Source organism: Hemibagrus wyckioides, linkage group LG22, assembly GCF_019097595.1.
Source record: "Hemibagrus wyckioides isolate EC202008001 linkage group LG22, SWU_Hwy_1.0, whole genome shotgun sequence".
Classification (NCBI taxonomy): Eukaryota; Metazoa; Chordata; class Actinopteri; order Siluriformes; family Bagridae; genus Hemibagrus; species Hemibagrus wyckioides.
This window is the reverse complement of record NC_080731.1, coordinates 12,009,005-12,080,043: the sequence shown is the minus strand read 5'-3', so window position 1 is coordinate 12,080,043 and position 71,039 is coordinate 12,009,005. Positions and strand designations below refer to the sequence as shown.

General features: G+C 37.2%; 5 protein-coding genes across 6 annotated transcripts; 2 read left to right on the top strand and 3 right to left on the bottom strand.

Moving 5' to 3' along the window:
- Nucleotides 1-5,721: 5,721 nt before the first annotated feature.
- Nucleotides 5,722-19,054, top strand: scarb2a (scavenger receptor class B, member 2a). 2 transcript variants are annotated; one of them, XM_058374609.1, is made up of 13 exons: nt 5,722-6,154; nt 9,159-9,319; nt 9,787-9,934; nt 10,095-10,289; nt 10,673-10,764; nt 11,100-11,219; nt 11,459-11,637; nt 12,959-13,077; nt 13,414-13,487; nt 13,589-13,640; nt 13,769-13,921; nt 15,192-15,239; nt 15,610-19,054. In XM_058374609.1, exons 1-13 carry the CDS (start codon nt 6,035-6,037, stop codon nt 15,742-15,744), a joined length of 1,596 nt encoding a protein of 531 aa, XP_058230592.1. In that variant the 5' UTR covers nt 5,722-6,034; the 3' UTR covers nt 15,745-19,054. The 2 variants fall into 2 exon arrangements, with proteins under 2 accessions (XP_058230592.1, XP_058230593.1); XM_058374610.1 differs by having other exon boundaries at nt 5,723-6,154; nt 15,613-19,054.
- A 6,382-nt stretch (nt 19,055-25,436) lies between these two features.
- Nucleotides 25,437-46,338, bottom strand: ppef2a (protein phosphatase with EF-hand domain 2a). The gene is made up of 18 exons (XM_058375393.1): nt 46,009-46,338; nt 45,812-45,841; nt 45,543-45,551; nt 44,889-45,016; nt 44,679-44,733; nt 43,747-43,922; nt 43,515-43,629; nt 43,332-43,378; nt 42,463-42,629; nt 42,290-42,326; nt 40,587-40,736; nt 39,665-40,024; nt 38,322-38,507; nt 37,502-37,644; nt 29,510-29,616; nt 27,681-27,844; nt 26,889-26,976; nt 25,437-26,759 (listed from the first exon to the last, which is right to left on the bottom strand). The coding sequence occupies exons 1-18, from the start codon at nt 46,058-46,060 to the stop codon at nt 26,542-26,544; spliced, it is 2,232 nt and encodes a 743-aa protein (XP_058231376.1). The 5' UTR covers nt 46,061-46,338; the 3' UTR covers nt 25,437-26,541.
- Nucleotides 46,339-48,321: 1,983 nt separating this feature from the next.
- LOC131343588 (N-acylethanolamine-hydrolyzing acid amidase-like) lies at nt 48,322-54,906 on the bottom strand. Its single transcript, XM_058375391.1, has 11 exons — nt 54,068-54,906; nt 53,270-53,434; nt 52,017-52,140; nt 51,746-51,836; nt 51,589-51,665; nt 51,279-51,451; nt 50,396-50,458; nt 50,249-50,315; nt 49,548-49,576; nt 49,040-49,106; nt 48,322-48,585 (listed from the first exon to the last, which is right to left on the bottom strand). The coding sequence occupies exons 1-11, from the start codon at nt 54,241-54,243 to the stop codon at nt 48,574-48,576; spliced, it is 1,044 nt and encodes a 347-aa protein (XP_058231374.1). The 5' UTR covers nt 54,244-54,906; the 3' UTR covers nt 48,322-48,573.
- A 1,488-nt stretch (nt 54,907-56,394) lies between these two features.
- On the top strand, nt 56,395-59,825 carry LOC131343589 (flavin reductase (NADPH)-like). Its single transcript, XM_058375392.1, has 5 exons — nt 56,395-56,527; nt 57,187-57,345; nt 58,095-58,296; nt 58,476-58,640; nt 59,268-59,825. Exons 2-5 carry the CDS (start codon nt 57,211-57,213, stop codon nt 59,423-59,425), a joined length of 660 nt encoding a protein of 219 aa, XP_058231375.1. The 5' UTR covers nt 56,395-56,527; nt 57,187-57,210; the 3' UTR covers nt 59,426-59,825.
- Nucleotides 59,826-63,180: 3,355 nt separating this feature from the next.
- LOC131343587 (golgin subfamily A member 6-like protein 22) lies at nt 63,181-70,553 on the bottom strand. The gene is made up of 16 exons (XM_058375390.1): nt 70,397-70,553; nt 70,112-70,204; nt 69,847-70,017; nt 69,577-69,651; nt 68,992-69,072; nt 68,717-68,869; nt 68,362-68,442; nt 68,052-68,210; nt 67,763-67,855; nt 67,462-67,632; nt 67,193-67,267; nt 66,848-66,931; nt 64,031-64,090; nt 63,832-63,891; nt 63,485-63,577; nt 63,181-63,318 (listed from the first exon to the last, which is right to left on the bottom strand). The coding sequence occupies exons 1-16, from the start codon at nt 70,526-70,528 to the stop codon at nt 63,277-63,279; spliced, it is 1,623 nt and encodes a 540-aa protein (XP_058231373.1). The 5' UTR covers nt 70,529-70,553; the 3' UTR covers nt 63,181-63,276.
- Nucleotides 70,554-71,039: the final 486 nt, after the last annotated feature.

The following is a 71,039-nucleotide window of genomic DNA, read 5'->3' as shown; positions in this document are numbered from 1 at the left end:
ATCTTTGGTGTATGCTATGTTTAAGAGGAGGATGTTAAAGTACACACATAGAAAAATTGATTTGGGTATTTATTACATTAAACGCTGTAAAGAAAACCATTTTTTAAATGAACTTCATGTCACTACTATGCAGACAATTTCAATTACAAACTGACTTGAAGCAGGGTAACACTGTGTGATTGTCAGCTTGATATTGCTGTTGCCAAAATAAAGAATATTGAACTCTTTAGTTGTGACTGAGATCAGAGTCTGTGTCCATGATAGCCTCAGAGTCTTGTTCTTGGATGACAGGAGTGGAGCCCAATGCAATATTCTGCTTTTGTAGCTCATCTGCCTTGATGTTTGATGTTTTGTGATATTTCATAACAACAAAAAATATATATTTAGTGGCCATTTTCTTCAGCGCTCTCTTATCGACAAGGTGGTCCCGCCTACTGAGCTGTCGCTTACTCATCGTTCTTTGTTTTTCATACCATTCTTTGTAAACTCATAGTCAGGAGATAGTTGCAGTCACAGATATCACACTTTTCCCCCATTCTGATGTAAACCATGAACTGAAGCTCTTGACCTGTATCTGCAGGATTTTTCTGCATTGTGCCATTGCTACATGATTGGCTGATTGTGCATTGGTGTTCCTATTAGATTGAACATTGACTGCTTTACTAAGATGCCATAATTAGTTCAGGTTGATATACTGTTACATCCTTGCATCATACTTAGTAGGAATTACAGTATACAAGTAGAGACGGGTGTGGTCAAAGGTGAATAAATTTCCACTCTGTCTAATGCTTTGTTTGTTGTCAGACCAGTTTGACCACAGCCTTCTATTCTGGTTAAGCCCTTTGCACCTTTATTTTCTTTTCATAGCAGTCTCCTGAATTTATAGAGGTCCTTGTTGATGCATTTTATGAATGTGATTGTCAGGACAAAGAGCTGGAGAAAAAAGAAGATATATTATGGATGTGTATAACAAATGATAGCTGGATTAATCAGCAGACTGTCCACATGTGTTTTCCTTCTAATGAAAAGGATCCTTGTACTGATTCAGAAAGACAATTCCCTGCTTTTTCACATGGACTGAGGAAAAATAGCATCACAATCAGCAATATGTCCTCATATATCTAGCTATATTTTACAGAGTGATATGGAACAATAAGCAGAAAAGAAGTGGTCTCCTATTATGGAGCAAGAGTAAAGGATGTGTAATATCTCTGAAGCAGTAGCGTGTATTTACCAGCTGGCAAACTAGCGTGCAAAGGACATGGATCATTCTTTTTGACCTGGAAAGAGGATGTATTATGCATTAGCATGTTTGGCTCTGTGATGTGGTATGTGTGAATAAAAAATGAAAAAAGAAAAGGTTTTGGTGACAAACAGAGGATGGTGATTTCATGGGAACAAAAAGTACGGGCCCAAAAAAAAAAAAAAAAAAACCCTCTGTGTACGATCTCACATCATTTGTTGGAGAACAAACAGGACATGCATTCAATAAACTGCTAAAGAGGTTACTGAGAAGGAGTATTCTAGGAAAATAAAGCAGGCAATGTATTTTCTGAGCTAAAAAAAAATCATTCTCTTGCAATGAATTAAATAATGTGTAATGACAAAATATTATGACAAAAAAAATTACCCCCCAATAGGCATGCCTAGAGCAATCCTCAAAACATGTTTATGTGTTTAGCTGAACTTAAACTGTAAACTCTCAGACATAATGGCACCTAAATATACTTTTCTTTGCCTCTGTGACCACACAATCAAAGGTATATCTACTGTATCTGTAGTATGAAACTTTTACTGTACGTTTTTACAGTGCTTCAATACATTTGGCAGACACCCTTATCCAGAACAACTTACAATTTATATCAGGGGCCCAGCAGTGGCAGCATGATGGTATATGGCAGCATATACTGTAGCTTTATATATGAAGGTATATAAATGGACTTTCTTAGTTATTAGATGATGCATGATAAAGCTCCAAAACATTTTTTATGGTATTTATGGTAACTACCTCAGCAATAAAGAAAAGTACAGTTTGGCACCATCATGGTTGTAGATTTGAAAAGTATATGGTCATGCTTTCTAATTAAATTCTAAATAAATCAAAAACAATATCAGCTTAGTTATATCTGCATGGCCATTACATGATTCCTTCTGCTTCTCTATCTTTCTTTTCCATCAAAGCTTCACGTCACCTCATACGTAACAACAGAATAATCCAAGATAGAAGTTTGCCATCTGTCTACCAGACCTGCTAAGATAAAGCTCTTCATTTTCAAAGCCACCTGTACTCTCTCAGTCACACCGCTTTGTGTTATGAGGCAATTCCTGTGCAACGGAGTGGAGCTTTTAGCATTTGTCCTGATTTTTTTTTGTTTTGTTTTTTAAGAGAAATTCACAATCCATTCAGAACACCAAAAACATTACAAAACAATTAACTTCTACAAATGGTTCAGTTGATCATGGTATAAATATTGGGGTGGATGTAATAGCTAATTTGGATTATTAAATGTTAGGTCAAACAGTGTGCTTTTATGGTAAAGTATTTCACTTTCATACAGTGCTGGATTGACCTTCTTGAGGTCTGCAGAATTATTTTTTGTTTCCATTATCAGAGTGCCAGAATCTATTCAATGAGAGGAATAAAGTATGATCTTGTAAGTTTTGGACTGGTGATATACCCTATCATGAATCTCTTTATAGTTTTTAGTTAAACTGCAAAAAAAATAATAATTATTATAACTGATTATACTTTTTATTCCAGTGTTGAAATAAAAGAGTTTCACTTTGATAAAAGAATCCAGTTTCCACAAAGTCAGGGACCATTTAAACATGTAAAATGAATTGTACTGAATCCCTCAGAGCAGATTTATATCATGAACATTGTGTAAATGTGCTTTCTTCTCCTGAACTTTCCACTAATAGTACACATTTAATTCCAAGTTGATATTATTTATAGGCTAAATAGGTTTTTGACTTAATCAGGTATGGATTAAACCCATTACAAATCAGGGTTATTCCACCAAATACTGATTTCTTAATGTTATTTAGCCAAAGCATTAACACAATTTGTTTACAAATTATTTGCATTTTGTTTTATTTGAGTTATTAAAGCTCTGCAAATACTGCATGATCTTGGGTTATTTTGATGTGTTGTCATTTCCTTTAAATAAACACTCTAATATATATCTATATCTATATCTATATATATATATATATATATATATATACAGACTGTGATCTCCGTGACTATAACTATATTAAATCTGGGACGTCCTGGATATTCTTCACTGATCCCTGGGGGTACACCAAACCCCATTCTGAGAACCACTGCTTTGGATTAACAATCCAAATATCCCTTGTGGGAACCCCGCCCCTTTTTCTTCTACATGTATCTACATGTGTGTTCGTCAAAACCTATGAAGTTTAGCACCAAGCAAACATGAATATGAATGAAAAAAAGAGTTAAAGTTAATATTTCTGTGAAATCCTCACTAATGATATTTCATTGTGGTCTGTTTTCACTTCTCTTGTTTGCACAGATGTTCGTACTTCACCCCCCATAGACTACAGAGCTATACACATCTTGATTATACTTAGCATCCTAATCATAAATCCCCACAACTGGCAGTTCTTGTTATGGCAATTATTAATAAAACAAAATGCACATTTTTGAATGCATATATCATGGTATTATGTATTTAAGTTCACTTACAGTGTTTAGGTTTAGTTTGTAATATGGTCTTGACTGAATTGGGCTGCTATCATATCAGGACAGAATATATTTTAATAACTTAGACAGCCTGGTTATTTGATTGACTGATTGACCATGCAGCTCTAACTGCACCACACCTCCATGGGAGTAAACAAAATTTTGTATTAGTAACAGACCGACAGCTGTTAGTGGGCTTTGTTGATTCAGCTTTAGCAACTGTCAAAACATGAGAGAGACATTTTCCTCTCTGAGATGTAAACCTACAAGCCAGCAAAAGAAAATGAAGGAAGTGCAGGACAACCTGCGGCTACTTTTATCTGATAACTACTCAGTTATTTCTCATGACATTTAATCTCAGTGGTTTGTTCCTGCACGTTCAATGACTAATACATATTAGTATGTTTAACGTCTGTTAAGGATATTCCTGCAATGGACTGGCGTCCCGTTAAGGGTGTGTCCCCCACCTTGTGCCAAGTGTTCCCAGGATAGACGATGACCCCGACCAACAGTTATGGAAAATGCCATGTTACAGTAAACACTGGAGTCAAATGACTATATTCTGTATACACTCACTGTCCACATTTTTAGAAAGACCTGAACATCTGCACATTCATGCAATTATCCAATCAATCAATCAATCCGGTGGCAGCGGCACAAATGCAAAAATCACGCAGATACAGGTTCAGTTCATTTTCACATCAAATATCAGAATAGGTACACAGTGTGATCTCCGTGCTTTTAAATGTTGTATAGTTGTTGCTACCGTTTGGGATGATTCGAGTATTTTTCGTACCATCCTTTATTAACTCTAAAGCCTGTTGTGTGTTAAAATTCCCAGGATATCAGTCGTTTCTGAAATATTCATGCGTGCCACAGTTAAAATCTCAGCGATCACAATGTTTCTTCATTCTGGTGTTTGAACTTTAAGTGAAGCTCTTGACCTGTATCTGCATGAATGCTTGCACTGTGCTGCTTTCACATGAATGTGCAGGTGTACAGGTGTTCCTAATAAAGTGATCAGTGGGTCTGTAAGCAATAAGCCTTCGTAAGAAGCACGCGTTAACTTTATGTACATTATGTACAGATTTACTTCAAAAATTGTGAAAAGCACTGGATTTAATCGAAAGTTTATGCATTTTGTGGAAGAAGGATCTTTTGAAAGGTCTTGTTTACTTTAGGAAATAAGCTGTATAATATATATGTCTCAACATAATAAGTCTCTACATAAGTTATAAAATTAGAGGGGAAATTTTTTTTAAGTTTAATGCTCAATAGACGAAGGAATGTGAACATTTACAGGCCAAACATTTTCATTACTCTGCTTTTCCTTTGCAGGCGGCTCAGTCAGGATGACACAAGAACTGGCGATTTGCAACGTGCGTGGTCCTCCTTTAAACAAGCCCCGCCCCGAAATCAGTCGATCAAATTCTGCATCGCGCTCCTGCGCCTCCGACCAATCGCGCTGCTCTGGGGCGGGGTTATCGCGGTGGTCCGGGAAAACGTCAACCAATCAACGCGCGAGTTCTTTGAACAAAAGGTTTACGAAAAGTGTCGCTCGCCTTGAGGGGCGGACATTATTCATGTTCAGTGAGCGGCAGCTTAAGGAGACATGACAGGAGATAGCGGAGAGGACATAACGGTCCATCAGTCACAAACACACCCAAATACCGCTATTCACAGAAAGCGTTATAAAGGTGTTAGGGTTGTAATATCTTTCGATAAGATCACACAATTAAGATTAAAGTATAATCACTTAATTAGTCATTACTTGTATGCATGCGTGATAAATTATTTAGCACTTTAGGAACAGGGACTGCAAGTGAATATACAGTGCATTTCTAATTTTTTATTCGGTCACAAAATGAGCAGGGTTTTAAACTGATAGCAAGTGAATGTGGTTCCTTTTAAAAGGCCATTAAATATGTGTGACATCAGCCCGCAGAGACACACGGGGCTTTTTGAACATGGACACACCCACCGCCCCTCACTGGGCTTTCGCTTGACTGCCCTCTCAGTGTAGTAGAGGGGGTTGTTCAGGTCCTCCTCCGGCACTCTGCGCTTTAGCTTTAGCTGATAAAATCCGTGCCTGAGCATCAGACTCTTACTCACTCAGAAACACACACACGGAGGGTTCGGTACTTTCCTGGTGCTTCACTGAAACTTACACATCGGACACCTGAGCACGAGCCACACCGCTCCTGTGACTTCGGACCCCTGACTTCCGCGGTCGATCTCTCGAGTTAATGACCGATCCGTTATAGCTAGATCTCTCGTCTGAAGGTTTCTTTCTCTCCGTGATCTTTAACTTACATTTTAGTCACCATGAGGAGATCTTGTGCTATTTACGCCACGGGGATTGTGTGCGCTCATCTGCTCATAGTGGGAATCGCCCTGATGGTGGCTCAAGTCTTCCAGACAATGATTCACGAAAGGATCAAAAAGGTAAAAAAAAAAGTGTTTTATTTGTTGTTGTTGTTGTTTTTGTTTTTGTGTTGTTTCATCCTTACACTCCTGAAATGGTTCGAATTAAACCGGTAAAAAAAAAATCGTGTATCGGTGTTTATCGGCTAGTCCGAATGCAGCACGTAGCGTTAGCTAAAATAAAACAGAGCCGGGTTTTAGCCGGGTGTTGGACACATCATCCTCAACACACACAAACTACTCGATTAGGTTAGAAAGTTATACACTGTAAAACTGTACGCGTAAATGTAACTAAATAAGTCATACATTGAAAATGATAGTAATGTTTAAAGTGTGTGTGTGTTTAGTTCAGCATTGGTAGCACGCTGCATTGCATTGCACCGGGGCGAGTTCCTGTGTTACGAACACCATCAGCTCTTATCAGTGTAATAGGGAGGGTTCCTGTTTCAAATGACGCGAATTGTCACGTTTTATTTCCATTTCCACACTTAAGTTCTCTTAAGTGTGTGTGTTTGTGTGTTGCTAATCCTAACCGAAGTGTCTCTCTCTCTCTCTGTCTGTCTCTCTCTCTCTCTCTCTCTCTGACCACCTGACGTGTGGAAACGATGCGGAGAAAACACACCGTGTTTGCATTTCTTGGCTCTCTCTCTCTCTCTCTCTCTCTCTCTCTCTCTCTCTCTCTCTCTCTCTCTCTGTTTTCTCTTTAAGAAAGCAGCTGTTTTGTTCTCTTTTCTTCTAAAGAAGACGTGAGGCGGTAGCTGGCTTTAATGGTTTAATGGGGGGAGGTGTAGTGCTCTCTCTCAGGGTGAGGGGTCTGAGAGCAGAAACAGCAAGAGGCTGGAATTCTCTTTGAGGAATACTTGGAATTCTGTGTGACTCCCACTGTGTAGCTGGAATTTCTGCTATATTTATATATGTGTCTATATAGAGTTCAAGCTGTCTGGATGTACAATCATAATCAGGTTTCACTCAGGAGTTGCAGGAATGATCATAAAATCCACGACCGAGTGAAACGTCATTATGAAGTTGTAAATATTCTGCACATAATTAGTACAATACCTAAATAAAAAAAAAACTCCTGCTTAACAAGTTTTTTTTTTTTTAGACGTTTACGGTTCCTCAATTATTTATTTAGTTTTTTTTTTTTTTTTTTTTTACAATATACACCCTGTCTAAACCAGCTTGCTTTCAAAGCTTTGTGTAAACTGGTGTCTCTAATAGGAGAACTCTTGAAGGACAAAAGCCACTTTTCAAGCCCTGAGGACCTGCATATTTCTTGAGCTGGGTGTGGAAAAGAGCTAAACTGCTTTGTTTGTATGTAGAGCAGATAAAAAACCACGGCAGTATTTCCTTTTTCGTTCTCGTCTTTTTCTCCCTTAAACATGTAGCATGACACTTTAGGGTATGCGTGAACAGATCGGCTTCCTGGCTCGAGTCTTTTCATTTCTTTTTATTTCGCCCATATGGAACAATGTAGCGTAGGTAAATTATTTCTAGCTACATAATCAACTTAAACTTTTTTGTTGTTGTTGTTGTTGTTATTGCATGTTCTTACATGTTGTAACAGAGTTCTTCACTTTTTCAATGGGGGATGGAAGGACAACCACAACAAAACACACACACACACAAAAAAAGTGCTTCATCACGATGCAAGATGAAGGTTTTGAAAACACATTTGTTTAATGTTCAGTACAGCTTTGAAGGACATTTTTATTTTCAAGGCTGGTGGCATGGCCAGTAGGTCTAGGGGTTATCTTAAACTCCTGGAAAAATGTCAAAACACTGCGTTTGTGAGGTTATCGAATTGTTTTTCTCTTCATGATGCATACAAATGCATCATTTTTCGACAAGGACACCTTAGCTTTTTGACACTAAATAAATATATTTAAGGTGATTCATATTCGTAGCTCTGTTAAAGTAAACCCAACAAGGTGTGGCGTGACAAATTCCCAGGATTTGATGTGTAGTTACCAACCTAAATAAAACTTTTAGTTACCAACCTAAATAAAACTTTTATAGGCATGTTGGAAGATTAGTTCACCGTTTCAGTAAGCCTGAATCAAAGCAGTCTTATTGTAAAGGAGCTGTGTGAGCCAACTGAAGCGTGACCTGCTGTAAATGAAAGAGTGTGTAATGGAAATTCAAGTACATCATACTTTGCCTGCAGCACAGGGAAATGCAACCAGTAAGTCAGTCTGAAAGGGTTCTCTTTTTTAATTCTTTTTATACCGACGACAGAGAGACATTTCACGGTATTACTGGGCTGCCCTTGTGAATCAACAACTTCAGATGTACTTGATATAATACTAGCAGTGTACCATGATCAACTCTTTTAGGCTTAAAATGCCATTTAAATCATAGTAGTACTAGATACTAAATAAAGTTTCATTGGATTACTAATTCAGTTTCTAACGCGGAGTGTGTTTTGTGTGATGTGTCTCATTCACGATCTAGATCTAGTAGATTTCTCATGAAACAAGATTATCATATAATTACAGCCCCATTCTTTTTCCACCTGAAGTTGCTGTTAAAGAGAAAAATAAAAGTTTTCCTTTTTTTTGTGTTTCAGGTGACAGGACAGATAAGGATGTGTCTTTTTCTTTTTTTCCTTTTTATTTTTATGAGAAGGCACTCTTATAACCCAAGACAAAGCTTTCTGCTGACCAAACGTCATGTGTGGCCCGCGTTCGTCTCTGTTCTTTGAATTTCTTCCTCATAGCATGTGGATGTCATTCACTTATCACCCCAAAACCCTACAGACCTAGTGAACTTTAAACAGCATTATTTATTCGGGCAGTACTTCACTAACCTGAAGCGAACTGCGTGACCAGACTGCTTCGTTCAGGTTTTCAGGGAGGTTAAGTCAATATTAGGAAGTAGAATCTGACATGGTTAATGGTTTACAGGTTTTAGATAACTCTGAGGTCTTCATTTGGTAAAAGATGCTTAAAGTTCACATGTTCGGTGACATGGCATCGAATCTTTCACAGAATTATTCATTTACATATTACACTTTTGTTTTTAGGAAATCACCCTGGCTAAGAACAGTCGAGTGCTGGATGGCTGGATAAATCCTCCACCTCCAGTTTACATGCAGTATTTCTTCTTCAACGTTACTAACCCTCAAGAGTTCTTGGCTGGCGTGGCAAAGCCTCATGTCACACAAATGGGACCTTATACATACAGGTAAGATAAACATGCACCCAACTTGATGCACTTTGTATGTCGAGCTAAAAAAGCTTAGGTTTTTTTCTCTTTTCCCCTCCCTCCTTTTTGTCACTTTCTGGAAATGAAGTAATTTGTTCTTTTTTAAGCCCAGCACGCAGCTCATGTCTGTTTATTTACCGTTGCATCTAATTGGACCTAATGCCATTTAGATAGACCATGCCACAATGTAACAGCAAACAGAATCCGGAAATGACACAGAAAAGTGGAAGTCAAAGGGAGGAGATGGGGGGGGGGGGAACATTAATATGACAGATGTCATGTAGCTTGGATGATCAGTTGTTTGCAAGAAGAAGAAAAAAAAGCGATTTGTGTGACATCAGCTTTCAGCTTCTAGCAACAAGTTGTTCTTTGATTATTTGCTGCAGTGTAATATTTACATGTGGAAGCTTAAACCATTAACCCAATCTCTCCAATCATGCAACCAGGGAATACAGACCAAGAGAGAACGTGACGTACTTAGAAAATGGCACCAAGATCTTCGCCACGAATCCCAAGAGCTTCGTCTTTCTTCCGGAAATGTCTGTCGGAGACCCCAAGGTGGACCTCTTGACCACTCCCAACATCCCGGTCATTGTAAGTTTGTATTTTTTTTTTTTTTTAGTGGAAATGGCTGGTACACTTAATTGATCACACCAGATTTTTTAGCCAAAATAACACAAGACACATTAGCACTAACACAATGACCTGTTGACAGCTGTGCTTAACACGACTTCTCCCATATCTCCTCCTGCAGGCCGTCATGAACGAAATGCACTCCTACTCTTTTTACATCCGCCCGCTGATCTCTATGTGGATGAACTCACTGGGTGTTGACCTGTTCATGACACGCACTGTGCACGAGTTTCTGTGGGGTTTCAAGGATCCACTGATGAGCAAACTTCATGCCCTGAAGCCTGAAGTGGATGAATACTTTGGCCTCATGTACAAGGTGAGAAGCTTTAAAAAATGTTTGCTGTGGAATTGAAACGTCCCTAAACACCAGCAATCAAAAAAGATTACAGGAAATGGAGTGTTTAGGTCACGCTTCTTTGGAATTCAAAGTCTAGTGAGTTATAAAATCAAGAAGTTTGTGAGTTGTTAGTGTTTCTCTGCATAGAGAAATTGATGAACTGGCTAATGTAATTGGTTGTGGATTTAGTAGACTCTCTTACAATTAAAGTCAGAATATGATATACATGTTCTTTGTGACAGTGGTGACTGAATGAGATCAGAAGGCTGTAAAACGTGTGGGTCGCCATGTTAAGGGATCTGAAATTTTTGCCGATGTCTGATTTTTTTTTTTTTTTTTTTTTCCTGGATATTTTTAATTAGAAAAATGGAACCCATGAAGGCGAATTTGTCTTCCACACCGGAGAGCAGAACTACCTGGACTATGGCAAGATTGACACCTGGAACGGAATAAGGTACCCAGAGCTTTGCATACCATTCCCCTTGGCCTAGTTGGCTTTTGTGAATATTTGATTACCCAGTGAAATGGCCTTGTCTCACCTTTTGCTTACTGAACTTTTGATGCTTGCATTGCGCATGTCCCAAGCAAAAAAAAAAAGTGGGGAAAAAACATCATGCATTATTCTTCTGAATGCTTAGACTACCGTTTTTTTTTTTTTTTTAGAAAAGAAAGATTTCCTTTTTTTAAAATTTTTCTATAAAAATGAGCACAACATTCTCAGCCCAGTTATTGTACATATTTTCATGCTGTAAAATAAATGCATGGATTCTTTCTCCTCTCCTTTTGCAGTAAGATGACCTGGTGGTCATCTGAGCAGAGCAACATGATTAACGGCACAGACGGCAGCGTGTTCCACACATTCCTGTCCAGAGACGAGCTGCTCTACATCTTCGCCGCGGATCTATGCAGGTAGGCTACACGTTGCAACCTCCGCTAAAATACTCTCCTAGTCAGCTGCATTTTAAAAAGCCTCACTGACACATTATGTCCTGTCTCAATTATCAGCAATGTCAACTAAGTAAAAGCTAAAAATAAAGGTGGAGGAGTGAATAAAGTAATTAATTAAAAAAAAAAAATTGTATTTAAAGGCTAATGCACCTTTTGTATACAAATGTCATTCAAGCGTCCACCGTATGTCTTGTATTCAGGTCGATCCATCTGGGATACGTGACCGATACAGAGGTGAAGGGAATTCCAGCATTCCGCTTCGCTCCTCCTGCTGATGTCCTAGCTGCACCAAATGAGAATCCTGCCAACGCTGGCTTCTGCGTGCCTGCTGGAGACTGCCTGAGTAAAGGAGTGCTTAAAGTCAGCGTGTGTCGTGAAGGTAAGGGCCAAGGACACCCATCAAGCATCCTACCAGTCACACCATATTGTCCTGCCGTATTCGATGAATTTCTATGATTTGCTATTTAAATTTTGTTCTACTTTGATTGCAAATTGTGAAAGTTTAGATGATCAATGTTAGATAGCAGGATAAAAAAAAAACAAAGCACTATAGTGTCTAAACAGAACATTTTTCAAGAATGCCCGAGCCAGAAAGTGTCCAAATATGCATTCGCTGCATCACTTAACGCTCTGCATACAAATATTTTTAGAGGATTGTTCTGCTGTTATTGTCTTGGCTGTCAGTGCTAAGCCTGTGCCCTGTAACGGCTAACAGAGGCATCGTGCGTCACCGCCAGAGACCGACATCATGCCTAGCCTATATAGTCATTATCAGCAAACATGATCATTAGAAATATGTGCAAGTTGTGTACAAGAATAGCTTACACTTAAGCTGTCAATTGCAAACACTGACACAAGTGAGCGTGAGCACTTCAGTTCTGCCAGTACTGAGATACGCACACTTCCTTCCTCTCACTCAACATAGTCTAAACATTATTAAGCTTATTCAAGTAAAAGAGCCATGGCCTGTAAAGATAAGTGAAATAATAGTAATAAAAAAACCTAAAGCACCAAAGTAAATAAATAAAGAAATCCCATACATGGCTTTCAGAAAATGAAGTTCACATCGGGGTTTTTTTTTATTTTTTTTATTACTCTGACCAGCACTAGTAGCCTCTTCATCTCTGATCTGTCTTGTCTGTTTGCTCTCTCCAGCACTGTGACAGGAATCGGAGATCAGTACACAAACGTTTAATAAGTAACTCAAATTCAGGACCAAGGACTCCGCACCCTATTACTAATTACAGCTTGATTGGGACATCGACAGTGCTATTCTTTTTATTGCTTCCTCAATAAGTCATCGTGCTGATAGCAGTGTTTTCTGATGCTTAGCTCATTTTTAACATGTGACCGCTCTAATGATGACTCTGGGTTTTCTCCAGACGTCACACGTCCTGATTAGGCGAAATGCTTCCAGTGAAACTGCTTTTAGAGAAGTACTTTGCAGAATCCTTCTCATTGTTGGATTGAACCAGTTGGAGTGTATTTAGGCGACGGTCAAAGTCACACAGAGCAAATAAAATGTGGAATTTTGTTCCTTGTCTGTGGAAGTTTAACAGGTCACTGTCCTGTCGTAACTGATTGCCAGCAGGTTTATATTTCTTGGGAAGAAAGTTCATTTCATTTCTTGATTCAGTTTTTCTTAGTAATAGTTTCTGATTCCTTATAATTTGACATGTTTTCTCCTTTTTGGTCCATAGGAGCACCCATAGTTGTATCATTCCCACATTTCTACCAAGCTGATGAAAAGTACATCAATGCCATCGAAGGCATGAATCCGAACAAGGAGGAGCATGAAACATACCTCGACCTTAACCCGGTAAGCGTGGTGTGGGGCTCATGAGAACGTTGTTGAGAGTAATTAGTTGGTCTATTTATTCACCATTCAGCTGTTTAGATCTGCCATGTTTTTGTAATTTAATATAGCCTGTGACCTCTTAGGACTATAAGCAGGAATGTCTTTTTGGTATATTGGGAGACTGATGAGACCAATTAGTCTGATGGTTTGTAGGTTGCCAAATATGTATGTTTGTGTAGAGGTAGTCAGGTTATAGGGGTTAAATATCGTGTTACATATGGTTCAAAAATATTATTTTACTCTTAGCTGGATGTAGACTTTAGAAACACCTTATAAATCATAATCATTTTGTTCCAGACGACTGGGGTCCCTATTCGTGCCTGTAAGAGAGCCCAGCTCAACATTATAATGAAGAGAGTTCCTGGCTTCTCGTAAGTACCAATTTCCCCCTTTTCAGAATTACCCATTATCTATTTTACTTTCAGAAACCTTAGTCATGTAAAAAAAAAAAAATTTCTTTATTCTTTTCCAGTCAAACACGTCTTCTGAACGAAACCATCTTCCCCATTATGTATGTCAATGAGGTACGAGACTTTTTGTGGTTTTTTTTTTTTGTTGTTGTTTTTTTTGTCATCACTATGGCACAATCCTGGTCATTTTCAAGGTTACTGTCCATTTTCCTTTTATAAAAAATCAAATCTTTTTTTTCCAGACGGCAACCATCGACGACGGCTCTGCCTCCCAAATGAAAACTCTGCTGCTGATCATAACAATAGTGTCCAACTTCCCGGTCATCATTGTGGGTGTGGGCGCCTTATTACTGCTCATCTTCATCTTCTTGTTGTGCAGGAACCGTCAGAGAAAGGTAAGACTTCTTTGCAAACTACCCAAAAGAGCTTTGTTCAATAGTTACATTCAAGTTATGAAAATTCCGTGCTTTTCAGCACAGATACAAGAAGGCGAATATAAGGAAGCTTTATTCAGTGGCATAAATTTTCATGTTTGGGTCTTTTATCGGACAAGTTTTGGATTAGTTTTTGTTCTATTAGTGTTGCCTTTTCTATAGTCCTGATATTAATCTCTTCAGAAAATATCTGTCTTCTTGAATGAAGCGATGTATAGCATTGTTTATTGTAAACCGTAAAGTTTTATTAGTAGTAATGGCTGTACATGTGCGATCTGTGGTTCTGTTAATTTATGTTAGTGCTTCTGTGGGGTTTTAAACGTTTACGTTAAAAAGCCATTTTGAATACACAAACTGAGAGCAACTGCTGGAATCATTTTTATGCCTGCTATAAATTACTAACAAATAAGAATGTGTAATATTAGGCTAAAATTTGCATTTTGTGAATCATCCCTATTTTGAATAATGCAGTCAGGTGAAGTAAAAACACCTCTGGCAAACACTTGCATCTGTTTTGGTTACCTTTACATACAAACAAGTAACCTGTTTGTACCATGTTGTGCATCCGGCTGGTAGTGTGATGGTGTGTGTGTGTGTGTGTGTGTGTGTGTGTGTGTGTGTGTGAATGGGTCTTTTTGAGGGAGAAGTACAGATAAGAATAAGATAAGCAACACGTGTTTGTGTGGTAAATGGTGTAACATGCCAGGCTAATTATTAATAGATTCTTGAAGCATCTTAACTGACAGCAGTAGCTCACTCTGTTTGGTTTCCAAGCACATAAACAAACGCTGTTATTAAGCAACAGGAAATGCAACCAAGGCAAAGATGTTCTCTTTGAGGATGTCCTGGTTTGTTTTGTCACACTAAGCATCAAGGCGTGGCACATTTTTAATTCTAAGAACTATAAAAATCAGCACTCAGAAGGCGTCTGCGTGGTTAGGTGATAATCAACAAAGTTCTAATGTTTTGTATTCACGTCCTATCCACCTGCATGAAGCTAACCAGCAGTGCATGTGCTCTTTAATACGTTTAAATTTGCCCCACATTTAGTTTACTACTACCCATAATCCATTGCACTAGGGTAATGTTCAATATTATACGGTAGGGGTTTAGGGTTTTTGTGTGTAATTTGAAAAGTGTATTTATTTATTTTTTTTATAATGCTGCCATGTTTTCATTTTCAGTAACATTCTCCCCTTCCCTCCTTTTTTTTTTTTTTGTTCCTGTTCAGAATGAAGTAAAACGTATTGATTTTACCGAAGCTTTTCATTCTTTTGCTGTAAGTCAATATTTCCCCCTTTTTTCCCTTTCATTTGCTCACTATTTGCCTGTTCATAATTTAACTCTAATTATAAGAGGTGCTTCTTGCAATTTAGCCATTTATAATTTTACCTATTTATTTCAACAATAAAAAAAGTTAAGTTACATGCATTTGTTTCTGCAAATCCTGTTCAGTTCTGTTTTTGCATTTAATTGAACATAGACTACAACTTTATAGTTCTGTTTTATCGCTTAAAAAGAGATTTCTGTTAGATGTATTAGATATTTTTTGTAGATTAGATTTGGATGAAATGTACAGTGGAGCACATTGTAGTAAATAACAACAACAACATTTCAAGCACACTAAACTCGGTCCCTGTATATCCCAGCAGACGGCGAAAGACGATACGGCCTACACTCCGGTCAGCAACAAATCGGACGATTCGCCCGAATCGCACAGCAACCAGCCTCTGAAGAACGGCTCCTACATCGCCATGTCTCCAGTGGAGGCCCAGAAGTGTTGATAAAGATCACTCCGTGGCGTTCCCGCTGAGGGGATCCACTTGTGTGACTCTCTTTTCCCCTCTTTTCACCTTTTGATTCTTTCCACTGTGCAGCGTGTTCAGGCAGGTCAGCTCCTAGAAACGCCATCGAACAAGACGCAGCTTCTTTCTACAGGCGTCTCGATGGACCACCTCTCCTGCTGACATTTCTATTTTGCTGTTGAAGCATGGCCTTCTCAACCTGCCATATTTTCCGACACAAAAGTCTTACTACTCAAAAACACAGTGCTGTTTATCTAGTCACTTCCTCCAGGTCTACCGAAACTGACACTATTGTTGACTAGACACAAAGTGAACAAACTGAAAACACCTGCTCGCCTTTTGGGGACCGTATGCCCACGTGCATGCTCGCCAGTCTGTAATACCTGTCTAACATACCCTGTTTAACATAGGGCTGTGAACAAAGTCAGAGTGTTCTGTGTGAACACATCCAGGCTGCTAGCAGGAGCCATCTTGAACACCAGTGTTTAGGCATGGGCAAGTGTTTGATCAAAATTTATTGCCACACTACTGTATTGAAGTCTGTGCAGTCAGACTTTATCTAGCTCTTTATTTGCCATATCTTAACATTTCTAAGCCAAACGTTATTGTTTGCCACATCAGAGTGTTTAAAAAGCTAAAGGGTTGAGTGCACTCATGGTCGTGGGTGTGATTGTGTGTCGGGGGATTTGTATGTATGTGTAGAAAGGCAGGCATGTTGCTGCCTGCATATGTGTTAATCTCACTGCTGTGAGCTGATTTCTGAAGAGCACTGTGCTCTCTTAAGCATACTACAGTGCCAAGTAATGGTCCACTAGATTTCAGATGTCCTTTCGATACATGGTAAAACATCATACTCTGGATAAATTGCCCATAGGGTGGCAGAATCAGTCCTTTCTCGCTCACTCCTCCAGCCTATGCCTGATTCAGAGGAGGGTCTCCTTGTGGAGCTGTGAAAATGAGCTTTCCTTCCTCTTTTCCAACAGGATAGAAAAGCAAGCTTACAAATCGCACAAGTGAGACTTGAACCTGCTCTCTGCCTTACATGTGTGAGTTTGCTGTGTGAAAGGGCTCCGTAATGTAGTAGCATGAGACCGCCTTCGATCAAACCCAGTCTGTAGTCAAAACATCTGCAAGTCTTCACCCAAAAAGCCCGTGTGTCCTGTTTTCAAGCATCTAATCTCCCAACTCGCAGAATGCACAACTAAGATCGACCTCCTTTACTCAGGCGCTTGTTTACAGCCTCTTATCTCGAGTGAAATTCAGCAGAGGGGAGTGCTGTACATCATGTGCACATGTTACTTCAGTTCAACTTCTGTGAGGCAATGGGTGAATGACCCATGATACATTTTGTTGCTGTCAATTCTGTCCATGATGTTTAAAAATGAAGCATTTCAAAAAATGCCACAAAAAGTCGACTTGGCAAAGGAAAAAAGTGCACTTTTTCTTTAACAAAAAAAAAAAAAAAAAAAATAGGTCCTGCACATTTTATGTATTTCAGTGCAGTGGTCCTCGCGTGCATTTCAGAGATGTGCCCAAATGTCTGTTTATCTGTGCTTTTGTTTTCTCTATGTATCTCTATTTTTTCTTTGTTTTTTTTCCCCCCACTTCTGATACAAAGTTTAGTCTTCTTATCATTTCTGCTAACAAATGCTTAAATGCTGCAGACGGATATAGTTTCACACACCATATTTCATAAGCATGTCTTATGCATTTCAGATCATTATGGAGCCAAGCAAAAAAAATTTTCTTGGTACCACCTTGAACAAATTGTGAATTATCTATTCATAAGCTCAGATTTGTACATGTTATTATTCTACAACTTTTCTGTCATTTGTTGCAAGACCTATGTTTCATCCAGCGTTGTCAAACTGTTTAGATTTGTGTTGTATTTTGTCGTCCCCCCCTCTTTTTCAATTGAACTGGAAGAGATATGTCATTATGCATACTGAGTGTTCGCACTATAGCTTGTAAACAAACGAACTGGAACATTTAGGTGAACACCTATGGCCTTCTTGGTATGCTTTTTGTAGACAGAAGTACACTAATTTCCAACGATGGCCTTTAGAAAAGTATACAAAGCTGTGGACGAGTCGGCTGGTCCTCATTACCCCGAAGTGGAACGCTCCACTTGGCCTGACTTGAATTTTTTTTTCCAGCTCTCCGACCTGAGCCATTTCCACACGCTACTGACTTTTGAGCCCAAAATCTTCTCATTGCTTCACTCAGCTGTACACTCGACCAAAGATAACCGTATAGATAGACGTGTCCCTCCCATTTGTTTGCTTTCACTGATACAGCTGTAGTGCCATCACTTTGCTAATTTACAATACTCAAGGGCAAAAGGCAAAAACAAAAAGTCAACAAAGTATTTTCCAGATAATACTAAGGGAAATTTCTACAGCGTTTGTAACAACTCTCAGCGCTGCGCAACAGAACACTCAGTATTATGTATTGACCCACAGCAATACATTGTGTAAAGATTTTGTAAAGCTAAAAATGGTTTTGTATCCAAACACATTTCTGTATCATATCGAGTGATATGTTAATTATCAGGACTTTGTATAGTATTACTTCTTTTGGTCCTTCCTCATTTCTCGCCCAGGTATTTTCCTTTTCTTTTCTTTTTTTTTCCTCTTTTCTTTCTTCCCTCCCCATAAATTTATAATGAGTGTCGTTCCACAGTTGTGATGTTAACAGTGTGTATATGAAGTGCAAGTTCAGTGGCAGTGATTTAAGAAAGACTTGTGTGTATTTTTATTTTTCTTTAAGATGAGATTTTGAGAGTAACGACCTCCAGTGCCACAAGTTTCTTAAGAAGCCACTGCACTGTTTTGTCCAATGTGGCGTGCCATAGGAAGGCTGATGGTCTTTAGTTTAAAGGGGGATTGCCTTCGTGCCATACCAGGCACTAGAGAATTTGAACCTTTTATTTTTGTCCTTTAGATGAATGACGCCCTCCTTCACAACGAGACTCTTATGAGTGCCATTACATCCATGTTTATTGAGTTTTAGGAATTTACTAAAACTGTGTAGCAGAGTACTATTTTTTTTTTTTGTCACCTGAATTTCAGTTCACCTTCCTCAATGTAATGAAGGATGATTTTGATGATTTCATATTTGCTGCTGACAAAGACAATCCCCACATCATTAAAGGTGCAACATTAATTTGGAAAAAATATTCCATTTTAGTTTTGAAAAATTTACACTGCACAAATGTTTCTGCAATACCTTTTGTAAAGATTTTTAGTGTCCTTTGCATAAAATAAAGAAAGTTGCATTTAAAGCAAAATGATGTCTCATGAGTGTTTTGTCAGCTCTCTACTTCCTTGTGTGTGTATAGGCATAGATATGTACATATAGAGCCACTTTTTCATATATTCACATGCAAATCATGTATCATAAACATTACTTGGTTGGATAAAGCTACAGTCACCTGTAGACCTGAAACATCCCTGCCAGTACAACTGGTTTGTTGATGTCTAGTTTTAAAATTCATGAAAGCATAACAAATTTTCCCTGGACAGTCACTTAAAAATGAACTGCAGGATGACCTGAAAGCGTTAGGAAGAACAGTTTCATTGAGAACAACAAGCAACCAACTGCAACCACGATCGTCTCTGTTCCTACACCTCATATAAAATTCCTCTGCTAAAAGAGAAGCACAGAGACTTGTGGTTAAAAGCATTTAGTTTCAAATCTAAAAACAAAATACTGTGATTAGGCGAAATAAAACCAAAACTGCCCGGTAATAATTCAGATTATTGTGTTTAGAGAAAGAGGAGAGGAAGAAGATTCTGATCTCAAGAACACACAAACACAGTGAAGTATGGTTGTATCACTGCTGCTTTGTTCAAATGATACTGAGGTATTACAACTCAACATAGATTCCAGTGATACAACAACCCCAAGCATATAGGCAAAAAGAGAAAGCCTCCAGGCCTCCAGATTAAACAGCAAAAACCAAATTTTATGCATATTTATTTTAATGTGAAGCTACCCCAAAAAGTACAAACTTTTCTGAAGAGTGTTTTTTTGCTTTTATTTTTTTATTTTGTTAGCTTTTATTGTTAATTTAAGGAAGTTCCATGTGCTGTTAGAAAACAAGATACACTGTAAAAGTTTTGGGACGTCTGCCTTTACATGCACATGAATGTAATATGGTGTTGGCCTGCCCTTTGCAGCTATAACAGCTCCAACTCTTCTCAGAAGGCTTTTGACAAGGTTTAGGAGTGTGTTTATGGGAATTTTTGACCATTTCACTAGAAGCGCATTTGTGAGGTCAGGCACTTGATGTTGGACGAGAAGGCCTGGCTCACAGTCTCCACTCTAATTCATCTCAAAAGTGTTCTATCAGATTGAGGTCAGGACTCTGTGAAGTTCCTCCACACCAAACTCACTCATCCATGTCTTTATGGACCTTGCTTTGTGCACTGGTGTACAGTCATGTTGGAACAGGAAGGGGTCATCCCCAAACTGTTCCCACAAAGTTGGGAGCATGAAATTGTCCAAAATGTCTTGGTATGCTGAATCATTAAGAGTTCCTGTCACAGAAACTAAGGGGCCAAGCCCAACCCCTGAAAAACAATACCTGAATACAATGATTTGGTGGGGTGTCCCAAAACTTTTGCTAATATAGTGTATTTTATGCCGCTTTTATGCCCATTATATAAAATAAGTAAAATATCATATGATCTCATTTCATTTCATTTCATTGTCTGTACCGCTTATCCGATCTATCCTTGGGTCACGGGGAGCCTGTGCCTATCTCAGGCGTCATCGGGCATCAAGGCAGGATACACCCTGGACTGAGTGCCCATATGATCTCATCTAAAATATTATTATAAAGTGATTCTAAAGTGTGAATTGTAAAGGAAATAGATATGTCTACGATAAAACACATAAATTGTCAGGTTTATCAGGAAACAAGTTTTTCAGGTAAACATGACATGACATTGTTGTGCCAAGTGGGTGGAGCTTAAAGCCTTTCTCAAAGTTGCAAATTACTGTGTTACAGTGAATTAAGCATTTTAACATTTTTTCTGCTATGATGTAAAGAAATGACTATACATACATAGACACATTTTATCCAGAGCACTGTATAAATGTTCATATGCATTATTTATAGTTTATCTAAGGCTGGTTTGTTGGCCAGCATTATTCAGTGAATCAAATAACGCACAAAATCTCTAAGTAAATATCTTTTCCTCAGAATGTACACATTTATGAGTGTAAGATTAAGTAAAAGTGAGTCAAGCAGCTGAAGCTTGTGTGGTCCACTCTCAGCTTCCAACATAAACACAGCCTGGGTCACATCACTGTACATGTTAAGAGACCGTGGCATGTTTACGTGAAAAATAAAGAAGCTTTTTACCGCACACTTACTACATAAGTCAATTTGGTCAGAGATGAAAGGGTTTTAAAATTTGCGAACAAAAATAATATGTAGTTTTTACTGTCACATAGAGTACTCTGTACATTTATTGTGCAATTACTTGTTTTTTAATTTTTAAAGATTTCAAAGAAAACATAATGGAGAATATCCAGGGCATGCATTTACTCCCATAATGCACCATGGTATGTTGTGTAAAAATGATTCCCTAGTGTCCATGAAATACCCAGAATCCACTGTGGCTTGAGTCATGTTCCCCTTTGCTCAGGAATACAGTGAGCTAAAACTGCAGTGTACCATCAGACGTCTCTTACACACACACAGACACAGACACAGACACACACACACACACACACACACACACAAAAATATATTTGTTTCCGTGTGCTATATTTCCTCCCAACAGAGTTTCAGACTCATCTGTGACCTCGAATACGACTATTGATGTATTCAATGATAGAGACTTCAAAGCACTTTTATACATAGCTCTGGATAAGGGCTTTTGCCAAATACCATAAATGTAAATTTAAATGTTTCCCAAAGGAGTGGGTTAATCATTTTGTAAAATTATTTGTGTAGTCACAAATATCTTGCTGCTTTGCATAGTGAATCAGAATCCGAATCCGAATCAGCTTTATTGCCTTTATAAGTACTGTGGGTTTTACACATACAAGGAATTTGCCTAGGTGTATTGGTGCACAGCAATAAAAAATATAAACATAAAATTATAGAGAAATCTAAGAATTTTTTAGCAAGATTAATTGTGTAGAAAATATAGATCAATATATACAGTATTATATTGTATAAAAAGGGAACCAGTGCTAACAATTAAATTACCAATGCTACAGTCAGTGCAGATGGAAACCTTAATTGTACATTCATTGTATATTAGCGACCACAGCAAAACCCGCAGTTTGAGGTAGGATAAAATGTGACAAAATCCTTCAAGTATCCTTCAATCTCCAATCCTGTTCCCTATAATTATGGAAAGCCTTCAGGTGCAACGAAGATACATTTGGTCTTTAAATGAGGCCCTTTTACACACTGGCACATTTAATATGTCAGTAGGTGAATGATGGAGTCACTCTTTTTCAGATTTTGCATGTGACCTGTTAATCGTTGCGGTTCCTGTTCTTTGTTTTTATTGTGCAACCCTGGCTACAAATCAATTTACATTTACGCAACAATCTATAGTTCAATAGCTCCAGTAATCAGTAAAATCTCTCTGTGCTTTTCTTACTCCTACGTATAAGTTCTTTAAAGAACCAACATGTTGCACCTTGCCTCTGAGGAATACTGGCTATTACTGCAAATAATTGTGCTTGTAAATCCTGATTAAGTAGCAGACATTTCCTTGGGACACCGACTACTAAAAAAGTTTTTGTGCTTTTTTCCTACTACTACATTTGCAATAGAAGTCTCAGAATCAATAAAATGTATTAGTGATGAATTATGCATGTGAGTGTATAGTAAATGTATTATGTATTAGTTTCCTCCAGGCAATACTCTATCGTGATCCTTAGTAATTTTGCTGTAGATGCAACGGAATGTAAAACAATTGCAATCTAAAATAATCTAAACACAGGAGCAGTTTCATACTATCTGGAAACAATTTGATGTCATTATCATTTAGCTTATGATAGGCTTAAGATGAAAGTACTGATATGATAAGGAAGTGCTTTGAAAAAAAAAAACATGTCTTGATGCAATTCTATACCAATCCAAGCTGATAGCAGGCTGATAGGGTACTAACTATCAGATCGGGACATCCTGAGTGCACAGGAGTTCAGAAGGAACAAAAAGTTGTTGTCCTTCATTCATCGTTCCGGCACCATTAACAGAGGACAATCGTCACCAGGTCAAACATTAATCAGAACAAATTTGTACGCTCAGGGAAAAGAAAAGACACTGTTCCTTCTCACTGGGGCTGTACCATTCAAGTGTACACTGTACATTTCGTGTAAAGTGAAGAAACACTAGTGACAAACACTTGTTGATTTTCATACAATAGAAAGACAAAACAAATGTGAAAATGAAACAGAAACAGACGTAGGTCATGACACGTTAACAAACAAATTAGTACAAAAAATGATATTAACATTGACCACATAGCACCAACTAAGTATAATGAAAAATTAAGCATTAAGCTTTTTGCAAAATCCAAAAAAGTTTCACATACTTTATTTAAAGTTCTATCTATTTTAAAAAATAATAATAATAAATTGGAAAACGTCCCTAATTCAGATATTGTGAGTGGAAGGGGCAGAAAACCAACATATAAAGAGGTTTAGCCACCTAGCTGGGAGCATTATAAATGCTAAATATTTGCTTGAATAAACTAACATGATCTTAATTATGTCTGTATATCATTCTGCACATTTATTTGCATGTGTTTTCACAGGATAAAAAGGTTCTTGCTGTTCACCTGATAGTCTAGGATTCAGAACAAAATTTTCCTTCTCACCTTAGAAGACCTCCATAGCCTTGCTCCCCCTTATCTACCTGAGCTTCTCTGTCCTTACATCCTAATATGGTCTCTCAGGTCCTCTGATACAGGCCTACTCACCGCTAGATCCTTGGCTGTCATCACTCTGAACCTTTGGAATTCACTCCTTTATTATTCTTTATTTGTTCAGCAGTTTGGCTCTTCTCCTAACAGTTGAAATATTTGCCTTTCCTCTCCTTTTTCTTAGTCTCCATCTCTGATTTTGGATTTTTCCTTGTCTGACTGTTTTGATCTACACTATATTGTCAAACGTTTTGGGACACCTCTCCAGATCATTAAATTTAGGTGTTGTTTTTCAGGGGTTGGTCTTGGCTCCTTAGTTCCAGTGAAAGGAACTCTTAATGCTTCAGCATACCAAGACATTTTGGACAATTTCATACTTTGTGGGAACAGTTTGAGGATGATTCCTTCCTGTTCCAACATGACTGCTCACCAGTGCACAAGCAAGGTCCATAAACACATGGATGAGTGAGTTTGGTGTAGAGGAACTTGACTGGCCTGCACAGAGTCCTGACCTCAACCTGATAGAACACCTTTGGGATGAATTAGTGCAGAGACTGCAAGCCAGGCCTTCTCATCCAACATCAGTGCCTGACCTCACAAATGGTCAAAAATGTGTATAAACACACTCCTAAACCTTGTGGAAAGGTGCTCCTGAGCTTCTCTGTCCTTACATCCTAATATGGTCTCCTAGGTCCTCTGATACAGGCTCTCAGGTCCTCTGATACAGGCTCTCAGGTCCTCTGATACAGCCCTTATGTTTATTTGCTTGGGATGTAAATGTATAAATGGTATATGGGATGTATGTATAAAACTCCTTGAGTTGTTGAAAGGCTCTATATCAGGGGTGTCCAATCAAGGGCCAGTGTGGGTGCAGGTTTTCATTCATTTAGATTTCTTGCCTCTGTCCGACACCCTTACCCAGAACGACTTACAGTTGATCACATTTTATACATCTGAGCAATTGAGAGTTAAGGGCCTTACTTAGGGATGCAGCAGTGGCAGCATGGTGGCCCTTGGATTCAAACTCTTAACCTTCTGATTAAGTCTTTATTATTTGTCACATTTACATTACTGCATAGTGAAATTCTTTCTTCGCATATCCCGTTAGGGGTTGGGGTCAGAGCGCAGGGTCAGCCATGATGCAGTGCCCCTGGAGCAGGGTGGGCTTGGGGGCTTGTTGGGCTTGCTCAAGGGCCCAACGGTGGCAGCTTGGAGGTGCTGGGGCTTGAACACCGATCTTCCAGTCAATGACTCAGAGCCTTAACCACTTGAGCTACCACTTCATTCCAACCGAGCGGGTGGTGATCAGGTGAGGTGATCCTGCTTGATTAACATGAAAACCTGCACCCACACCCTTTGGGGATAAGACTGGACACCCCTGCTCTTATTATTATTATTATTATTATTATTATTATTATTATTATTATTATTATTATAGTAGTAGTGTCTATAATATTAATAGTGTAACAGTCAGGTGAAAGGGAAAACTGTGTCATGTTGGCTGGTCACCTATCATCTGTCTGTTGGCCGTGTTTGGATCTGAGGCCGGACTTTGGACATGCTACACTAGGTGAAATATTAATTAGGACAAACAAGCACAATCAGAAAAAAAGATACTGTTTCTTCATGTGTACAGCTTTTGTACATTTTGTATGAAACTTGTAGGACATGTACTTTAAAACTTTCACACTAAAAGCAAATGAAAGATATTCTGTCTTCATTCTAGCACATACGCTACAGCCTACAGGTACAAATCTTTAACGGTACACTGCAAAAAATGTCATCTTAGCAAGTGATAAAATCTTGAATCTGGTCAAATACAGCAACATTTGAATTATAATTAGTCAATAAACCAAATATAAAATTATTAAGCTTCTTTCTAGGCATATTTTACTAGGTTTAATAATTTTGTATTGGGTTTCTTAATTGGAAATACTAGATTTTTATTTTTACTAAATTGAAGATGTATCTTGCTGTTATTTCTTGAATATAAGAGATAAACTGATCCTTCACTGAAATTCCACAAAGACAATAACCCGAGCTCAGAATCAATCCCTAGACCTGTAGCTGTATGATGGTACCACCATGATAGCTGGTATTAGTTTTATTTAGTTGCAAAAATGAAAACTTGGGTATTAAAATGTGTGATGTGGTATCATGTACTAAACAAACATGCTGTACACAAAAGCCCATTCTCTGTATTCTCTATATAATCTTAATCTTAATCTAATAATGGCTAAAACTAGATAGCTGACATGAGCAAACGTCAGACAGTGACTGAAGGTTGCTTAGATAACCATGGTTTTACACCCATGAATAAACAAAGCAGTCTTTCTTGGAACTTGAGGAAACTTCATGCCTCATGAGGGTTAAATCATGAAGGGCACCCTTTCTCATGCCTGTGAATGTGAAGTCAGTAGCCTGGTCAAACTCCAGTTTGATATTTTACCTTCCATTTTATTGATGCTCTGGACCAACAGGACAGTTTCCTTCAGACCTAGCAGTTTTCTTCACACTTTCCCATGTCTTGTTGTGCATACGCGACAGTTATAAATGTGTGGATATTTCACAATGTCTACTGATAGACCAGGACATAAATATAATAAGCTTGTGTGTATGCTTAACATTGAAACCTGCTCTCACTGACACATCCAAGGCTCAACTCCCTAAATTTCCTAAATTCCAAGACTCAAGATTCATCACCTGAAATTCTTAGAGGAATTCATGAAAAAGGCACTTTCAAATGTTCCAGGAGGTCATCGTGTTCACAGCTCATGGGTCACCCACATACTGAGCAGTCTGAATATTATTAAAGCAAACATACACAACTGTTTACTATCTATTCTGGTGTAAGAATTGTGCCTTTTTCTTCTGCGGCCTATATTCCATCCTGAGGTAGATCCTGTTCCTCTGGTTTGCGTATGTTCTTGTCTACTAAGCGAAAAGACTCCATGAATTCATCAATGTCTATGTAGCCATCTTTGTTCATGTCTATGCTGACCACCAGGTCATTGATGGCTTCGGTGGAAATCTCCATTTTCAGATAGACACTTAGCAGCTTCCATGTCTGACAGAAGTCTTCAAAAGAGATGAGGCCTGGAGAAAAATAACATGAAGATCAGCCATGAATGCAGCCTACCTGATCCGGTTTGTGCTTGCAAAGATTGATGGGCTAGAGCGTGACATGACAGCTTGGAGCCGGGAGACTAGAATATGCTTTCATACCCGAGTTATCTGTGTCCACTATTCTGAAGATGGTCTCCAGAGTGGAGCGATGCCTGTAAAGAGTCTCCAGCAGTGTCTGCTCAATGTACTGCGCAAGCAAGAAACAGACCATTTGGTGGATAGTAAACATAGCACAAATCCTTTGACATCATGTGTTTATGCATGCAAATAGTTCATCAAAATAAAAGCCAATAGCTCATTCTTAGACAATCCAGATGTGTTTGGTCTTGCCATAGATATAAATACAATTAGAACAACTGGCAATCTTGGTATATTGTTTTCAGCTTTTTCTCCTAAGATCAGGCAGACAAAATTTGAGACACTCAAAGGTTTATGCTGTGCAAAAATAAACCCCAAAAAGTACAGAAATTCAAAAATTAGAATGATGAATATCTTGACATTTTCCCAAAAAGACCTATGCATTTTTAGTTTCATAGTATTTAAAATGAAATACTCATATTCAGTACTAAAATTCAATTCAGTTTTATTCATATAGTGTTTTCTAACAATGTACATTGCCACAGAGGAGCTCTATATAAATTCAGGATATATAGATTTTATCTCTAATGAGCCGGAGGTGACGGTGGCAAAAGAAAAACTCCCTGAGACAATATGAGGAAGAAACCATGAGTGGAACCAGACTCAAAAGGGAACCTGGGTGGTATATTGGACGAAAAATATAAATAAATGAGTGAAACTAGACTATCAACTATCAATACAGCGAGGTGTCATTTTCTGAGATTAGAACTGACATTGTCTGCTTTCCCATAGCTTTATCTGCTATCTGCGTACCTCACAGCTGGTTTCCTTTATAGCGAGGTTACGGAACCAGTTGTGGTAATCCAGCATGTCGTTGGTGGTGTTAGTGAGGAGCTGAGAGCGCAGCATTCTCCAGGGCAATTCTAAGTGTAGCACCTGTCCAACAGCACTGCTCCAGTCATTCAGAGAGATGAGACCTGAGAGTGGACCAAGAACAAGAGAAGAAGCTTGTTGTAATTATAATCAGACTTTTAGATGAATTTAATAGATGGAATAGTTTACACTGCGTGTGTGGATCTGACTCTGTATAGACTCTTTTTTAATTCCACTGTTCGTAATGTTTGGCACTGTCTTATATCCTGTTATGAAACCTGGCAAGGCGAATGTCACAGATGCATTTTTCAAAGGAGCTAATTAAATTCCCCTCAAAGAATAACAATTTCCTGTTTTTTCTTTTTCAGTTTTATATAATGGATGTGTTTTCAGTTAAGGGCCTATTTGAAGCAGGTATACTTTACTCAAGCATAGGCAGGAGAGTTCACAGTTTTACAAAGAATAGGGATAAAAAATACAAATGGTGTTCTTTATATAAACATCAGAGAAGTGCAGAAAATCAGCTATACTATATAATCTCCATGTTGCCTAAATCTACAGGAATCTGACTCAAGATAACCTGCTTTAATGTGGTCCTTAGTAACAGACTGTAGATGTAAGTGCCACATATAGAATAATAGCCTGACCATTAATATGCATGAACTAAATATGCTATGGCATACAGCTGGTCAGGAAACAACTGAGTGTTAGACCTGACATGTATTAAACACAAAGGAACTTGTTATTTTACTTAAAATGGGAGATACTGTGTCCATCACCACTGAGCAGAAATCAGTGAACAAGCTGTCAAGGATAATTCAGTTCAATTCAGAGTTTTAAAGGAAAAGCCCACCTGAAATACTCACATATTAATCTTTATAAATAGCATGTCATCTTTGGTGGCATCCAAAATTTGTTAGGTTATGAATGAAGTTGACATTTCTAGATTTGAAACGATGGTCTATTTTCATTTTGGTTATTGGTTTCATCCCTTACACGCAATGACCTTTGACTGCCTGGGGATTGTTTTGCCAGTTTTATTCCTCACTTCATCTCTACCCAAAAGAGACTGATGCAGCAGAGCTTTAGTCCCGTTACTCTCTCACCTCCTCATCTTTACACTCTGCACAAACAGATCATAGTCCAAATCTTCTATTTTCATACAAATACTGGCAAAAACATTGTGCTTGTTATCCCTTGTATACCCTTGCTTCATTACATCTGCATCTTATACATAGTGTACCAGGTGCATTTTTTTGGGGTGGGGGAGTAGCTCAAGTGGTTAAAGCTCTGGGTCGTTTACCAGAAGATTGGGGTTCAAGTCCCAGCACCACCAAGCTGCTGGGCCTTTGAGCAAGGCCCTTAACCCAGTCTGCTCCAGGGGTGCTGCATCATGTCTGACCCTGTGCTCTGACCCCAACCCCCAAGGATGGGATATGTGAAGAAAGAATTTGAAGTAATTTATATGTGACACATAAAGACAACTTAACTTAAAGAGAGAGAGGGTGTAATTTATCTATTATGTGATTTGTTCCATGACAGTGTCACTAATATGGCATCCAAAATGGGCAGAAATGTCCTATGCCCGGATGTGTAAAATGGACACCTGGCAGTAATAGTTCAATATAAAAGTAAATGTTTTTCAGAGTGGACATTTCCATTAAGTGCTTTTCATTAGCCACACCAAAGTGACGTCACAGAACCTAAATCCTGTCATGAATACAATGCATCATGCACTTTGAGTCTGTGGTTTGTAAGAAGTTCTTCACCTGTGTTCTTCTTATCATATTCCCGAAAGGCACTGATGAGATCTGACTTGTGTGCAAACAGTTGCTCTCTCAGGACTTTAAGTGCAGAGTGCTCTGTTCGTCTGATACTAAACAGGAAATAAACAGAAAATTACTGCTCAGTAACTACGATGCCACACGATGCCATATATCATATATATATATATATATATATATGTATAAACTATATAAAAAACTATACTAATGAGCATTTTAAGAGGCACGGCCTGTCTCAACATGTAAACATATTACATTTTGTTACAGTACTTTGCACAACCTAAAGGGAAAAGCCAAAAATGGTTGATTATCGCCACCTAGAGTTCAGTCGAGGTAAAGCTCAACAATATTTGACGGTATATATGAATTAATTTTAAAAATCATTTTTTTGTCACTTTTTCTACACGCTACATATGTGCAAGGGACAATTCCTAAAACACAGGCTCTGAAAACACTGATTTAACAAAGATGTGTTATACTGGTTATTATTATACTGTTGTGTTATACTGGTTATTATTATACTGTTGTGTTATACTGGTGTATTATACTGCTGTGTTATACTGGTGTATTATACTGCTGTGTTATACTGGTGTATTATACTGATGTGTTATACTGGTGTATTATACTGCTGTGTTATACTGGTGTATTATACTGTTGTGTTATACTGCTGTATTATACTGATGTGTTATACTGGTGTATTATACTGCTGTGTTATACTGGTTATTATTATACTGTTGTGTTATACTGGTGTATTATACTGCTGTGTTATACTGGTGTATTATACTGCTGTGTTATACTGGTGTATTATACTGCTGTGTTATACTGGTGTGTTATACTGATGTGTTATACTGGTTATTATTATACTGTTGTGTTATACTGCTGTATTATACTGATGTGTTATACTGGTGTATTATACTGCTGTGTTATACTGGTTATTATTATACTGTTGTGTTATACTGGTGTATTATACTGCTGTGTTATACTGGTGTATTATACTGCTGTGTTATACTGGTGTATTATACTGCTGTGTTATACTGGTGTATTATACTGCTGTGTTATACTGGTGTATTATACTGCTGTGTTATACTGGTGTATTATACTGCTGTGTTATACTGGTGTATTATACTGATGTGTTATACTGGTTATTATTATACTGTTGTGTTATACTGGTGTATTATACTGATGTGTTATACTGGTGTATTATACTGCTGTGTTATACTGGTGTATTATACTGCTGTGTTATACTGGTGTATTATACTGCTGTGTTATACTGGTGTATTATACTGCTGTGTTATACTGGTGTATTATACTGCTGTGTTATACTGGTGTATTATACTGATGTGTTATACTGGTTATTATTATACTGTTGTGTTATACTGGTGTATTATACTGATGTGTTATACTGGTGTATTATACTGCTGTGTTATACTGGTTATTATTATACTGTTGTGTTATACTGGTGTATTATACTGCTGTGTTATACTGGTGTATTATACTGCTGTGTTATACTGGTGTATTATACTGCTGTGTTATACTGGTGTATTATACTGCTGTGTTATACTGGTGTATTATACTGCTGTGTTATACTGGTTATTATTATACTGCTGTGTTATACTGGTGTATTATACTGTTGTGTTATACTGGTGTATTATACTGCTGTGTTATACTGGTGTATTATACTGCTGTGTTATACTGGTGTATTATACTGATGTGTTATACTGGTTATTATTATACTGTTGTGTTATACTGGTGTATTATACTGCTGTGTTATACTGGTGTATTATACTGATGTGTTATACTGGTGTATTATACTGCTGTGTTATACTGGTGTATTATACTGATGTGTTATACTGTTGTATTATACTGCTGTGTTATACTGGTGTATTATACTGCTGTGTTATACTGGTGTATTATACTGATGTGTTATACTGGTGTATTATACTGCTGTGTTATACTGGTGTATTATACTGCTGTGTTATACTGGTGTATTATACTGATGTGTTATACTGGTGTATTATACTGTTGTGTTATACTGGTGTATTATACTGCTGTGTTATACTGGTGTATTATACTGATGTGTTATACTGGTTATTATTATACTGTTGTGTTATACTGGTGTATTATACTGCTGTGTTATACTGGTGTATTATACTGCTGTGTTATACTGGTGTATTATACTGCTGTGTTATACTGGTGTATTATACTGATGTGTTATACTGGTGTATTATACTGCTGTGTTATACTGGTGTATTATACTGTTGTGTTATACTGGTGTATTATACTGCTGTGTTATACTGGTGTATTATACTGCTGTGTTATACTGGTTATTATTATACTGCTGTGTTATACTGGTGTATTATACTGTTGTGTTATACTGGTGTATTATACTGTTGTGTTATACTGGTGTATTATACTGCTGTGTTATACTGGTGTATTATACTGCTGTGTTATACTGGTGTATTATACTGCTGTGTTATACTGGTGTATTATACTGCTGTGTTATACTGGTGTATTATACTGTTGTGTTATACTGGTGTATTATACTGATGTGTTATACTGGTGTATTATACTGCTGTGTTATACTGGTGTATTATACTGATGTGTTATACTGGTGAATTATACTGCTGTGTTATAATACTGATGTGTTATACTGGTGTATTATACTGTTGTGTTATACTGGTGTATTATACTGATGTGTTATACTGGTGTATTATACTGCTGTGTTATACTGGTGTATTATACTGCTGTGTTATACTGGTGTATTATACTGATGTGTTATACTGGTGTATTATACTGCTGTGTTATACTGGTTATTATTATACTGTTGTGTTATACTGGTGTATTATACTGATGTGTTATACTGGTTATTATTATACTGTTGTGTTATACTGGTGTATTATACTGCTGTGTTATACTGGTTATTATTATACTGTTGTGTTATACTGGTGTATTATACTGCTGTGTTATACTGGTGTATTATACTGCTGTGTTATACTGGTTATTATTATACTGTTGTGTTATACTGGTGTATTATACTGCTGTGTTATACTGGTTATTATTATACTGTTGTGTTATACTGGTGTATTATACTGCTGTGTTATACTGGTGTATTATACTGCTGTGTTATACTGGTTATTATTATACTGTTGTGTTATACTGGTGTATTATACTGCTGTGTTATACTGGTGTATTATACTGATGTGTTATACTGGTTATTATTATACTGTTGTGTTATACTGGTGTATTATACTGATGTGTTATACTGGTTATTATTATACTGTTGTGTTATACTGGTGTATTATACTGCTGTGTTATACTGGTTATTATTATACTGCTGTGTTATACTGGTGTATTATACTGCTGTGTTATACTGGTGTATTATACTGTTGTGTTATACTGGTGTATTATACTGCTGTGTTATAGTGGTGTATTATACTGCTGTGTTATACTGGTTATTATTATACTGTTGTGTTATACTGGTGTATTATACTGTTGTGTTATACTGGTGTATTATACTGCTGTGTTATACTGGTGTATTATACTGTTGTGTTATACTGGTGAATTATACTGCTGTGTTATACTGGTGTATTATACTGTTGTGTTATACTGGTGTATTATACTGTTGTGTTATACTGGTGTATTATACTGTTGTGTTATAGTGGTGTATTATACTGTTGTGTTATAGTGGTGTATTATACTGTTGTGTTATACTGGTGTATTATACTGCTGTGTTATACTGGTGTATTATACTGCTGTGTTATACTGGTGTATTATACTGTTGTGTTATACTGGTGTATTATACTGTTGTGTTATACTGGTGTATTATACTGTTGTGTTATAGTGGTGTATTATACTGTTGTGTTATAGTGGTGTATTATACTGTTGTGTTATAGTGGTGTATTATACTGTTGTGTTATACTGGTGTATTATACTGTTGTGTTATAGTGGTGTATTATACTGTTGTGTTATACTGGTGTATTATACTGTTGTGTTATACTGGTGTATTATACTGTTGTGTTATACTGGTGTATTATACTGCTGTGTTATACTGGTGTATTATACTGATGTGTTATACTGGTGTATTATACTGTTGTGTTATACTGGTGTATTATACTGCTGTGTTATACTGGTGTATTATACTGTTGTGTTATACTGGTGTATTATACTGTTGTGTTATAGTGGTGTATTATACTGTTGTGTTATAGTGGTGTATTATACTGTTGTGTTATACTGGTGTATTATACTGTTGTGTTATAGTGGTGTATTATACTGTTGTGTTATACTGGTGTATTATACTGCTGTGTTATACTGGTGTATTATACTGCTGTGTTATACTGGTGTATTATACTGTTGTGTTATACTGGTGTATTATACTGCTGTGTTATACTGGTGTATTATACTGCTGTGTTATACTGGTGTATTATACTGATGTGTTATACTGGTGTATTATACTGTTGTGTTATACTGGTGTATTATACTGCTGTGTTATACTGGTGTATTATACTGATGTGTTATACTGGTGTATTATACTGTTGTGTTATACTGGTGTATTATACTGTTGTGTTATACTGGTGTATTATACTGCTGTGTTATACTGGTGTATTATACTGATGTGTTATACTGGTTATTATTATACTGTTGTGTTATACTGGTGTATTATACTGCTGTGTTATACTGGTGTATTATACTGCTGTGTTATACTGGTGTATTATACTGATGTGTTATACTGGTTATTATTATACTGTTGTGTTATACTGGTGTATTATACTGCTGTGTTATACTGGTGTATTATACTGCTGTGTTATACTGGTGTATTATACTGCTGTGTTATACTGGTGTATTATACTGCTGTGTTATACTGGTGTATTATACTGCTGTGTTATACTGGTGTATTATACTGCTGTGTTATACTGGTGTATTATACTGTTGTGTTATACTGGTGTATTATACTGCTGTGTTATACTGGTGTATTATACTGCTGTGTTATACTGGTGTATTATACTGCTGTGTTATACTGGTGTATTATACTGCTGTGTTATACTGGTGTATTATACTGTTGTGTTATACTGCTGTATTATACTGATGTGTTATACTGGTGTATTATACTGCTGTGTTATACTGGTTATTATTATACTGTTGTGTTATACTGGTGTATTATACTGCTGTGTTATACTGGTGTATTATACTGCTGTGTTATACTGGTGTATTATACTGCTGTGTTATACTGGTGTGTTATACTGATGTGTTATACTGGTTATTATTATACTGTTGTGTTATACTGCTGTATTATACTGATGTGTTATACTGGTGTATTATACTGCTGTGTTATACTGGTTATTATTATACTGTTGTGTTATACTGGTGTATTATACTGCTGTGTTATACTGGTGTATTATACTGCTGTGTTATACTGGTGTATTATACTGCTGTGTTATACTGGTGTATTATACTGCTGTGTTATACTGGTGTATTATACTGCTGTGTTATACTGGTGTATTATACTGCTGTGTTATACTGGTGTATTATACTGATGTGTTATACTGGTTATTATTATACTGTTGTGTTATACTGGTGTATTATACTGATGTGTTATACTGGTGTATTATACTGCTGTGTTATACTGGTGTATTATACTGCTGTGTTATACTGGTGTATTATACTGCTGTGTTATACTGGTGTATTATACTGCTGTGTTATACTGGTGTATTATACTGATGTGTTATACTGGTTATTATTATACTGTTGTGTTATACTGGTGTATTATACTGATGTGTTATACTGGTGTATTATACTGCTGTGTTATACTGGTTATTATTATACTGTTGTGTTATACTGGTGTATTATACTGCTGTGTTATACTGGTGTATTATACTGCTGTGTTATACTGGTGTATTATACTGCTGTGTTATACTGGTGTATTATACTGCTGTGTTATACTGGTGTATTATACTGATGTGTTATACTGGTGTATTATACTGCTGTGTTATACTGGTGTATTATACTGCTGTGTTATACTGGTGTATTATACTGCTGTGTTATACTGGTTATTATTATACTGTTGTGTTATACTGGTGTATTATACTGCTGTGTTATACTGGTGTATTATACTGCTGTGTTATACTGGTGTATTATACTGCTGTGTTATACTGGTGTATTATACTGATGTGTTATACTGGTTATTATTATACTGTTGTGTTATACTGGTGTATTATACTGCTGTGTTATACTGGTGTATTATACTGCTGTGTTATACTGGTGTATTATACTGCTGTGTTATACTGGTGTATTATACTGCTGTGTTATACTGGTGTATTATACTGCTGTGTTATACTGGTGTATTATACTGCTGTGTTATACTGGTGTATTATACTGTTGTGTTATACTGGTGTATTATACTGCTGTGTTATACTGGTGTATTATACTGCTGTGTTATACTGGTGTATTATACTGCTGTGTTATACTGGTGTATTATACTGCTGTGTTATACTGGTGTATTATACTGTTGTGTTATACTGGTGTATTATACTGCTGTGTTATACTGGTGTATTATACTGTTGTGTTATACTGGTGTATTATACTGATGTGTTATACTGGTGTATTATACTGCTGTGTTATACTGGTGTATTATACTGATGTGTTATACTGGTGTATTATACTGCTGTGTTATACTGGTGTATTATACTGCTGTGTTATACTGGTGTATTATACTGCTGTGTTATACTGGTGTATTATACTGTTGTGTTATACTGGTGTATTATACTGCTGTGTTATACTGGTGTATTATACTGCTGTGTTATACTGGTGTATTATACTGCTGTGTTATACTGGTGTATTACACTGCTGTGTTATACTGGTGTATTATACTGATGTGTTATACTGGTGTATTATACTGATGTGTTATACTGGTGTATTATACTGCTGTGTTATACTGGTGTATTATACTGCTGTGTTATACTGGTGTATTATACTGCTGTGTTATACTGGTGTATTATACTGCTGTGTTATACTGGTGTATTATACTGCTGTGTTATACTGGTGTATTATACTGCTGTGTTATACTGGTGTATTATACTGCTGTGTTATACTGGTGTATTATACTGCTGTGTTATACTGGTGTATTATACTGTTGTGTTATACTGGTGTATTATACTGATGTGTTATACTGGTGTATTATACTGCTGTGTTATACTGGTGTATTATACTGTTGTGTTATACTGGTGTATTATACTGTTGTGTTATACTGGTGTATTATACTGTTGTGTTATACTGGTGTATTATACTGTTGTGTTATACTGGTGTATTATACTGCTGTGTTATACTGGTGTATTATACTGCTGTGTTATACTGGTGTATTATACTGTTGTGTTATACTGGTGTATTATACTGTTGTGTTATAGTGGTGTATTATACTGTTGTGTTATACTGGTGTATTATACTGTTGTGTTATAGTGGTGTATTATACTGTTGTGTTATACTGGTGTATTATACTGTTGTGTTATAGTGGTGTATTATACTGTTGTGTTATACTGGTGTATTATACTGTTGTGTTATACTGGTGTATTATACTGCTGTGTTATACTGGTGTATTATACTGTTGTGTTATAGTGGTGTATTATACTGTTGTGTTATACTGGTGTATTATACTGCTGTGTTATAGTGGTGTATTATACTGTTGTGTTATAGTGGTGTATTATACTGTTGTGTTATACTGGTGTATTATACTGCTGTGTTATACTGGTGTATTATACTGTTGTGTTATAGTGGTGTATTATACTGCTGTGTTATACTGGTGTATTATACTGTTGTGTTATACTGGTGTATTATACTGCTGTGTTATACTGGTGTATTATACTGTTGTGTAAATAGTGGTGTATTATACTGTTGTGTTATACTGGTGTATTATACTGTTGTGTTATACTGGTGTATTATACTGTTGTGTTATACTGGAAATGAAAGTGAAAAAGCAGCTTTAAATACCTTTGTCCAAAGCTCATCTCCCGGGTCTTGCTGTTGGTCTGGTACTGAATAAAATAAGGCACTAGATCTGGACCTAACCTGACCAGTGCGCCCCTGTTACTGCCCACTTCATAGTAGTTAGAAGCTGAAAAAATTGTGAGGACCTGCAGAAACAAATTTGCTAATATATTTTTCTTTACAATATTATTTAAATCCACCAGATTATATCAAAAATATTTAAATCAATTTAATAACTTTTCTATATATTTATGCTATGCTATAAACAGTAGGTCAGTAGATCCTTAAGTTATTACTTTGAAAATGCTAGAAAAACAATTTAAATATGTAATTAATTTTCATTTCTTCATTCATTCATTAGGGCTAACACATGCTTTGGGTCATGTACAGCTTGTTCACTGCATTTTGGACAATAACTTGATATAATGACACAAAATGCACTCTTTCAAATGCACAAGCTCACACACACTCACAATCGGTCAGTTTTCTCTGACTAGCAAAGTTGTATTTTTTTTTAAAAAGTTTCTTAAGGAGTAAAAGGTCAACATCCCTCTCCGCTGCATAGAGAAATTGGCATTTTTAGGTTATTTTAAAGGGTTCGAAGGGTACCAATCAATTTAATTATAAATGACTTAACCTAGACATCAGAATCAACCCACAACAGCATTAGTCCTTGGAATCTTTCCATCTGTTCAATGAATTAGATGCTCTGGATAAACATCAACATAATTCAATATTTAAAACTTTTTACTTTGTTTACTTTCATCAAAACTAGTAGCCTAGTTTATCATCAGTGCATTTCTACATGTATCTGACCTCTCACCTTACGGTTGTGGCAGAACTCATATCCATCTTGCTTGCATTCGTGGGAGCGGATGATGAGCTGCAGGTTGTGTTTGTTCAAAAAGTCCTCAGTCACGTTGGGGCCCCAGTAACAGCCACCACCACGAACTTCATTTGGGATACAGCCATCTTCGGGCATGGGGTCACTCCACAGCAAGTCCAGGATCTGATAATAATATACATTACATACAAAAACAAAGGTATTTCTCTTTCTCTTTTATTTCTCATAATAAGGAGGCTAAACTTGCTAAATGTTTCATGTTATGGGGTCTATATAAACAGAGAAGAAATAAAGTGCCTAGAGCCAAAATTTGTGTGACACTTTTTAAGGATCTGAAAAGTTTCTATTACTGCAAACAAACTGGTAAAGGCCAGGTAAACAAACCAGACAAACCAGACAAAAATTTGTTTACAAGGCTGTCCAAGTCTAAGTGTCACTCAAAACCTACATTAATAAAACACATTGATAATTCTAGACAACAGGCTGAATTACATCCTGCTTGATATTCCTCACTAAAAACAGATTGCATACAAAATATGTAATAAAAAGTATGCTGAAATTATATGATAAATGGAGAGACCAAAGAGGATAATAAATGGTTTCTAATGGAGATTCTAAACAAAAAAACTAGCTTCAAAAACTTTGGAAAATGACACAAGCCATTAGATAAATCTATGGCGAGCAAAGCACTGACTCTATATGAACTCTACTGTGTAATGAAGTAACCTACACTATATGGCCAACACTACGTTATGTGGACACCTAACCTTCAAATCCATATCTGTTTCTTCCCCAAAATGTTGTGACAAAGTTGGAAAAACTTAATTGTCTACAAAGAACCGTTCCTTTAGGTGGAACCAAGAGGCCCAAAACTGTTCCAGCATGACAATGCCTTAAACACAATGCGAGCTGTGTGAAGAGCTCATATAGAAGAACCTTGTACCTGACTTAAACAGAGCCCTGACCTTAATCCTCAACCCCATTGAACACGTTTGGAAACTGGAAAGCAAATTGTACGCCAGGCTTCTTGCTGGATATCATTGGTATACCTCTTATCTTATCTTATCTTATCTTATCTTATCTTATCTTATCTTATCTTATCTTATCTTATCTTATCTTATCTTATCTTACCTTACCTTACCTTACCTTATCAGTAAATCTCCACAACCATCATTAAAATAATTAGTGAAGAGCTTTACCGGCAGAGAGGAGGCTGCTATAGAAGCAAAGGGGGAATAACTCATATTAATGACCATGGTTTGTTAATGGGATGTTCACTGGTCAGGTGTCCACATACTTTGTCCTAATAAAAAAAAATCTACCTCTTTCCACTCATTTTTGATGTCTGGGGTGTTGACGGATTCTCTGGCTGATTCAGATGATGTGGAAATGTTACAGTATTTATAGGCCAGGCTGCTGCCAGACTGGGCAAAGCTGGTCTGCCTTTGTTGGATCCTGAGCTCTTCCTCCTTGGTCCTGGCCACTGTAGTTGAGAAGTCCTGCAAAGAACGGCACTGGAAAGTTTCCCGGGATGGTAAGGGCCTGTAATATGTGAACGAGGATCGCCTTCTGTTCAAAAAACTGTGCTTAGAGTTCAGCGATTCATCTTCCATCTCTGAGTCCATTGATGACCGCATAGACACACTGCTTCTCTGCTTCGGAGGCCTCAGGGCAGATACATACTGGAGAAAGATTCCAAATAAATAATTAATTAAATCCAATTAGATAATTAGATTATCCAAAATATATTATTATAGTATTTGCTTTTATAAACACACAAGAAGGCTCAACAATATATAACTACCAAATTTGTATTTGTATTTAATTATAAAATTGTATCTGTCTATGCATTGTTCTATCATGTTGTCAAACCACTGCAAATGTGAACTTCATACATGTGATGTGAGAATATATGAATAATCACGTTAAAATTCACATGTAAAAAGAAATGAATGATTTGAAACCATCACATGTAAAAAATAAACCAACTTTGTGGTGAATATAAATACATGAAAATCATGTAGAATCATGTGTGAAAATTTATTTATTTGTGTGAAAATGCATGGTTGAAAATCACATAGAAATAAATTTATGAGCAAAAAAAAATGTGGGCAAAAATGAGTGGCAAAAATGATGTTGAATCATTAAAATACAAAATACAAAATAACTGATATTTTTTAAGTGTTAGTTTCCCTCAAGTGCTGAGATGCTGATCTGGATGTGTTTAGTGTTTCCTTGACTCACTTTGTGTCTGTCCATTCGGGCCACCAGTGCCAGGTCTGTGGTGTCTGAGATGCCCCCATGAACGATCAGCACCTTCTGATCAATCACTGTTGCCAGGGGCAACCAGCTGAATATCTTCTGCAGCAGCTTTAGAATTCGTTTACCGTGCATCTGGTACACACGAGAAATAGTCTTCATAACCAAATTACAGCAAAACAACAACAGGCTAAAAATATTAAGTGTGTTTCATGCCTGTTTCTCCTGAGGGTAATCTCAGGACCAGTGGCAATGCCAGATCTGGTGCAAAGTGTACAGTAAAAAACAACTATGTGTAAATAATCATGTTATTAAAAATATTTTTGAATTTTTTTAAATCTATAAAATATTTGATTGTTTTTATTCTTTCAAGCTGTGATTCACACAATTAAGAAATTTGCCTGTCATGTCAGTATCGAATCAGAAATTTGTATCCGGTGTCATCCAGATGAGGATAGTTTTCCTTTTGAGTCTGGTTCCTCCCAAGGTTTCTTCATAATACTGTCTTAGGGAGTTTGCCACTTGTCGCCCTCTGGCCTGCTTATTATGCATATGCTTATCAATTAAAATTAATAATTTATATACTAAATTTAGAGGTTTCTGTAAAGCTGTTTTGTGCTAAACAGATAAAATTAATATGAATTGAATAGTAAGAGGTCATGCCTTCCCTTTATCTAGATGTTAACAAAAAGAAATCTGGTGTTGTTTTTTTGTCTTGCAAATGTAATCAAGTAAAATAATACAGATTATAATAAAGACCATTACTTCAGTCTGTTTTAAGGTATACAATAATTTAAAATTAAATTAAAACTTATACAAATAATATTAACTTGTATTTTTTATTTTTTTTGAAAGACTACCAGTCATTAAAATGGAAGTGCTCTGATCTTAAAGTATTTAAAGGGCATTAAAGGTTAATTTTTCTTTTCATTTTAAAGTCATTTTTTTCTTATCCACCAGATTGGTCATATGGATTATACACCAATCAGCCATAACATTATGAGCACTGAGAGGTGAAGTGAATAACACTGATTATCTCCTCATCATGGCACCTGTTAGTGGGTGGGATATATCAGGCTGCAAGTGAACATTTTGTCCTCAAAGTTGATGTGTTAGAAGCAGGAAAAATGGGCAAGCGTAAGGATTTGAGTGAGTTTGACAAGGGACAAATTGTGATGGCTAGACGACTGGATCAGAGCATCTCCAAAACTGCACATCTTGTGGGGTGTTCCTGGTCTGCAGTGGTCAGTATCTATCAAAAGTGATCCAAGGAAGGAACAGTCGTGAACTGGCGACAGGATCATGGGCGGCCAATCAGTGCTGGTTCTGATAGAAAGGTGTCAGAATACACAGTGAATGATGGGTCAGGGCTGTTTTGGCAGCAAAAGGGGGACCAACAAAATATTAGGCAGGTGGTCATAATGTTATGCCTGGTCATTGTAATGTCAAATTTGGACATGCAGTATTACTAGTCAAAGCTGACCAGAAAACAAAAATCCTTTTTTTCGCTGATTGTTCTTATCGCCAGCAGAGAGAGCTGTTGCCAGTTTATTTGAGCTTTTTTTTTTTTTTTTAAATTTTTTGTTGATGAATTGGGGAAGTAAATTAGAATAGCTTTGGGATCTAAGATGGGAGTTCCATAATGCACCATGATGCAAGTGTTAGAAATTTTATATGGAAACACTTACCTTATATTTGCCCAACACTTCCTTGGTGAACCCATACCTTTAAAAAAAAAACCCCACAATTTTAGTGAAATTGAGAATGCTTCAGTTACTCCGAGAAAGCTTCAAGTACTGCCTATTCAGCAGAAAAGAAATCATATTTTAAACTTTAATATTCATTATTTTGAATAATATACCTCAGGTTTATGATGTGATCTTCATGATTCCCTCGATTAAGGTAAACCTCTCCAGGACAGACCAACAAGAAAGTGAATAAAATAAGCAGAATCTCTATTGAGTCCTTGCCTCGGTCCACAAAGTCACCATTGAAAACATAAGGCTTCTCCAGAGATGGCATCCCATTCTACATATGAGAAACATTATGTCAGTTATAATTCATGATTTTCATAATATATTTTATAATACATTGTATAAATAAATGCTATAGGTTTTATATATATATATATATATATATATATATATATATATATATATATATATATATATAGCATTTATTTATACAATGTATTATAAAATAATTACTCATTTCCAAGGCATTGAATCAATACACAAAATAACATTCTACATATGCTGTATCTCCATCAATGAGTATCTGAATGCTTCAGCATGGAGGAGTCGGTGTTGAATCTATAATAAACTCAGATATTTAACTAATTTATGAGTTGCTGAGGAGCTCCTGGTTACACAACTCCAACTGACTCTATATGACAGTAGAAAGGACATTAGGACAAAGGACACTCTCTGGTGTCACCCAAATGAGGATAAGGTTCACTTTTGAGCCTGGTTCCTCTCAAAGTTTCATCCTTTTACCATCTAAGGGATTTTTTCCTTGCCTCACTCTCTTGCTCATTAGGGATTAATATAAATAAATTTAAATATAAGTCTAATATTAATCTTGAACTTTTTGTACTATATTTCTTATGTTCTGTAAAGCTGCTTTGAGACAATGTCCATAGTTAAAAGAGCTGTACAAATAAATGAATGAATTGAATTTAATTACTGTAACCATTGTAAACCAAAAAAAACCAAAACAAATTGTACTTACTTTGTAAAATATTAGAAGTAAGTCCTCTAACTGTCCATGTAAATCCCCTAATTAAAACATATTTTTGGAAAAGATGTATGGTTTTAAGAAAACCCAAACAGTATGATATCTAAAGTATGATTTACAGTATGATATCTAAAGAATGTATTTTTTCAAAAATGACAAAGGTGCAGGTTTTCTCACCACATATTGTGATTTCTTTGCTATGGCAGGTAGAGATTCGGTTGATATTTGGCAGAACTCTGAGCAGCTTCCAGGTTTCAAGGAGAAGTTGGAGAACATAACGAGAATGGAGCTGCTGCTTTGCAAAAACAGATATATATGAATCCACATTAAATTTAACACAAGATTTATTTATCTATTTTCCAGTACATAATAAAAGTTTAACAAAAAGTTTGGAGTGTGCTTCACCTACTTGCTTGTTTCTAAAAGCCTCCACAAGATCAGCAGCTTGGTTTGCATCCAGAGGGAAGGTTAGCCTTGGGCCTGAATAGATTTCTGGAATGTCGATATTGGAGTAACTGAAGTATCTCTCCCACTCTGCATCCCGACATATTTCATTGTCTCTGAAGATGTGGGAGATCAATTTTCCTACATTCAGGAACATAGGTTATTAACCCACAAGGCAAAACATAGCTATTAAAAATGAATAGAGAATGCATGCTTGTTTACATCTAACACTATGTGATCATTTATATAGGATTTTACATGGCTATATATAAAGGATTAGGTATGGTTTATATGTTAATAAAGGAACAGACTAAACTGCTTGCATGAATTATTTATTCCTTAAGGTATGCAAACTTTTGCACTACTCAACAGTCATTGAATAAAGGAGTTCTTTTAGATTGGTAACAGTTTTTGCTTTTTAAAGTGAAGTTATTTGTAACTTGTTTGAGAGAAAAATAAATCAGGCTTCTCTCAGAGGGACAAACTAAAGCTGGTAGATATGTATTAAATATATAATATAATACACAAATAATCATGCACACGCACAGTCATTCTACCTTAGTAATCCTGGGTAGGGACAAAGTGGATCTGAGGCCTATTTCATGAACACTGGGCATGAGGCAGGAATATATCATGCATGCAATGCAGGGCACAATGGACACACACATTCATACATTTATTCAAACCTAGAAGAAATTTAGAGCAGCCAGTGCACCTTTATGCATGTTTTTTGAAAAGGTTGAGGGAAACTTGAAACCCCCAAGGAAACCCACATGAACACAAGGGAGACTTACACAGAAAGACAGCAACCCTAGATCAGGATTGAAACCCTGAGGACCCTCATAATGCTACCCTCTATGACACACACACACACACACATTACAGAAGTGAGCTTACGTTCATTGCTAGAAGGTGTGAAGTTGTCCATAAGGTAACCAAGAAAATTATACAGCTAAGTAAAGAAGAAACAAATATTTCAACAAAATTTTACAGACCAATCTTAACATCCAATTTTAAAGCTTCAAGTAAATAAACATATGATTATAATGCTATACTAACATTGACCTGGTGAATCATTTCTACCACATGTGTGTGTGTTGTTTTTACTTTGATTTGGTCTTGAAGCCCAGTGTACTCTATGGACTGGAAGATGTTCCAGGTGTATCTGCGCCTCATCTCCATGCGGCTCACATACTGACGATACCAACGCTGGATCAGAACTGCAGCTCTTATTGCTTCACAGTAGAGGAACAGAAATTTCAGCCAGTGTTTTGATTCGTTAAAGAAGATCATTTTGCAGCAACTACATTATATATGTTGCAGCATGTCTGCGATTCATAATTCGTTATAAGATTCAGAAGAAATGGTTAAAACTAATGCCCAGATATTATAATAGATTCAGTACCCCTAATGTTTACTGCATTAAGGCTGTAACCATCTGAGACACTTTAGGAGCACATTCTGCAACTATGTCCTCCCAGGATGCAACCACCAGGTCCAACCTAATTTCACCTCGAGCAATTTGGTGCTTTATTCAGATGTCACTAGATTACAACCCTACACCCTGTAATCTGAATCAGACTCATGCTGGATGACCACACAGGGTTAGTCAATGCCAGAATAGTCCATGTCCTATTTTCTGAAGTATTAACTGAGCAGGAAATGAGAGATTTGTAGGCCATGCTGCTACACTTTATATTATATTATATAATTCATCAATTAATGGGGTATTAATGCAAAAAAAACATATTAGATACTTACTTATGGCCGCTACATGTATGAGCATAAAGAAGTAAAAAAATAATCAGTATATATATATATTTTTTGACACATATAAACTACTAGAAATCCCAATACTTCACTGTTTACAGATTAAAAATTAATAAATTAATAAATTAGTCAATCAATTTATTTATCATCATCATCATCATCATCATCATCAAACTGTTAACATATGTTGATTAATTTAACATTGGCAAATATTCTGTTATATTTGGAGTATATCATATTATAAGGACCAGAAGTACTACCTGAGATCCTAACTGAGATGACATTGCCATCTATGGAAAGAAGATCAAATGGAAGCAGATATGTTATCATATGAAATAATTAACCACAATACATTATACTATGTGTAAATTTTCAAATATACTCATGTGTAGAAATAGAAAATGCTTGCTCAGTCTTCTTTATTTCCTCAGTATTACAAAAAAATCACAGAGATTACCTTTGTCATGTGTTTTATGGAATTGACCCCCTTTGGTGACCCCACAGCCCATGGTGTCTCCTAAGTAGGAGACGAAGTTAGTGTTTGATTCACAGTGGAGGTCACAGTGGAGTAAAATGTCATGCTGTTAGAGATGAAGTAAACAGATCCAGGTGACAGATTAAGCTTAGCTCGTGCTCTGACCAGCCTGATTGTCCTTAATCCTTCTTACAGCATCACACAGACCTCAATACACCACCAACACGGGAAAATTAGATGCGGTGAGCACATCTCAAGACTCAGTGAACCTTTACAGTCACCACTCTCAATAGAAGTAGCTAGAAGCACTCACTGGGTGCTTTAGTTGAGTAATGGAGTGTAAAAAATTATTCAATAATAATACAAAACAAATATAAATCAGAGCACAAACCACAATGTCTGAGTATTTCAGAGTTTGGAATGCCAAGGGTGGTCAGCCATCAATATTTTTAAGGACCTTTTCAAAGGTCAGGGCTACTTTAAATTGGACATGATTGAGACAAATCCATCCATCCATCCATCCATCCATCCGCTTATCCTAAACAGGGATCTAAAAGAACTCAGGATACAAGGTGATGGACATCCTGGACACAGGGCACAAACCCCATTTGCACACCCATCCACACACTACAGAAAATTTAGAAAGGCCAATCAGGGCAGGATTGCTTTGTCTTGTATTCTATTGTAGCAATAAAAAGATATAGGCTTCCAGTTTCCCTTGGTGTGTTATATGCTAGAATTGTTTTGCTGGACACAATAATTCTCATGAAATGTGGTCTTATATAAAGTTTGGTAATTCGTACCCTATTATAATATAGCTACAAGCTTCGGACAGTGATAGGTATGTGATAAGTCCAACGTTTTATTCAAATATCTTATTCAAATATGTTTCTTATTTATGTATATCTTTTTATGTATATATTTTTGTAACTTATGTTTCTTATTAGTGCAAGACTTTCCTGTGAAATTAACAAAAGTGAGTGTTTTCTATGAAATAATTTAAATCATCTATTATAAGAACTTACCTGGTGGTTGTGTTTTCTCATCAAGAAGAAACCCCAAAAGGCTTTAGGATTACTCCCTAAACATGCCATGCAAAGCAGTGGTTGTGGTTGTCTTTCCCGTGGATCCTTGAGGTGGGTAATGCAGAGTACGCAAAAAACACAAACTCAGCCGAGGCATGTAAACATGAGGGTCAGTTGTCTATGGCACTTCCATTTCCTCCATCAGTGACCCATGATCCTATGGAGATTTGTTCAGGCGTCTTTCACAACTAGAGCAGTGCGCTTAACCAAGAAAACAAGCCCCAAGAGGATTAGGTTAATAGCTTGATGAGACTACACACTGAACTTAATATAGAAAACACCATTCTGTTAAAGGGCAGCCTTTGGCACTACTGTTGCTCTGTGAATGTTTTCTGCTGCACACCAAAAACCCCTCTGCTAAATGAAACTTAGCAGAAAGTATCTTTTTTCCCCCTTTCATGAACACTGTACATTTTAATTCATCATTGGGGTTTTTGTTATTTAGAGAATAATGGATGTAGGTCACAGTTTAATTCATGGGTTATTTAACCTTGGTGCTAAACATAGATCAATGTAAAGGTCAGGTATAAAAACATAGTACATAAAATATATAGAACATTTCAATAGTTTCAGTAGTTTGTTTCTCAACAAGACAAAGAGGTTTGGTTTGTTATCACTGTTTTCAAGGTGATGCTTAGGGTTTCTGATCCAATCACACATTAATTCACACACTCCTAACTAATATGATATGTATTGATATAAAAAAAAATACACAATAATTAGAATAATAAGACATACATGGTGAATCCTGCAAATTGGAATATTTACCATCCATTAGCATATACACCATCCATTAGCACTTTCTGAAACATTTATTCATTCATTTATTCATTTCCCACTTTTCTGATAAGGGTCACAGTGGTAGATGGCTGAGAAGTGCAGACATCTTTATACCTGGAAGCTCCTCCTGGTGTCAAAATTCCAGCTCCTCAGTTTTCTTGGGAAATCCCCAAGAAAACTGAGAGATATAATCTCTCAAGCAGGTTCTGGGAACATCTGGGGATCTTCCAGGAGATGCTGGAATCTGCCGCCAGGTACAGAGAAGTCACTGAGTAGCAGGAAAAATAGGCTGAGAAGGTTAGCCCAGTTGTCTCTATAACTGCTAGCAGATTCCAGCTGCTCCTGGGGGATCCCTAGATCCCTGATTACATGAAAACATCTCAACTTTACATTACATGTGAAACCGTTATATAAGGAAGACAAAACTAAATTAGTAAATTAGAAATTTATTGATCTTGCTGGTCAGGGGCACAGAGAGTTGTGGCCATCATTACACAAATATAATCTCCAAAAACAAGACATAAAATTAGCATCAATCATAAACAATTACAACAATTATAAAATAAAAAATAAAAATTGACATATGTAGGCTCATTTAAAATGTCCTGATGTATGTCAGTTTGGAAATAGTGTGGGTCTGGTGAGAGTTTTAGTTTAGACCATTGAACTCAGTCGCAAATGACTAACCACATGTCTGTGAAAAGAGAGAAAAGTTGAGAGAAAACGGGTGAATAATTATTGCTAAACCAAAACTAGGGTAAATGTAATTGTAAGACGAAGCATCTGACTAGCTGCTGATTCCTCAAAAAAGTATGAAGGCAGAGTCATAAGACTTGTGGTGAAAAACTGTGGTGACTTTGATTTCATATACTAATCGACTGATGATCACTGATTCACTGGAGTCCTGACTTTCTGGCATTTGAGACACCACATGAGTATCAACTAATACTGCCTAGAAATTATGCTGTGAATTCACGAACATGCTAACAAGCTTTTCATTCTGATTTTCTGGAAAACAATTTAGAAGGGCACAATATTTTGTGTTAAGTTTGTGTATGCATAAACAAGACCATAGGAAATACATGCACTATGTAGATAATTAACAACATGGGGTATGTATGGTGCTAAGCACTGTGGTGTGTTTATACCTCTCTCACCACGGTTCTGTACTCCTCTGGGGCAGCTGCATTCATCACTGTCGTATAGACCGTTATACTAACCACAGGATGAACAATGAAATTAGAAAACAGTTCGATTTACTACAGTTTTTGTCCATTTTTGTGAAATAGCATTGCATCACATCAAATATATGTCTATATATATATATATATATATATATATATATATATATATATATATATATATATATATATATATATATATATATATAGGTTTAGTTGAGACCAACCAATGAATAAATGTTTTTCTGTCATTAATTTCTATTTTGGCATATTTAGTTCCTTATTACTGTATTCTCTAGTTAATTCCATTCTTTACGTCAAAACGGGAAATGGAGCAAATATGTTTGACTTCAATAGGGGAAGTGAAAGTACAAATACAAAACTCTTGCTCTAGCCCAACAATAAAAGGTTGTGTGAACAACAATCTGACCCTGAATTGCATTCCACAAATACAGTCAAATAGGAGAATTCTTACTTGTTGCACACCGGACGCACTGATAAAACCTGAAGGAAGAGACAACAACGGCAATTAAATCACACAAGGTTATAACAGCCTATAAAACATCCTAGATCTAGGAGAGGTAAATAAGTGATTGCTTTATAATTAGATTAATGTTGGTGAGTGTATGTAATGTAACACTCAAATTGGTCTAAAGGAACAGCTTAGGAACAATTGTTAGGAGATTGCTAGTTCAAATCCTGACAATGACCCAATGAAAGTCAAGTAAGCAAAATTGGCCATGATCTCTGCTTCCCTTCCCTGTCAATCATATCAACATTAACCGATTACAGGGGTCTTTGAGCTCCTATACGCAGAAGAGGGTAGATATACAGTATGTTGCTCATCACTGCCCTGTAATGCACCATAAGCAGCATTTTGAAAAGATATGGTTGGATAGCTTCACGTGTCTCAAAGGAAGCAAACAAATGCATTTAGTTTCTACAGTCAAAGGATGACTGTTAAAATGCCACGAATAGTAACACTTCTGAACAAAGACATGTTTGTGCATGCTGGTTATTCCAAAACAGCTGTTAGTGTATACAGGATTGTATGAATTGCACTGAATCAAAATTACAACAAAACAAGCGTGTAATTGGACTTGAGATGAATAGTTTTTTTTTTTTTTTAATTTCTGTATTATCAACTATTAATACTGGAAAGGATTAGCTGTTTACCTGATAAAGAGAGCTCACATTCAGGTTACTTTCACCTGTAGCATTCAATGCTTTCATAGCCACTTCTCTAAATCAGAAAGATACATTAGGATGACAGAAATAACTGTGAAGAATATTATTTAAAAAAAAAATGAGTCGGACACGCACAATCTATGGTCTGGAATGGGAGGAGACAGCCAGTGATCGCTGTTTGTCTGAATCCTGTACCAGCTACAAAAAAAGAGTTCAATGATAAAATGCAATGGTTAGGTAAAGAACATCCTTTCAACAGACTTTACTCTTTTGACGTTACACTTACAGTGATTTTCTCACTATGCCACGTAGCCCAAAAGAGGATGGGGCTCTTTTGTGGCTGCTTCCTCTCAGGGTTTCTTCCTTATTTTTCTCACAACTGTCACCTCTGTACATTCTGTACTGCTACTTTACATTACAAAGTGCTATACACATCAAACTGAAGCATTATATGACATTGCCTGATACTAACCATGCATGTGTACTGAAGGTATTTCTTAGGGAGGGTGAAAAAAGAGTAGTCTTAGAAAAGTAAAATCAACCTAAAACTTATCTGAAACAGTTATCAAAAGCACCTCTTTGGTTTTATTAGTTATTCCCTTTCTGTATGCTCTCTGTTTTGGCCAAATATTATAAAATGTAAAGTATTTTGTATTTTTGTATAATTTTTGTCTATTACAAAACTGTAAGTGAGGGGCGCTGGTGGCTCAGTGGTAGGTTTCTTGCAGTGCCGGTCCCAAGCCCAGATAAAAATGGGAGGGTTGCGTCAGGAAGGGCATCCGGCGTAAAACCTGTGCCAAGTTGTTGTGCTGGTCCGCTGTGGCGACCCCTCACACACATAGGGAACAGCCGAAAGATCAACAACAGGAGGAGGAGTTTGTGTTGAATCAGATGATTTAAAAGCTTTGCTAGCTGTATATTTCTCTACATTGTGCAGGCGGCCACATTTAGGCTTTAGGCAAGGGTAAAAAAAGGTAAAAATTATAAAAAGAATAAAGGAAAATCAGTTGATGCTTACTTGCCGTGAAGTGTATCCAAAGGCCAAATATCTGCAGGGCCATTCCTGTCTCTAGTGATGACCACACCCTCTCCTGGATAAGCACCGCCCACAATGTAGTACACATCAGCAATGATGGGTACTTTAGCCAACTGTATGGCTGCATTCAGGAAGTCTGAGGCCTCCTCAAGAGTCTGGAATATACACAACCAACCACAAATGATAAGCAGTTGATTTTGAAAATCATGTCAATTTAATTTTGTTGGAATGCAAGTTAAACACAAATCTGATTGACTTAAAGTAGGTGTACTTTAAAATGATTGGTTTTCACCTCTCTCACTAGCCAGCTAACTGGAGAATTCTTTAGCAAAAAGGCTGAAATGACATTGTCCCACCAGTGGCCCTTATCTGTGAGGAGAAATGTTGTAGTTTGAATGGATGTAAAATTGCTGCAGGTAAAAAAAAAAGACTTCAGTCAGTGCACTAACCTCGCTGATTCCCAGTCACAGTGAACTTGTTTTTACTTTGCCCGGTCACCAACCCGACATAACCAGCAAAAGTTGTGCCTCTGTAGGCCACCTAGAAGAGCCACAGCAATATATCAGTCTTTAACAACAGCTAACTTTCTCTCATGTACGTGAAGAATTCTTCATCTCCTCTATCATGGCAGTGGTACTGTACACAAGATATGATCTGAATTAGTCACTTTAATGCAAAACAGGCAGTCTGATATGTTAAGATATGTAAGGCATATGTTACTTCTCCATTTTTGATGAACTGAACATCAATGGTAAGATTCTTCAGCACACTATGGGGGTAGTCCAAGTTTCGCCCATGAAAGATGTTTCCATTGGTGCCTTGAGCCACAATACTGGTGCAGAATCTATAACAGATGAGCAAAAGCACACAAATAATATTGGAAACCTAAGACAACCCGTATGATGCAAATCAACCTCTTCTGGTGTACCATGCCAAAGGAAAACTGAAGTAGTTATATTATACTGTATACCATTACAACTGTCTCATAATCCCTTCTAATATGCACAGAAGGAGCTTCTTCTCTCAGGCCACCAGACTCCTCAATGCAGACATCTCCACCTTTAGGAGTCCATAAAGGCTTCAACACACTGCATATTTGGTATATAACTTTTCCATACTTTTTACACATTCTGTACTGTTACCATATGTATCATAACTGTACATCAAATATTTTTTATTTCTTATTATTTATATTCAGTTTTATTTTTCATTTAGTATTTTAACTTTCATTTCACTGTAAGCTATACAGCATATATAATAAGGATGTGGCAAATGAAATCTTGAATCTAAAAGAACTGAGGGCATGAAGCCTTTATTATCGTCACACATACATTACAGCACAGTGGAATTCTTTTCTTCGCATATCCCAGCTGAGGAAGTTGGGGTCAGAGCACAAGGGCAGCTATGATACAGCACCCCTGGAGCTGCTTGTTGAGAGATACAAGTTAGGCCTGGCTCAACTGCCCAACAGTGGAGCTTGGTGGCACTGGGGCTTGAACCCCGATCCACAACCCACACACTTACCCACTTGAGCCACCACTGCCCCTAAAAGCTAACTTATTTAGCCAATGTCCTCCTTATGTCCTCTGAATATCATAGAGGGGTCATAACTCTGACCAGGATGAAGCAGTTAATGACAAACCTTAAAAAAGTCACCTTAAATCTCACTCCCAGATAACAACATGAGGGAAAGATGGGGATAAAATAGATCAAAATATTAATTTATTTTCAGTAACTGCTTTATACTCTTTGTAGTGGATCTGGAGCCTATGGTGGAAACCCTAGGCATGAAATACGTATCTTGGTCAAAAATGTAGGCACTGAGGCATTATGTATTCTGGCCCTGATTACTCCTGTATAGCTAACGAATTATATCTAGTAGCACTGAAGGTTCATTTGAGTGCTATGACTAAGCAAATATGACCATTATGTGTACAATGTGAGATGCAACATATCAGAAACTTCATACATACGCAGAAACTTCATAGGCGAAGTTGAGCAGGAGGATGTCGGAGATGTCAGAGCCATAGAAAGCTGCCATGCCTCTGATCTCATCAGCGTAGGGCTGAGGGATAAACTTCTCCAGAGCTCTCACCACAGGTTTGACAGCATGGTGAACCCATGCTGGTACAGTAGAACTAAGAAAAAAGATTCCACATAGATAAGGCAAAGTGGTTGTTGTATTTAAAAACATCTATGCACTCATTTAGGTCAAGATACCACAGTTAGAAAATGTTTCTATGAAATTAATTGTTAGATCATCCGAAGAGTAGATTTTTAGCATTAGAAAATATGCAAATGTATTCATATTTAATTAGATGAAGCACTATAAAATGTTTTTCCAGTTCTACCACCAATCTTCTGGCAAGCAAGAGTGATAACTATTGTTTTAAAATAATATTCTATTCACCTGTAGTGTCTCAATAAATTCTGTCTTTATAGACCTCTCTTTATTACAAACAGAAATAATAATAATAATAATAATAATAATAATAATAATAATAATAATAATAATAATAAAATACAGGTACATGCAACAGAATAAAAAATACTACTGAAAGTATGGTATCTCGTTAATCCAGATGTGATCATTATTTTTAAACACCTGTAGGTTTAAGCTTTCAGTGTCTTATAAAAGCACTTAAAAACTAAAGATGGATAGCTACAGAAAAATAACGCAAAGGGTCAAAACTTGCAGACTACACTTTATTATTGGTCAAACAATAAAAAATAAAAAATAAAAAAAATAACAGAGTATGAGACTCACTCACTCTATGACCTGAGCAGCTGCTTTCTGTAAGAAATCTTCAGTGTAGAGCTTTTTAAGTGGCCACCATCTCAGCTTCGGTTCCTGGTCCAGACTGACGTTCACCACCGGTGGGGAAAAGTTCGCACCGCAAACCGTCCATGCAAACGGCAGCCACAACACCCAGGACTTCATGATCATCCTTTCTTCAGCCCGTGTTGTATCGTGGCTTTAGGTGCCACTGAATGCAACCGGCTTCTAGTGTTCATCTCTACATGTTGACAAAACTTCCCCGTTCAAGTTGTGTCAGAGAGAAGGCGTGGCTTTGAGATCATATTTGGAAATGTAGGCGTGTCGTCGAGTCCGTATAAAAATGAGACCACACCGCTTTATTAGAAGATTGTGGATGTAAACGTGGGCGTGTCTTTAAGTCCATATTTGATAGTCTTCAGGTAGGACGCATGTCACTTGTCTATTTATATAGACGTTCTATATAATGTAGACTCACAAGGTCCTTCATATTTATTATCCACTGGCAGTGTGTACTGAAATAGTGCTTTAAATATGGTTAAATCCACAACTGTGTTTCATATCTGCACTGCTACGTTTAATTTAACTTTTTGTATTCTACTACGTACTTACTTACTACTTACTACTATCACACTTTGGCCCTTGTCAAACTCGCTCAAATCCTTACGCTTGCACATTTTTCCTGCTTCCAACACATCAACCTGAGGACAAAATGTTCACTTGCTGCATAATATATCCCAACACACTAACAGGTGCCACGATGAGGAGATAATCAGTGTTATTCACGTCACCTGTCCGTGGTCATAATGTTATGCCTGATCAGTGTATATTTATAGTCATAAAATATATAAGTTAAAATATCCCAACAAATATCCTGGCAGGATATTTTTGTTGGGATATTTTAACTCATTCGTTCATTCACTCATTTCCTGTAAACACTTTATTTGCTGAAATCATCAGAATATAATCAGAAATGTTTATTATATTTACGGTAAAACACATGCCGTATATGGACAGATCCTTCTCAGTTATAACATGACATCACTGGACTACAAAAGACAATAAACAATGAGTGCCATGGCTTGCTTGCTATTTTTTCAGTAACACAGAGACACAGAGTGAATGATAGCACTATAACCAAACAGGCTAACTGATCCTTATTTTACCTGGTTTATGGTTTTGTTTATCAACTGAGTGTTTCATCCATCCAGTTTTTTTTCCATAATATACTTGGACTTGCACTCTGTTAATCGGTGGCCTATTACTGAAGTTATTCTCTTTATTATTGAGTTCTTATAGTTATTTAGCTGCTTGATGGGTCATTTAAAGGGGCCTATAACTTGAAAGTAGTAATATCTACTGATATCTAATTTTTTGAACTGATATCTAATTCTAATATTAATAATTATAATAATTAATAAATATCTCCAGTATGATTGGATGATTTGATTATACTCATAAAATAAATCTGTATTGAGCAAATTCCTATTTTTGTAATGGAGTCCCTGACAGCAAGAGGTTTAAGAACCATATACCAAATCTAGACTCTGACACTTTCAGATGTCTTTCTGATGTGTTTTTAATGGACACTTGACTATCACACCCATATGTGTTTGTTGAACATCCCATTCCAGATTCAGTCCACTTTTGCTGTTATAATAACGTCCGATCTCCTGGGAAGCCTTTCCACCAGATTTTGGAGTGTGGGCTTTATGATCATTCAGTCACAAAGAACATTAGTGAGGCCTGGAGTGCAATCAGCATCCCAAAGGTGTTTATTTGGGATCAAGGCTCTGTGTAGGAAACATTAATACAACATGTGTTCACGGATCTTGTTTAGTGATCAGCATCAAGATCATTGCCTTGCTGGAACAGGTTTAGGGCTCTTAATGAAAAGAAATCTTAATCTTGGTACAGCATACAAAGACAATCTATACAATTGTGTGCTCACGTATTTTGTGGCAGCAGTTTGAGTATTAAGGTCGCATATACAATGTATTTATGAGTCTATGAGACTTGTGAGTGTATTTTATAGTTTGAAACTTATTGGACACTATGCATAGAAGTTGTAAACTTTACCAAGATATGAAAAATGATTAAATAATTTCAAAACTTTCTATATGATAAATATCTCCTAACTTAGTGACAAAGTTTTTATTATTATTATTATTATTATTATTAAGATAACTAGTTTTATTTCTTTATGTAAAATGAAAGCTGGCGTGGTTTCTCACAGAGCTAAAGTTTACAGATAAAAAAATCCACCCATAGGCAGTAGTATAAAAGAATCGTGCTTAAACCTCAATAATCTTTTGTTGCGTTTTTCTAGAAAACTCAGAGAGGAAATAGCGCCCCCTGGTGAATAAACAAAACCTGACATAACAAGTCGTGCGTGTGGGCGGCAGCGGAAGTGTCTGGACAATATATAACATTTGAGAAGACGGTGCATCAGTGTGTAAGTAGATCATAGAAATAAAATCATATATATATATATATATATATATATATATATATATATATATATTAACAGGTTCATACTTTCTCTGAGAGTGCAGCGTTCAGACTGAAATAGTTGAAGCGTGAAGTGACACTTTCTGTGTGTGTGTGTGTGTGTGTGTGTCGTGCAAAATATATTTAAAAGCTTTTAAAAGCGTTTGCATTAGTGTCATGGAGAGGATACACACCGGAATACCGTGTTCTTTCCATAAACACTAATAGACAGAACTTCCACATTTACACAATGTTTACACAAGAAATAAGTCTTGTCTTCTATTAGATGGCTATTCAGTAGTTCAGTAGGCTCATAATACTTAAATATATACGCACCATGGTTTCAGTATCCTATGTAGAGCCGCAACAGCTGTGGATTTATCAAACAAAACAAAGCAACAGCAACAATAACAACAAACCAGCTGTTGCATAACTACCAAAGAGCTGTTATATAACTACCATAAGGAAACCTTGTATACACACCTAGTATGTAAAACCAGTTTAGTCTATTAGCCTGCTGAATGAATATTCTGAATGCTGCATTATTTTGTTTAGAGTTTGCAGCTGATACCACAGTGTTTTCGCAGTGGACGATGAAATGAATGTTTTGTTTCTCTTTTGTAGGAGTTTTGTTCAAGTGAAAGGAAGATGAAGATTGCAGTGCTTGGAGCTACAGGACAGACGGGGCAGAATCTGGTAAACCAGGCTCTCCAGCAGGGACACAGTATCACAGCCGTCGTGAGGAATCCTTCCAAACTGACAATAAACCATGAGAACCTTAAGGTACACCAGGAATTCCTTTAAATACCCAATTTAACCTTAAAAGAGCAGTCTCAACATTTGTATAAGTCATCTTCGGACTCGCTCAGGCTCCTCTGTTTACTGTGTAAACTGTGTTTGCTGGATTTCCTGCATGAAAGAATGTAAACAGAAATTATAAAACAACCATTCACATTTTTTAAAGATATATCTCTGAAATTCTATAATTCTACTTTATAATCAGTATAATTAATTCCATTTTAATGCAGCTTTTAATTACATTAAAATATTTTGAAGAAAATTGTTTTCATTAAAACTGACAACAGTGAAATATAGCGGATATTTATTTATTAGCTTAAGAGAACATGGCTGTTGTGGAGCTATATTTTCATGATTTGAAAGGTCAAGGTCAAGTGAAATCCTGCCAGAAAATCTGTATATACTTAAAATGTTTATGATATGCTTGTATCATTTATAAGTGCTACATTATGCTAATTATCATCTTTTAAATGTGGTTTGTATTATTGCCATAGAAATGGAAACATTAAATCCACAATGATTATGCAAATGAAATATAGCTGTATATGAATACATAAGGCTTCACATAGTCACATAACAGGCCTCTATTTAGTATAATAAATTTGCTGTTTAATGATTATACAGAGTATAACTACATAATTCATCACGTTATCGTATACATTTAATATATGATGGTCATTCGTGTATTTATGGTTGTAACTCCTTATCACCTAAAAACATCTTTTATCACACAGGTGGTCGAGGCAAATATTTTCTCTAAAGACAGTCTGAAGCCACACTTTGAGGGACAGGATGCTGTTATGTCATGTCTTGGGTTCCCGCCATCTTTTTTCTATGGCGTAACCGGCTACACTGAGTCAATGACGGCAACCCTCGATGCAATGCGAGAAGTCAAAGTGAATCGAATCGTTACTATGACATCATGGTACACGGACCGTAAGTGCTCTAGCTCTGAGAAAAGATTTTAATTACTAAAGGTTTGTGCATTTAATGCATTGATATACATGATAGGCAAAAACGTTGCCTTTTATTTCATTTCAGATGGCAGGATTACAGCAGAACTTTGCAGCACTTTGTGATGTCATTTCATCATAAATTATGTGCTTTTTTTGCAGCTAATTCAGGGACCAACTCTTCTTTCTTCATTCGCTTCATGCTGCTGCCGATAATTCGTAGTGTTTTGAACAACATGTATGAGATGGAGAAGCTTTTGGAGAAGACTGAGGACATTCAATGGACTGTTGTCAGGCCACCTGGGCTGCAGAATACTCCAGTTACAGGTGGGCTAGCAAAACTGGACTGCTTTCTTAAATGCTGTAACATTTTACAAGTTCACATAAGATACAGCCTCGTTTGTTGGAAAGCATAGAGCATGGATGGAACTGCTAGTCCTTTTTAGTTCATTTCTTTCTCATTTGACTGTGATGTGGTCAGGCTGGATACACAATTTGTGAATAAGTACAACACTGTCCAGTTTATTTATCAACTAATTATTTGGCAGCGGCACAATGCATAAAATTATGCAGATACAGGTCAAGAGCTTCAGTTAATGTTCACATCTAAAATCAGAATGTGGAATCATTGTAATCTCTGTGACTAACTGTGGCCAGATGTGTTTTACCAGATGGACTGATTGAAGTATCTAAATTGAAGTCATCTAAATTGCATTGAAATCAATTGAAATGAGATCTGGGGAATTTGGAGGTCAACACCTTGAACTCTTTGTCATGTTCCTCCATTATTAAAAAACAAACATTTTGCATTGTGGCAGAGAGCATTATCCTGAATCCCATTACTGACCCAGTCAGTGCCATAACATCTCTTATTGATGTTAAAAAGATAGATAAGGATTTCATTAAACTTATTAACAATAAGACATTTAGGAATTATTCCTTTTCTATTCACAGACAAAGATTTCCAGGCCCATGAAGGTTACTATGTTCCTGATGAGAACGGTTTCCCTGTCGGTCAGTCTGTGTCCAGATCAGATGTTGCTCGCTTCATGCTGTCTCTGCTCAGCAACAACACCTGGATAAAGAAGGCAGTTGCTATCATCACTAAGTGAAGTGGAAGCAAGTTTTAACTGACATAGGCAGCGGAATTGAAACACTTTTAAAGAGCTTTATATTTACATTTATTTAAGTATTTACATATTTTTTACGCGCTGTTATCCTGATGAGATTTTTTTTCTTATTCTCTATAGTTATAAATGTGCAGCTGTCCGAGTTTGTGAAATCTTGTATGCTGAATTGAATTGGGTTCTGGTTCAATCATTTATTTCCAAAATTTGGTTAGGGCAGGCTGGAGGATAGTTGGATTTGTATGTAAGAATATGGAGATGATGCATGATGCATCCTTTTACTTCTGAAGCTTAAGAATGTCCTTTACAATAAAACCAAATCAAAGCATTTTTTTTATCATACTCTGTTATAAATAAATAAAATAAATAAAGGTTTTAATCACGATTCCCTGCATCTGATGTCATTGACAGAAAAACAATAGATGTTTCAATATCTTTATCTGCATAATAGTTATAATGCCGCAGTAGACTGTCGGACTTTGAACACAGATTCTAAATTCATAGAATTTGGGATGTTTTGTGTCTGTTTTGGTTATAAAACACTTCATTCAATCCATAATTAAGATTCTTTTGCACCATGTTTTTCTCACACACACACACACACACAATGTCATGAATATTCAGTCAGCAGTTGAAGACCTCTTGGGATTTAAATCCGTTACAGAGGGAAGTTCAGCTATCTAGATTAGGAGGTTTGTATAAAATAAATGCTTTTTGCTTTTGTTGGTTTTTCCTCTCCACTGGCTCTAGGGAACAGAGGCTGCTTTCCGTGTTGCCTGAAGGATAATGTACATCTGTACACAGTTTGTCTGGTTAGTGAACACAAAATTCTTTTTAATATAGAAACAATAAATAAATGTGCAGCTCTATTTTATTCACACCAAAACAAATCTCAACAGAACATGACAACAATTAAAAATATAATCCTAACTGAATTGTGAATGCAGAATCTACCATTTAATAATATTGTTAGATTGTTGACCTAAATGATAAAAATTGCATGATCAGAGGGAAAACTGCATTCCACCTTAAATCCAGATCTCCTTTCTTTTTCGTACTGCAGTATACCGTCCCTCCAGCGACTCTCGTTTCATATCTCTGTGCTTATAGTGGAGCTTTCCAACAGAAATGGAAAATACAGCAGCTAACCAAGAAACTGTCACGAAGCAGAATGCATTCCTCTAAAAAACTTTATTCTAATAACCATTATCACCTAGACCTTCTGTCAGCTCTTCCTTTCATAGTAATGCTCTAATTTCACTTCAATTTCATTTTATTGTAACATCATTAAAATGTATGAGTTTAAATTCATATTTATGCCTAACCTATAAGCCAGAGGTGATGGTGAGGAAAAACTCCCTGAGATGATCTGAGGAAGAAACCTGGAGAGGAACCAGACTGAAAATTGAACCCATCCTCTATTGGGAAAGTCTGGATTTCGGAGCATACTCCTCTTAAGTGATATAATGTCTTTTTTTTAAAAAAATCTTAAATTATTGACGGTTGATGTTGAACAATACTGACGTGCTCTAAAAATTTTTGGATCTAGAGTAGCCGCTGCATGCCAATGGCCTGCCGCCATATTGGATAGATGTTCAATAAGTATTAAGAATTAATTCATTAAAATAGATGTGATTTAAGAAAAAAAAACAACCTGTTTAAAGTGAATGGAATAAATTCAATAGCTTTGATAAACCCACAGATGAACTGGTTATAACTGCACAAATTTAATCAAATCATTTTTATTTTTTCTGTTGTCTTCATTATGAGCACTTGTTGGTGGTTGGTGTTTGATCCATGTCACTGCTTCTAACCACCAGGACCAGTGATTAACACCTGGATAAAGTTTTGTGTGCGTATGCCGAGACTTTTTTCACAAAGTCATATGATAGCAATGACCTAGTACTTCCTGTACCCAATGTAAACATCACTGAGGTTCTCTTTTCTCTACTCGCCCTGATAGACTCCAGATGTCTTAATTTTTTCTTCTCTTTGTGGTGAGGGTATTCATTCAATCACTGCTGAGAACGACTAGCCCTAATTGCCCTCCTGACAGCACGAGGACTGAGAAGCAGAAGTAGATCATGTCCATCATTATATCCAGAAGGAAGAGCAGAGCATCATGTGTGGTCGGTAGAGGGTTCAGTACTGCATGAAACATGCAGAACTGCAGTTTGCTCCGAGTTCCAAGGAGGCCCCAGAGCGGAGAACCCAAGCATCAGAACTCAAAGTTTCATAACCAACATACAGTGCCTTGCAAAAGTATTCACCCCCCTTGGCATTTTTCATGTTTTGTTACATTATAACCTGTTATAACCTTTTCTGAAAGGGCCCAGAGGCTGCAACACCACTAAGCAAGAGACATCACGCCATGAAGAAGACCAAGGAGCTCTCCAAACATGTCAGGGACAAAGTTGTTGAGAAGAACAAGTCAGGGTTGGGTTATAAAAAATATCCAAATGTTTGATGATCCCCCGGAGCACCATCAAATCCATCATGTTCAAATGGAAAGAACATGGTACCACAACAAACTGCCAAGAGAGGGCCGCCCACCAAAACTCACAGACTGGGCAAGAAGTGCATTAATCAGAGAGGCAGCACAGAGACCAAACGTAACCCTGAAGGAGCTGCAGAGTTCCACAGCAGAGACTGGTGTATCTGTGCATTGGATCACAATAAGCCGAACACTCCATAGAGCTGGGCTTTATGGAAGAGTGGCCAGAAAAACGCCATTACTTAGTGTTAAAAATAAGAAGGCATGTTTTGAGTTTGCCAAAAGACATGTGGGTGACTCCCCAAATGTATGGAGGAAGGTGCTCTGGTAAGATGAGACTAAAATTGAACTTTTTGGCCACCAAGGAAAACGCTATGTCTGGCGCAAAGCCAACACATCCTATCACCCCAAGAACACCATGTTGTGTTCAGCAGCAGGGACTGGGAAACTGATCCGAGTCGAGGGAAAGATGGATGGTGCTAAATACAGGGATATTCTTGAGCAAAATCTGTTTCAATCTGCCTGTGATTTGAGACTGGGACGGAGGTTCACCTTCCAGCAGGACAATGACCCGAAACATACTGCTAAAGCAACACTCGAGTGGTTTAAGGGGAAACATTTAAATGTGTTGGAATGGCCTAGTCAAAGCCCAGACCTCAATCCAGTTGAGAATCTGTGGTCAAACTTGAAGATTGCTGTTCACAAGTGGAAACCATCCAACATGAAGGAGCTGGAGCAGTTTTGCCTTGAGGAATGGGCAAAAATCCCAGTGGCAAGATGTGCAAACTTATCCAAAGTGACTTGCAGCTGTAGTACTTGCAGTACTTGCTCTACAAAGTACTGACTTTAGGGGGGTGAATAGTTATGCACGCTGAAGTTTTCTGTTATTTTGTCCTATTTGTTGTTTGCTTCACAATAAAAAAAAAAATCACATCTTCAAAGTTGTGGGCATGTTCTGCAAATGAAATGATGCAAACCTTCAAACAATTCAATTCAAACAAAAAACCTTCCATTTTATTGCCAGGTTGTGAGGCAACAAAACTTGAAAAAGGGGGGTGAATACATTTGCAAGGCACTGTAATAACAGAGATTAACCAAGGGCTCCTCCAAGACCTCAGCCGATGCTCAGGTGCCCTCTGAAGCCACCCTGGAGCTACAGGCTCTTACAGCTGAGCTCTCAGGAGCCCAAAACTCACCCACACCTGACTGCTCTGTCTTGGGCCTTAATGACCCAAGTCCTCCCCTCCACCCACATTAATAGTTTATAGTAAGTACTATTACACCATCATCATATGACTTTGTTTATCCAGGTGTTAAACACGGCCCTCGACAGTTACTTGTGCTACAGGGAACTGTCTTTGGATCCAAGATCTGTGGAGTGGATCTGTGAGAAAAATACAGATTTAATATAGTAAGATGGTCATAGAGAAGCTTAAATGTTTGCTTTTAAATATTCATGTGAGAAATGGCCAGAGGTACTTCACCTTTAAATGTACTTTTCTGACGCACAGCTAACACAGTGTACTTCAGCAGACATAAGAAAAACTTACCTTTAGTAACTTTTCACACTCTTGTAAAGTTTCCTCCATCTGTTGGCACCGCACCTTCAGGAGATTGTAATCCTCCTGCTCTCTCTTCCTCTCCTAAAACACAGCCATGAAGCAGAAGAGTTTCGTAACGGATTGAATAATTTTCATCTCTACAACGGGATACTTATAGTCTTAAACTAATGAAAAAGTCTATTTATGTCGATTTAGTCTGTTTATAGTTTAAGATGTGGGTTTCTTTTTTCTGTCAGTGTAAGTTTAAATAGCCTGTGGTTTAACTCATCACGCAGCACAAAAGTCCTTGTATTATTTCTAAAAGAAGTGATTAAAGGATTTCTGCACTCACTCACCCTCTTTATCTTATTATACTTCCTCCGCATCGTGGTGAGCTCTTGCTCCAGCTGCTGGGTCTGGGACATCAGGTCAGACAACCAACTTTACTTATTTATACACACACACTGTTGAGAACTCGACTCATCATTTATCAGAACAAACTGAATGTTTTAGGGACAAAGGAACAAATGTCGTAACCTGAGAGTAAAAGCGTACCATTTGTGACCCATGGCGTTGTTTTAATTTTTCACACTCCTCCCTCAAGCGCTCATTTTCCTAAAACACAGCAGTTGAGAAAATAAAAAAAGATTTAGAATCAGTGAACACATGTACAATAAACCACTTTCTGCATAATGCGCATACTAAACATGGATCCTAAAACACATCAAATTCTAAGTCTGCACTTGAAACACATGTTTATAGAAGTAGCCCAATTTGGAGTAAAAACACTGGCAACCCTGGATTTGTGCATCATGGGGACCTAATAAGTAATATTTTGTAAGGTTGTAGTATAATAGGCAGTCTGTTTTTGTAGCTCATCTACTAGGTGAAGAAAGCAGTGGCAGCTTGCTAGACTTATTACCATCAAATTATGGAAATTAATGAACTTGCAATGTCTGTAGCAAAAAAAAATAGCAAAACAAACTACGCACTACTGCACCTCCATGCACTTCTCACTGGAACTCATATGTCTAGTCTGACATGTTCACCACCATTTCAGTGACCGATGGTTGCTTACAACCGTCCACTCCTTTGGTTAAAGGTTACACACGGCTTGTCATGTAATGGTTTTTCTATGTAAAAACTCCTCTCTCTCTCTAAAATATTAAATGACTGATGAACAATGTAGATACTTTTTAACGTCATATTTCAATTTCTTAGGTTTTAGGGAAAGCCAGGCTTCCACTTGTACCCATGTAAATCTCCTTTACATGTTTCATATCAAGTAAGATAGCATTATGCAGAACCTACTCTTATCCCCTTTGTTGTGTTCATATGTGTCACATTAACACACACAGTTCAGATAGCCATAGCTTCCTACTCATTTCTGCACTGACTGTAGCATACAATATAATACTGCACAATTACACAGTGTATATATTAATCTATATTTTCTACACAGTTAATCTTTCTTCAAATTTTTAGATTTTTCTTTATATTTTTCTTTTTTATTGGTGTGAACAAATACACCAAGACAAATTCCTTGTACGTTTAAAACCCACAGTACTTGGCAATAAAGCTGATTCTGATTCAATTACATCAGGTTTTCTTCACTTTAAATTCCATAAGCAACATTATGTCCACCTAGTGTCACCTGTCTTAAACTCAGACACCATGACATTACTTAATTTTAATATTACAGTACGTGAAGATTCTCAGTTATCTAGGTGAGGTTCTCCAGGTTGAGTCATGTCAACTGGACTTCTTTCTTGTTAGCTCAAAATGTTTCACTACTCGTCCGAGAAGTTTCTTCAGTTTGAGGGAAGTTGGCAGGATTCCACCAATGGACAACGACAGCAGCCTCAACCCTAGAAGAAGCATCAACCCAGACTAGATCTGCTCTCTCCTAAACCTGTGTCTTAACAGGTCTGTGTCTACCTCACTTTCAGAGGTGATTTCTACAGACAGAAACATGGCTTCACCACGGGCTTCCCGCTGTCACTTATTGTGGCCAACCTATACATGGAGGATGTGGAGAAGAAGGCACTCAACTCCTTCCAGGTGATAGATAGAGCTGAGACCCAGAGCCAATGAAAAACCTCATATTTCCTCACATACCTGGAGTGTCCAACAAGCTAAAAAGGATTTTTGGAAAACACCACATACGAGTGGTCCAGTGCAGTTTTCAGAATTCTACACTGTAGAGACACAACAAGTACTACACAGAAGGAGCAATACCTCAAGACCAGAATCAGCAGAGTATCTTCATCTGAAGGACAAAGGACACACATTTGAGGACGATAAGGTAGACATCTTAGACAGAGAAGACAGATGGTTTGAGAGAGGAGTAAAGTCATCTATATCCAGATGGAAAATTTTCTCTCAACAGAGATGGAGGTCTTAAGCACAACCTGTCTCCTATTTTTCATCCATCCCTAAGAAGATCAAGACCTCTTCACAGGTCCACTTTCCCCTAACATTCTCTGATCGTTACACCCTAATGACTCTCCATACTTTGCTACACTCTCTCCTTACTCTCCTTCCCTGTGGTCATTAAATTCTAACGTCTCTCCCTACTCCTAACTACTTCCCCTACTTTTACCCCATGTTCCCCTAATAAGCCTATATAGACAGGGCAGGATCCTTGAGACCCTGGCTATGAGCTGACTGTAATGACATTCTTTCCATTTTGTTCTGATAAACATGTGCCGAGACCAGACACTCCATGACAAACTCATCAGACCGTCAGTAGATACCACCACATCTGTTTCTGCTAACGTCTCTGTTTATCAATGCTGCATGTAGATAACGCTGAATACTACACCTTTCTACTGTATAAATACTCCCTCAGTAAATTTTAAAGTCTTTTGCTATTCAGTCACTGTCTCACTGTGTTTTTCCCCCACTCTTCTCAGATACCAGCTCAGAGATAGCAGCAGCAGCACGACTCAGACATCTTCTCCGAGTGAACACGAAAATTCGATCAGCCCAGTGGCTTTACTGTTGTAGTGGTCAGGGCAGAGTGAGCCTTTGTGTTGGCTTTACAAACTAGTTTGTTACTCATTAGACAATGATGACATTCCCCAGGGGCATTGTAGTGGAGGCTCTGTTACTGGTCAAACCTCAGGACACTGTGGTATTTACTTTTTTATTTCTTCTGCTATTTTTCTAAAACATTATTAAAGGCCTAGGGCATGAACATGAGGAGTCCTCACACACAGTTCACAAGATCAGAACTAGTTTGAGGCTTGAATATTATTAATTATTTTATAAACAAGTGTGAAATGCCTGAAGGGTCTATATTCTTTTTTCTGACCCATAACTGACACACAGTACAGAACCGCTTTCAGGACCTAACGAGACGAAACTTACCTCTTGCAACTTGTCGTGTTGTTGCTTCAATTCACTGTACTGCCCCTTCAGGACTCCGTGAGCGAGACACTCAGCCTCATGATCCTAAAACACAGCAATGGAGCAGAAACTTCAGTACTAAACTGCTAAATTCTCCTTTACTTCAGTAGAAACTGAGGACTTGGTACCATGCGGATAAAACTGACATTTTTAAAAAGCTCTTAAGGAGATCTGGCGACTAAAACAGCTTCAGTACCAAATGAATTTAAAATATAGGAGGTACAAATTCAAGACATCGCTTGCAATAGCACTCAGACTGGATTTTAGGCTTTTTTAATTTTCTAAAAAAAAATAAATAAAGCTTACCTTCATCACAGTTTCACTAAAACATTTCCAGGTGGATTCTATCTGACTGAGCCGGTGAGTTTTTAGCTGTAGCCCCTAGAACACATCCATGAAGCAGAAGAGGTTCAGACTTGTGTGCTTAATGTTCACATCTACAACGCACCACTTCTATTTAAGAAAAATACAACTTTACTTTGCTCAAGCCCATATAACCTGTAACATGAACATCACCGCTTCTCACATTACCGCTACAGGAACTGGTCAACGTAAGGATTTTTTTTTCCACTCACCGACGATGTCTGCTCTAACAGCCTCTGGGTCGCAGAGAGTTCTTCTCTCATTTCGTGCAGTTGTTCACTCATTAAGTGCACTTCAGTAATAAAGTTAAAATTATCATTCTCCAGCTGAGTATTTCTCTCCATTGCCGCCGTATAATTTCTTTCAAGTTCAGCCAGAGATTCCTGAAAGGTTCAAAGCTTCGTGTCTTTATTCACTCCTACATACACATTCAGATACTTTGGGGGAATTCACACACACACACACACATACACACACATACACACAGTTGTGATTTGTTTAGAAGACGCGTACCTGAATGGCTTTTCTTTTCTGAATTAAAAATCTCTCCCGTTTTCTGGTCCTGGTCTGCACGGACTGAAGGATGCCCTTCGTTGCTGTATGCTTCTAAAACACAACCATGGAGCAAGAGACTTACGACTTAATGTTCACATCTACAATGCACCACTTTTATTCAGTTAAAAAAATTAATTAATAATACAGTTGAGATTTTGTTAAGGTGTGTGTAGCTTGTGTTGTAACTCATGAGGACCATGAGTCCTGACATGGTGTCTAAAGGACCTGGTTAATGTAAGGATTTTACCTCTTTTTCCTTTTCACACTTCTTGCGCGTCTCAGCGAGCAGACAGCTCAGCCCCTGCAGTGAGTCTTGCAATGTCTTCACCTGGGACTTCAGGTCAGAGTTCTCATTTTCCAGCTGAGCAATGTACTCAAATTTCTCCTCAGCTTCAGCCTGAGACACCTGCAAGTTCAAAACGTAAAGCTTGTCGCCATTATTTACATCAATGCACGCAATCTGACACTACTGAGGATCATCATCTGTCAAGATCCTGAACACACACTCACACACACACACACTAGCAGTCATGGTAACATGAGAAGATAAAACTTACCTGTAGTAACTCCATGAGGTGTGTTGAAGACATCTGATCACACTTCAGCACACTGTGATGTTCCTTCTCTCTCTCATACTCCTAAAATACAGCCATGGAGACATTTATTAACTCACTGAACTGTTCTAACACTTCCATCATCTTTCTGCACGGAAGCATCTGGATACTGCGATCCTCCTCCCATAAAAAAACAGGCCAAGAAGGTTTAAACTTGACTGCTTAATATTTCTACAATGTCCTACAATAAATTCATCTACAATATGTCACTTCCTTTCATAAAAAAAAGACACCCAGCATCTTATAGATGTTCATTCATTCAGAACGAACTGTTTAATGCAAACTTTTTAATGCTTACTCTTTTTATCTCTTCACATTTCCTGCATGACTCAGAGAGCTCTCTCTCCAGCTGCTGCACTGTCTCTCGCAGTTTGTTCAACTCATCCTCATCCCTCTTCAGGTCACCTTCCGTCACTTCCCTGTGAAGCCCTGTAGCTTTAGCCTGAATGGCCTGAAAATTCAACAAACAGAGCTTTATTTACTGTTTCACATCTTCTGTCTCTTATTTGGAATAAAAAGAACTACACACACACACACACACACACTCAAGCAGTCATGAGATGAAACACTTACGTGTAGTAACTCCTCGTGATGTGTTGAAGTCATCTGATCGAACTTCAGGACACTGTGAGCCTCCTTCTCTCTCTCACACTCCTAAAATACAGCCATGGAGACGTTTAATCGTCAGTTAGAAAGTAGGAACTACAAAGTACTGTGAATTTTAGTGAAGAAGAAACTGGGGACTTGCACCACATGGACTAAAGTAAGTAATGTTAAAAGTTAAGCCTTAAATAAATTTAATATAAGATCCAGTGTCTAAATGAGGACTAGTATCGAAACAAATCCTAGTTCCAGTTTAAAAAAATCATCGAAACATGAAACAATTAACCCAATCCAACCAACTTAACACTGCTCGATGGTTAAGTACAGCTTGCTTGTATTAGCAGTGACAAGCAGAGAGAAAATAGATTAAACATCAGAGCTCCATCACTGAATAACTGTTTCCCCCATGTCCCACATTATCTAGCTGAATTTGTGAGCTAACGTCTTTAAAAAATAGAAGCTCAAATATGAAGTTAAAAATGGAGGAACTGCTCAGTATGCAGTAATCCTCAGAATGGATTACGATGTATTGGACTCATAATAAGTAAAACTCACCTTCAGTGATGTTTCCTCCATCTCATTCTGCTTGGACTGCAAGTTGTTCAACTCACGTTTCTTTAACTCACACTCCTAAAACACAGCAAAAAGAGGTTCAGACTCGAGAGCTCTAGGTTCATGTCTACAATGTAATCAATAAAAAACCTGCATTTCCTATTTAAAATACATTTCTGTATTCATTAAATAACTCCTCATTGCATTATGATCACCATGAGTCCTCACATACCTCTAAACGAACACTTTAATGCAAGGATTTTTCTCACTTACCATCTTCAGTTCATTATAGCGTATCCGGGTCAGAGAGAGCTCTACATCCAGCTCCAGCATGGCATCTTGCATTAACCTCATATCGGACCACAGTTTGGAGTTCTTGATCTCCAGCTGCTCATTGGACTCCATCACCTGCTCGTATTTCCTTTCGGCTTCATTCAGAGCGACCTGGACATTCAACAAAACCAAAACGCCCTCAAAAACAGGACTAAAAAACACTGGACACCAACAAACACAGTAAAGGTTGAGGAGAAAAGTTTACCCTCAGAGAGCTGGTTTCCTGATTAAACTTCTCCTCCTTCTGTTTGTACTCGGACTGCACATGCTTGCGAAGTTTTTTCTCTGTCTCATACAACTAAAACACAGCCACAGCGAAAAGAAGCTCAAACCTCAGTGCTTCATGTTCACAAATATAACTTCAACAGTCAATATCAAAACTAGCATCTTAAAGTAAAGTGAATTTTTTCTTTCGTTCTTATACATAAAGCCTGTGAAGTTACCTTATTTCTGAAGGAACTGCTTATGAGGAAAGGATTTCCTCACTTACCATTGCTGTGTCAGTGCACTCTATGTGTTTTTCAGTGAGCAGGTGGCCCAACTCCTGCACTGTGTCTTTCAGTGTGTCCACCTCGGACTTCAGGTCAGCATCCTGCTTCTGCATCTGTTCAATGGACTCCATCGCCTGCTTGTGTTTCTCCTCAGATTCAGCCAGAGTGACCTGGAAAGTAAACAACTCTCAGCTTGTTCCCTCTGTTTACAGAGATCCAAGATGATGGCACAGCAGTAGCACACAGCGGCCACTCCAGATCCAAAACAGTGCTATTCTCACGTCTTTATCCCGACTTTTCAGGGTATATGGACACCAGAGACAGCAGTGTTCATGCCAGACACTATTACAGTACAGAAATCATGCAACAACCAACCAACCGACATGACGATGTGCTGGAGAAGCTTCGTGCTCACCTCGCTTGGTGCTAACAGAAATGCAGCTGTGTGTGATAAGACTCGCGGTGTGTGTGTTTACAAAAAAACACAATAATATAGAAGCTTGTTTCTAGTTACTGTATATTGCTTGTGGAGTTCGTGACAGTTTTATTTACCTCAGGAATTCACCACTGTTTTTGTTGTTGGACTGTACATTCCCCCCAACGCTAATGCTAAGGGGGCTCTATGTGAACTCTATGGGGCTA

Excerpts from the sequence above, each read along its gene's own strand:
- scarb2a (XM_058374609.1), top strand. The coding sequence starts at position 6,035 with ATGAGGAGATCTTGTGCTATTTACGCCACGGGGATTGTGTGCGCTCAT. Across the intron at positions 10,765-11,099 it reads GACACCTGGAACGGAATAAG|TAAGATGACCTGGTGGTCAT; the intron begins GTACCCAGAGCT and ends CTCCTTTTGCAG. Across the intron at positions 13,641-13,768 it reads CCATTATGTATGTCAATGAG|ACGGCAACCATCGACGACGG; the intron begins GTACGAGACTTT and ends TTTTTTTTCCAG.
- ppef2a (XM_058375393.1), bottom strand. The coding sequence starts at position 46,060 with ATGGGCTGTGGGGTCACCAAAGGGGGTCAATTCCATAAAACACATGAC. Across the intron at positions 43,923-44,678 it reads CACACCTTCTAGCAATGAAC|GAAAATTGATCTCCCACATC; the intron begins GTAAGCTCACTT and ends TCCTGAATGTAG. Across the intron at positions 27,845-29,509 it reads ATATGATAAGAAGAACACAG|GTCTCATCTCTCTGAATGAC; the intron begins GTGAAGAACTTC and ends GTCCACTCTCAG.
- LOC131343588 (XM_058375391.1), bottom strand. The coding sequence starts at position 54,243 with ATGATCATGAAGTCCTGGGTGTTGTGGCTGCCGTTTGCATGGACGGTT. Across the intron at positions 52,141-53,269 it reads TTCGCCTATGAAGTTTCTGC|ATTCTGCACCAGTATTGTGG; the intron begins GTATGTATGAAG and ends CATCTGTTATAG. Across the intron at positions 51,452-51,588 it reads TTAGCTGGCTAGTGAGAGAG|ACTCTTGAGGAGGCCTCAGA; the intron begins GTGAAAACCAAT and ends TGTATATTCCAG.
- LOC131343589 (XM_058375392.1), top strand. The coding sequence starts at position 57,211 with ATGAAGATTGCAGTGCTTGGAGCTACAGGACAGACGGGGCAGAATCTG. Across the intron at positions 57,346-58,094 it reads TAAACCATGAGAACCTTAAG|GTGGTCGAGGCAAATATTTT; the intron begins GTACACCAGGAA and ends TTTATCACACAG. Across the intron at positions 58,297-58,475 it reads GACATCATGGTACACGGACC|CTAATTCAGGGACCAACTCT; the intron begins GTAAGTGCTCTA and ends CTTTTTTTGCAG.
- LOC131343587 (XM_058375390.1), bottom strand. The coding sequence starts at position 70,528 with ATGGAGTCCATTGAACAGATGCAGAAGCAGGATGCTGACCTGAAGTCC. Across the intron at positions 70,205-70,396 it reads AGTGCACTGACACAGCAATG|TTGTATGAGACAGAGAAAAA; the intron begins GTAAGTGAGGAA and ends GCTGTGTTTTAG. Across the intron at positions 70,018-70,111 it reads AGGAAACCAGCTCTCTGAGG|GTCGCTCTGAATGAAGCCGA; the intron begins GTAAACTTTTCT and ends TTGAATGTCCAG.